General features: G+C 36.8%; 4 protein-coding genes across 4 annotated transcripts; 2 read left to right on the forward strand and 2 right to left on the reverse strand.

Moving 5' to 3' along the window:
• Positions 1-9642: 9642 nt before the first annotated feature.
• Positions 9643-27512, forward strand: LOC141692206 (uncharacterized). Its single transcript, XM_074496937.1, has 7 exons — positions 9643-9855; positions 11811-11900; positions 13072-13176; positions 13614-13804; positions 24486-24558; positions 24913-25006; positions 27409-27512. The coding sequence occupies exons 1-7, from the start codon at positions 9643-9645 to the stop codon at positions 27510-27512; spliced, it is 870 nt and encodes a 289-aa protein (XP_074353038.1).
• Positions 27513-35413: 7901 nt separating this feature from the next.
• On the forward strand, positions 35414-53282 carry LOC141692207 (uncharacterized). The gene is made up of 7 exons (XM_074496938.1): positions 35414-35626; positions 37582-37671; positions 38843-38947; positions 39385-39575; positions 50255-50327; positions 50683-50776; positions 53179-53282. The coding sequence occupies exons 1-7, from the start codon at positions 35414-35416 to the stop codon at positions 53280-53282; spliced, it is 870 nt and encodes a 289-aa protein (XP_074353039.1).
• Positions 53283-55749: 2467 nt separating this feature from the next.
• LOC141692208 (subtilisin-like protease SBT3) lies at positions 55750-56325 on the reverse strand. Its single transcript, XM_074496939.1, has one exon. The coding sequence runs from the start codon at positions 56323-56325 to the stop codon at positions 55750-55752; it is 576 nt and encodes a 191-aa protein (XP_074353040.1).
• A 7802-nt stretch (positions 56326-64127) lies between these two features.
• Positions 64128-64703, reverse strand: LOC141692210 (subtilisin-like protease SBT3). The gene has a single exon (XM_074496940.1). The coding sequence runs from the start codon at positions 64701-64703 to the stop codon at positions 64128-64130; it is 576 nt and encodes a 191-aa protein (XP_074353041.1).
• Between the last annotated feature and the right edge of the window lie 7386 nt (positions 64704-72089).

Raw genomic sequence — 72089 nt, forward strand, 5'->3', positions numbered from 1 at the left:
GAATAACTATAGTACCGTTTTCCTCTTGATCACTGAAACCGTGGTACATCTTCGAATAAAAACCTTTTAAAAATAGACCCTAAGGCGATGTTGATGCAAGGAAGCTAAATGGAGCTTTAGCCTAGAAAATAAAAATGAATAGAATAACAATAACAAGATTTGGGCCTTAAACTTAATTAATGAAAGCAGTTTGACTTAACAGGTCAATCACTCAATATTATGGTATTAATTGGGGCCTTAAACTTCCCATTATTAATTTACTACTTATTTAACACAACGCAATTAAACCCAACCAATAAAGTCAATAATTTCATTTTTAGAATTTATTACGAGCTATGGGCTATAAAAACATGCATCAAAAAATGTACTTCTACCTAGGAACAGATTGAGCATTTGCCCCAAAAAGACGCAAAACAGATAGTGTACAAAGCGTAAAAGATTTATGATTTATCTGCCAAGAGAGACTAAAACAAAGAGCTAAATACAACCATAAAAGCAACTGGACTCAAAAGGTAAATTTTTTTGGAGTCAATATAGGCCCCGACATTTCCTTTAATCAAATTACTTGAAACAACTTGCAACTAGACCAAACAAAATTCATTCTAAATTTATATTTAACAAATTGATAATGTGCTATATAGTCTACATAGACATGCATAAAAAATTTACTTCCAGCCAAGGTTACAGAGGAGCATGTCCCCAAAAAGACGAGAAGCAGATGAAGTAAACTTACAATCCAAGGTTGCTTTGAGGATCTGTGGGGCATCCTCTCCTTGATTACTTTTTCCAATCTCAGTGGTGCGAGGGGAACTAAATCAGCAATTTCCTTTAAAGCAACATGCACACGACAAAGAACTTGCTCCTTTTTTGCAAGACCATGTGGCTGTTGTAATAGCCTAAGGAAAGATAAAGGCGGCACAAAATTTCTTACAAGCATATCCAAGCATAGATAGAGGTATTTTCCGCTCACTGCAGCCTATAATGTAGTAAAAGGAAAACTAATCCTCGATAAGAACAAGCAATGATATCAAAGCAACAACCAACTCAACCAATACATCCATCACATCTGGACCATAGTTCCACAAGCTCATGCCACTTATCTGAAGGTAACAAACTTTCTTTAACAACCAAAAAACTAAAATCCGAAAAAAAATAATGGAAAAAGAAATGAGCAAAAATATTAATGCACTATTACTTACAGAAGAAAGAAGCATTTTATGGTGATCAGAATCTATGTAAGAAACTGCTCCAGACAGGGCTTTCAAACTTGTCTTTTAAATTATAAAACAACATTAGGTAAGCCTTTACAGAAGTAATAAGAGGACATAAAGTTTACACATTTTAGTGCATATACTTTTCAAAAACACTCAACCTACCACAAGCATGGCCACTTCATCTGGTGCTAGGCGTTTAGTATGGTGCGGAATCCCGATCAACTCGTGATAACTGTCAGATTGACCTTGAAAACTTATAAATCACTATTAATCACTATTAATCAACCATAAGATTGATCTTCAAGCTGAGAATCAATGTCAAATGATTAGAATTTATAACATATAAAAATCCATTATCTACTTAAATGTTTGAAACTGCAAACAGACCTGTATGAGGATTTTCTCTCCATAGTTCTGCTTAACAGTAGACAAGAAGCTCGGTAAATTCCTTGATGCAAGTGAATGCATACAAAATTAGTTTTTAGTTGTAGACCGCAAGTAATTATACCTATGAATTACATAAGAGAAGATAAAAAGTACCTGCCCAGTTGCCCTCTTTTGTTTGAGCCCAATAATGAACTCATCATCCAGCAACTTTTGGTTATTTGTGCCGACGTCGATGGTAATAGGCAAGTACTGCAAATACAACACAAATATACAGTTTAGAATAAGAATTAATAATAATGTCATAGTATAGATAGGAAGCTTCATGTAACCCATGTGGCCTTGTTATCTAATTGAATAGAACCATGAAAAGTGGTTAAGGGATTGCACGGATATACTCTACGTTCCCATGTCGCTAGCAGTAACATCCATAACATACCACCACAGTCTGGTAGCCACAATCAAATAATAGACCCTAGAACTTATATTCAGTGTTTCTAAATAACGATTACTCGGATTGATTGTGGTGATCCCATTGCTCATGACCGACTTCGCTTCTATTATATACCCAGTGTTGCACATTTATGCTCCTTCTGTGTTAATTACTTTGTATACTTTTTCTAAGTACTTCATCCTATTCTGTTTTCTTGCTTGCTTCTAAAAATCTGAGGTGCTTAACTCTTCGTTGCTTATTATGCTACATACTAAGCAATAAGTCTGAGTGACTATGTAGGGTTAACTATATTTTGTTTGGTAAAAAATTAAGTCCTCGTTTATAAGAATATCAAGATCCAATTCAACAGAATGAATAATTGTTCTATGTTTAATTTGTCAGCATAACTCAAGCAAGGGCAAAGCTTATGCACATTTACTTTATAAAGCAATTGAAGAAATAGTTCTAATATCCACTTAAGGACACACACAATTAACTATTTTTCTTAGTGCAAGACCCTCCTATTGTATTCAGTTTTTCATAATGATTGTTATTGGATGAAGAAAAAACTACTTAAAGAATATATTATCTCAGCTCAAAAACTAGTTAAAGAATTTATGGATAACTGGTGTCACTAAAATTTCTGAAGTGTTCGGGTAATACATGCACTAGAAGGAAGAACATGTTACCTTGATCCGTTCATATTCTTTGACTGCACAGGTTTTAGCTTCCTCTGTTACTCTTACATTTTCTTTCAACTCATCTATTTTCCGAATTCACCACAAAAAATCTTTGATGAAGCAGCTTCAAGTTTTTCAATCCTTACATTCAAGGAGGCCAGTTCGGATAAAAGAGTTTGCACCGTCAACAAAGCATTCGCGCGGTCAGAAAATGCATTGTTAATTGCCAACATCACCCCAATATAGTCATGAAGCTTATCCTGCAGTATAAGAATAGAGCATCTGTAAATATCTAGCACTTCGAGTGGAACAAGATGCTTGAAAAGATAAAGGATCATGATTAAAGTTAGCAATTCAAGTCTAGGAAAGTACAACAATCCAGTAACTTACCAGATGCTTGACAGTTTGTGCATTCAACTCCCGATAGAGTCTGCTAGCTTTGACAGCAGCAGTAGCTGAAAGAGATATGTCCTAAGTCCAATTATGTATGAGGATTTAGGAATAACTTTTATGTAATATGTTTTGATTTCATTGATATTAATAAAAGGCTTGTTTTATTTTTATTGCGGGCTCTATCTATTTAAATGTTTAAATAAGATATACCACAGTTTAGAGTAAAGCTTTTTATGGATTGTGTTGAGATCATAATAATGAGACCTAAAAGATGATAACTCTAAACTTAAATAGTTCCTGGTCGTAGGATTACCAACTGGTAATTAATAATCCGCAAAGATCGGTACATACTATGCTTGCTTTATTATGAAGGATGTATGTTCTCATAGACATTTGTGTGGTGACACTATAGCTAGTATGTAGGTGCTTATTATAGAATAAGTTCACTGAACATGACTCACACAGCTGAACAACTGATGGAGTTCACTCACGTGTCAGCAGTTGTTCACATAGTGATAGTTGTACAAGTATCCTTAGACTTGAGGTCATCATAGTCATCTTGTGTACACTGAACTATGCTTTGGTTTAGTTCTTAGTCTCAAGGGACAATTATAAGGGCTCTACTGGGTATAGAAATTTGTACACGAAGATAGTGTATGATCAATAAAGGATCTACCCCTTCCAGTATAGGAAGAGAATGTTCAATGTTGATCCACTTATGTTAGTTCAGGAATCTCTGGCCAGAGTGAATGAAATTAGAAAAGAGTTTCTAATTTACATTAAATAGAACTAAGCATAGTGAATGGGAAAGCAAGTGATTAAATAAGATAGGCTTGACACAAGTTCCATGCCTTGTATTTAATCGTGATATTGCAGGGTAGAAGGAATTAATTGTACGGTTTCTACTCACTGAATAGGTTCTTGGTATTCTAAGTAGTGAATTCGTATTATCCGGATAGTCGCGATATGCTGAGAAGTATCACTCACGATGTAAAATAAATATGATTAATTAATTAATCATATTTAATGAATTAGAGAATTTATATAAATAATGATAAAATAGTTTTATTATTATTTATTTCTACTACCGGCTTAATATTGAACCTACAGGGTCACACCATAAAAGAGAATGATTTAATGGTGGAGGAATTAATTAATAATGGCTGATAATTATTTATTTATGAAATAAATAAATAATTGGCAAATTTAATAATTGATTAAATGAGATTTAATTGATTATAAATTAATTAAGAAAAGGTTCTTAATATTATTAATTAAGAATTTAATTTTTGGAAATTAAATCAAGTGAGAGAATTATTTCTAAAGAATTTAAAAAAAGGATTAATAATTAAAAGGTGTTTTAATTATTAGTGAGAATAATAAAGGGTTAATAATAATAATAATATTTTATGGGAAAATTTTCAGCTGAAAATTTTGCCTATAAATATACTATTATAAACCCTATTTTTGCCTTAACCAAACAGATTGACAAAACCCTAATTCTCTCCATCTCCTCCTCCTTCATTACATCGTTTTCTTGGTGGATACCGGTGGAGTGTTTCACACTTGAGGAGCAGCTGCTAAGGATCTCCGTTCATCGTTCTTGGATCGCTATTAAAGACCTCCATCTTTCCATTAACGTAAAGCTTCTTAAGGTAAACATATTGAACTACGAATTAAATATTATATTTTCGCATGGATCCTGTGGATGGTTTCGGTTCTTTTTAAGATTAAATTTATGTTTTCGCTGCGTTTATGTGCTAAAAACCCTTCAGTAGCCACATTTTTCATGTCTACAGATCTCACCCTTTGAGAGTTAAACATTGCCTCATCCGCCTCAAACTTCGTTAGCTTGACAAAAGCCAACCCCAGTTGCCCCATCGTCTCCCCAATTTCTTGCTGAGCTTTAATTTCATGTCAATAGCATACTTCCCATTTCATTATACATATTATTAGTACCTAAATCAACTACATGACAGTAATAAATATTACAAATTTACATATAACACCGAGGCAAATATCGATATTTCCTTTATTGTATGGAGCTAGGAAATTGATTAACATACATTTAAGCTCAATCAAGTCTGAGATGTCGCAACTCAAAATGGTCTCGCTAGATCAGCATTATCAGACAAATATCAATACATATTTGAATCGAGAAACATTACTAATTATATAAACCGACAAACATAGCACTCAAAATTTATAATTTACATCAAAAGAGTTCAATAGACCTGCTGAGAAGCATTACCAATCTGATTCTCGAAATCCTACAACTTACCCTTCCTCTCCAAAAATTCCTTATCTTCCTCCACAACCGGTGGCTTAACCGCACCCCAATCATTCGTAACCGACTGCTTCAACTCCTTAAAAATCCTCAACAAATCCCTCCCTCCTTTCGCAGGCAACGCAACCTCATTCACATCCAATGCACTCCCTTGCAAACTTTCCCTCCCAAACAACTGCCAAGGCAACTTCACCGCCCCATCCAACATTCTCGACACCACATCGCCACATCCGTGGTCCTCACCAACGGCAACTTCCCTTTCGACACGTCTTGCTCCTTCTGAGGATCCGAAACCGTGATTCGCACACACTTCGCTCCGGAATGTGAAGTCGAAGTTGCGAACAAATCATGACCGTTGACTCCACTTCCTCCGTTGCTATCTTCTCCATCGAACGATCGAAATATTGCTTCAGCATACGAAGGCGGTTCAAGAAACGTGTTGTACGGATTAGGTTGTTGATTTCTCGATTATTTCTACACATCTCGGATCGAGATGTGTAGGAGAATATAATAGGAAGGTGAGCGGAGGAGAGGATGGTGGAGGTGAGAAGGGGTGTGAAGATCTGAGTGAAGAGAGGGGTTGAAAGACGAGGCGGCCACTGCTAATGATTTATGTTTGTTAGGGTTTTATATAAAAATGATAAATTTTTAGGGCTTGTCTGTTAACGGGCTGGGCCTTGACTTAATTAAGTCTTTACAATCATAATTTCTTAATTATTTTGATAAATATCTTGTTGCTTTTCTGTAAATTATTTAAATATTATTTTAATTTTTGAGTATCAGCTCAGATTTAGAGAGAAAGAGTGAATTTTTGTTAAGGGGGGAAATAGCCGCCCAAATTTTTGGCCTGGGAAAGTGTGCAGATTTGTGTCTCAACATCATTTAATTATTTTTTTAGTTTTTTATTAAATATTTACAATTTTAAATATTATAAGAAAATTGTATTACTAATGTAAAATATATGTCAAAATAACACGACAATGATAAAATTAATCGGAACAATTATTTGTATAATTGAATTGTCGAACAAAAATTTAAAAAAAATAGAAATCATTCGGGACAAGAATTTACATGGAACCCGTGTTGACCGTAATTTGACTATTATAAAAACACATGATATAAAATCTATTTTTTTAAAAAAAATTACACAGTTAAAAAATTAGTAGGTAATATCATCCGTACGGTTGGATCGTTGAACAAGAATTTTAAAAAAAATAGAATCACCACTCGGGACAAGACTTGGTTATAGGAACTCGTGTTGACTGTAATTTGACTATTATAAAAACACACGCTATAAAATCTAAATTTTTAAAAAAAATTACACATTTTTAAAATAAGTAGGTAATATCATCCGTACGGTTGGATCGTTGAACAAGAATTTTAAAAAAAATAGAATAATCACTTGGGACAATACTAGGTAACAGCAACCCGTGTTGACCGTAATTTGACTATTAAAAAAGCACGTGATATAAAATCTAAATTTTTTTAAAAAAAATTAAACATCTCTAAAATTAGAAGGTAACATCATCTGTACGGTTAGATCGTTGAACAAGAATTTTAAGAAAATAGAATCACCACTCGGGACAAGTCTTGGTTATAGGAACCCGTGTTGACCGTAATTTGACTATTATAAAAACATACGATATAAAATTTAATTTTTTTAAAAAATATTTAGACATCTCTAAAATTAGTAGGTCTCATCATCCGTATGGTTGGATCGTTGAACAAAAATTTAAAAAAATTAGAATCACCACCCGGAACAAGACTACGTAATGTGAACCCGTGTGCACCGGGGTTTGACTATTAAAAAAGCACGTGATATAAAATTTATTTTTTTAAAAAAAAATTACACATCTCTAAAACTAGTAGGAAACAAAATTTGTACGGTTGGATCAATTAAAAATTATTTAAAAAAAAATATAACATGAATATAACAAATAAATTTTAAGAATAGTAGAATAACTAACGCAACACTAAATAACCTACTGCAACACCAGAAAGCAAATACAACGCCTGAAGTGCCACGTCAGCAAGTGGGCCCCACTATGTGCCACGTCAGCATGCCACGTCAGCATTTTGGGCCCCCATGTGGGTCCCACTAATCCCATGTCAGCATGCTGCCGTGGCATGCCACTTCAGCGTTACACGTCACCAATGGGCCCCATATGTGGGGTCCCAAAATGCTGACGTGGCATGACACGTCAACATGCCACGTTAGCACCCGTGGGACCCCAGCACGCCACCTCAGATTTATTTTCCACGTCAGCATTTATTAAATAAAAAAAAATATCTAATACAACGCTATGACCTCTACTGTTACACGCTGCGCAACACTAACAGTTATTAGCAATGGTAGCTTCAATGAAATGCAACGCTTTCACCACTATGTTGCAATAAATAGAAAATTTTTTAGATAATGCAACGCTTTTTGTGCAACGCTGGATAAAAACCGTTGCCTATGCGCACTTATGGCGTAGTGAATGTTCATGACCGATAAGATGATGATGCCTAAAACTTTTTTACCTATGGGAGGATTAGCTAAGAATGCGATCGCTATCCAACCTGAAGCTTGATAAATAGACCCTACTTTAATAATCACTTTGTACTTTACATATTTTGTAACTCTGATCCAAGATATAAATCAATCACCTGGTTCCTAGCATGCAAAAGACTCAGAAAAGCTCATCTTAGTTAATATTATGTACATGCCTTCAGGAGAACATATTGTAAAGGCTAAAATCTAAATTACATGAAAAGAGAAGATGAAAGGAGAAAAAATACGACAAATATAAAAGTAATAGGAAGAAATAAAGGGAGAAATCATTGATCCTTGAGATGGATGGCATGAGAGATATGTTCACCTCCACTTGAAACTCAAAAAAGCTCATCGTCCATTAATGTTGTAGATCCATGAGAGCACACCATACACAAGAGATAACAATCCAAAAAAATTAAAGATTATGATACGATAATTGGTGGAATAATATCAAAAATTGCACATGAACTACAACTTTAAGTCTCTCGTTCATTAATGTTTATAACGGGTTTTTAAAAAGTAAAAAAGGCACTGAAGTGGAATATCGATGACATTATTGTAACTATTGATAGCTGAAATTATTGTAACTATTGATAGCTGAAATTAACTGGAATAAATTTATCTTTTACATAAATTTTAAGGCAAAATAATAGATTCCATTTATGTCATGAAATATAATCAAAATGTCATTGAAATCGCACTTTTATATATTTTGAAAAATTAACGTAAATATTATCATTAACGACTTTACTTCCATAGGTGATTAAGAACATTATAATTTATTAATTACTTTTTTTGAATAAATAATAATTACTATAATTTTTAAATTTTTTCCATATATTAGTATTACTTGGAGATCTTGAATTAGAAATTCTCATTAAAATCTGCAAATTTTTAAAACAACATATCATTTAGGTTTCAAATTTTAAAAAAACTTCATTTTTTAAATATTTATACAATGTATAAACTTTATAGCCGTTTCTAAAGTTATTAATTGATTGTTAGAAGTTGGTTGGAATAAATTTGATTTTAACGTTAAATTAACTGCAAAATACTGGAGTTTATTTAAGTCACGAATACGATCAAATATCATTATGTATCTTGAAATATATGTCTGTTGAAATTACATTATTACCATCATGTACGATTTAACTTATATAAGTTATTTAAAAAATCATATTTTCCAATTATTGTTTATTAATTACCCTGCTGGTACAAACAACAATTGGTATAAATTTATACATGTATAAGATTGCTCCTAGATTTTAAAATTTTTGTGCAACCTTATTTATATAGCATAACAATTTTCTTTTCCCAAACTACCCCAAATTATTTGATGCAAAACATGAAAAATCTTACAAATATTTAATCACAAATTTACAGGTAAAAGTTAAGGATGAGGTATGTAAAGTGTGGGTTTAGGCCCAATACCATGAACCGCTAACGTCCCCTAGAAATTGTTTTTCCTGTGACCACGTGTAATAAAACAATTGGTCAGTTTCCAAATAACTGCAAAAAGGATACGTCCAGCACCCAATCCTAGGTACACAGCAGTGACTCTAGCAAAATGAAAAATCTTATAAATACAGAAAAAAATATTCATTCCTACAGCCTCCAATATATTGCCGCATCTTTAGTTCAGTGTTCTTTTCCTACACAACATAACAGCAGCAGCCATCTTGTTCAGTTCATATCTAGGGTTTTTGTCTGAAACAATGTTGAATCTCCCTGACTCTCTTTATCCTGATCCGATACAAGGTGACAACAGTGTTATGTCGAATGGTGGTGCACCTGCTAACAACAATGGTCCCTGTGATGGTGCTAGCAAAGCTATTGATTGGCCTTCTGCTAGTGTAGAGGACTTGGTTGTGTTGCTTCGAGAACCTGAGCATCGCGAAAAGGCCATTTCATCTCTTACTCAGATTAAGGTCCATCATTTTTCTTCATTTATGAAGATTTTTGTTTGTTTTATGTACATTTTTGTTTGTTTGTGTATGTTGTTAGGTGGAAATAAATTGATCTGTAATTGTAAATTCATAAATGATGTTTTTAATACATGATTGGATGCATTTTTTGTGTTTAAGCTTGTTTAAGAAATTATTGATGATTAATTATGATTAGAGTTATCTTTTATATTTGTGTGTCTTGATTAGAAGTAATTGATAATAGATCTGAGTTTTTAAAGAGTTTAAATTATGCATTCATATGTTGAAATACAAGTTAAATTGTGGCCTTGTCATGATTTTATGATGTCTATGCTGGTCATTTCATTTTCATAAAGTCTGGTTTAATCGACCAGGGATTATGTAAACCAGATATACTCATTCGTTTGATTTCATTCTTTACGTGGTTCATACACAAACATAGATCGATATTTATTTGTAATCAGTCTGATTTATGAAAGTATCTCTTCAATCGGAATGTGCAAATATATATCTTTGTATGCACGAAATGTCACTTTTACGTGGATTCTTTCGATATTTTGTAGTTTTATATTTTATTTAGAACAATAAGTATGTGCAGAGAAATGATGATCTTGACTCGCCTAAATGACTGTATAGTATCATTTAAGTTTGCTTGTTAGAAGTTTAAAGTGCGGAGTTAAATTACTTACACTCTATGTTCTAATGTCTATTGGGTGATATAGTATATTTCATTTCTCACATGTGATTTATCAATACAGAAACAGGGAAGAATTCAAGATTTAGCCCTCCACATTTGGCGGTCAATCAGTACGGTTTTCTTACTCCTATCGGTATGCACAATGACTTGGGTCTACCAAATGCTTTGCATTGATCAAACTAAATGTATTTATTTTAATATTTGCTTAAGTTTATATCATGTCGTGAATTCTTTTTATTAACTTCTAATTTTGGTTAACATTAACAATAAAAGTTCCCTGTTTTGATTTGAGTTTCTTCCTCAGATCTTAATACTGAAGTGGACTACTAAACCAAAATGGCAGTATCTAGGTTACATTGTTATATTTGATCTTCTCAAGTCCGGAGTCCCCCAGTTATATAGTATTTAATCAATATTTCGTGATTAATGATCCATATTCTTTCTTATCTTTTGAAATGATTATACTTGTTTGTGAATCCCTTGATCCTTGTGTCCGATACTATGACATGCACATCCCCTCATCGGATAGGGGATTCTTCCTGAATCCTAATTTTGATTCTTTCACCACAATTTGTAATCAAAATTTCTGTTAACCTCCTACTTTCCTAAAATTAAGTATCAGTTTTTGTTAGTAAATACAAACGTATTATGCTGGTGTTCATTTTTGCATAAATTAAAATATTTTACCTGTATTTTATGTTTTAAATCAATAAATTATGCATTTGATTAAATTTGCTTATAGTTTGTGGTTTTTTTAACAAGATTGAATATCTGTAACATGAAATCTAGAGAAAATCTATATTTCTATATGTAGTGTCCCCCGCACCCGAATTCCCATGTTATTATATTTATTTATTAGATTTTTGTCCACGCACCCAGCACTTCTGCACCCGTATCCTTGCTTGTCGAAGAAATCTTTCATTGAACTAATGAGAAGATTTGCGGAGATCTCAAATATTTTTGAAATTTGAAATTTTGAAACCCAAAAATCTGGAAAATAGGCATTGTAAGGAAGTTCTGCAACTTTTATGTCACACGTCTTAGAGAAGTCCTACCCTTAAGATCAAGTTGCATCACATCTCAATCAGAACTTGATACAATTTATGAAATCCGCACATGATGGTCATTGGAATCATTTAAATGATTTACTACTTTGTTTGACAAGCCCTGCCTTGTGGTTTGTATTGGCTATTCTATCTATTCAAATGAAAATGTTGTGTTTTACAGTTGGTGATTAATGGAATTATCTTCTTTATTGCAGGAAGTATTATCTATATACAAGTCGTTAACACCTGAGAAACTTACTATGAAAGATTCAAGTAAAGTTTGTGATGTACTTGTTTTGTTTGAGGTCATTTCCGCTCCTTTAATTTCCTTTTCTAGTGGTATTAACTTTGTAATGTATTTGCTTTATATGTTCGATTTCCTAATTTTCAAACTTTTTTCTTATCAAATTTATTTTTACTTATCAAATTTATTATCTATATACATCAAATTTATTTTTACTTATGCAGGAGCCATAGCTGGTACTCTATGAACTTAAAAATTATATATGCAACTCTAATATCAAAGTGTATTTTCTATTGAATGCAGTGTTTGGCCACTCACCCTCAAACGAAGATGCAGTTCCTTAATGGTATTTTTCTAAACTTTCTGAAAGCTATGTGACTGGTTTCTGTTAATGTATTCAGTATTTACATTAGTCTTCTTCAACATAGTTGGATGTATCCATAGTTATAGCTTCTTCTCACCAAATGATATAAGCTATATTCATTCTATAACTTTTGCTGATTTCTTGCTGTCTGATATTGCTACTTAAAGACTACACATGATATTGTCGAACTTGACGTGTTTTGATATATAAATGCATTCACTTTATATTTCAAGCTGGTATGATTTGTTTATGTGAACACCAAAGAAACAGGACACTGAGGTAAAATCAGGGATTCAGTTGAAGTTACAAGTTTGTTACATATATTCTGGGATGAGGATTTTGCAAACTTATTCAAATATTGTTATTAACTGATTTGAATAGGATAATTAAGGAGCTAGATAAGGTTAATCGTAGACAGACTTGTATTAACTTACTTTTGTCCTTGCAGTTCAGATACATTGTTACCTGTACCCTTTCTTGGAGACTGAAGAAACGAGCAAGCCATTCCAGTAACTAAGGCTAATGAGCTTGGGGGTCATTGGTGGTCTTCTGAAGGAGGTACAATTCCACTCTAAATCAATACATGATACCTTCAATTTTTTATACTTTAAGCCATTTGAATTATTAAAACAGCTAAGCACCAGTAACCTTGCATGGAAGTATTTTCTCATTGCTAGTTGCTACCTGCCCTTTCAAGTTTCAGCTCTGAATTGAATGCAATCTTGAGATGAATTAGCTTAATCAGAACCATAGTTCAAGAAAATGTCCATTATTTCTTACCAGATTGCATATCAATTTGCTTTAATATGATCTGATATGCCTATAAGGTTCTACTCCAAATATCATCTGAATCTTCTCTACTATGCAGGTTGGCGACCCTTCGACAAAGGTTGCTGTTCACTGTTTGCTTGAATCAGGACTCTTCCCTTTGTGTCTAAAATCCATAGAATATGGAAACGAACTTTCACAATCAGTAAGTGTCCATTAAAATTTGAACTCAACATTCTTTTGCTTCTAAGCATTTTTTACTGCAATATATCACCTTACATGTAAGACAGTACAGAGTATGTAATCTGGTTACTAAAAATTTCAAATTAATCTCCCTTTCTAGTGTTTCTGCTAGATGTTTATTGAAAAAGGGATTTTTAGTTAATACTCCATGTTTCGTATTAATACATATCAAGTCGACTTGATGAACATCTAATATTTTGGTGTTGATGAACATTAGTACCCAGCCATATATAAATCATAAGGTTTATATTTGCATGGCATAGACTTGATCGTCCTAGTAAGAACCTGAGCAAATAATTCTGAAACAATTCCGGTACACCATCAAAATATAAATAGATCGACACCCATAGTTAATTGGCTGTTTAAACTCACTCTGAACACTTGTATATGGCTATACAGACTGCATCTTGGATAATGTCAAGAATAATGATGCAAGAGCAGGGACTACAGTATTGCTGTGAGCCTGCAAACCGGTTGTGTGCAATCATGAAGGTTTTTAATGACGTAATTGAAAAGATGCAGGATGAACCGTCTACTACAGTTTTGAAGAATATTATTCAATGTTATGTCATACTGTCCGATGATCCAAGGTTAGCCAGCAACCTTTGTAAGCATATCTTCCTAGCTGTTGTGTGTTTCTATTTGATAGGGATAAATAAGTCCTGATTTTATAATTAATGGGCTGCTAGGCCCAATAATAAGATGTATGATATTCATACCAGAAAGGTTAAGCCTGATGGACCAGATCAGGCCTGGTGGAATAAAAAAAAGGGGCCCAAAAGCCCTGATTATTAATTAATTTCATAATTAATTAATAAGGGAAAAATCAGCTATTGAGAAGAGTCCCGATAAGGATATAAATCCTTATAGATTAGCCTCAAGGGGACCTAAAAGGATAAGGAATCAGCTTCCTACCTCCTAGGACTCCTAAGTCTATCCTAATTCAGAGGCTTGTCCACCAAGTCTCCTATACCAAGTCCAATTCAAGGACTCCCACATCTATATAAGGGGCCTCACCCCACAAATCAGAACTACGTTTTTTGAATTGATCCTTGGCAATCAGCAAGGTACGTAGGCATCTTGTTAAGGCAGATTGAGTCACGAAACACAAGAGCAGTCAAATCGAGCCTTGAAGCTCACGTTCCTTAGTACTAAATACAGCAATTATATATATATTAGTTTTTTATCCATAACATTTGGCGCCGTCTGTGGGAAGGAACAACAACAACCATGGCGAGAACACGGAGAACAATTGGAGCTATAGAGGAAGGAACACCATCAGAGACAACCCAGGTGATTTCATCAACCGTGGAGGTTCCTCCCCATTCAACTTATGCATCTATTCAGGAGGAAGCCCAGACAGGGGCAACTCAACCCCAGCTACAAGGGACAACTACCCTGATTCAAGGTACGAATCCTCAAGTTCAACAAATACATATACCTGTGAATTCTCGACCCGTCGGGTATGAATATTCAACTATTGTTACTACTAACCCCCCTTATGGGATTCCCCTTCACCCTGAGGTTGGAGGAAGCGGATATGCTAGGCGAAGCGAAGCACGAGGGCGGTCGCCCCCCTATATACGAGGTTTGGGTCCTATCCCTGAGGATCGGGAATTTTATGGTCCATACACTGAGAGAGACTCCGAATCTTCGGATGATGAAGTGGCCCCGAGAAGGAAGCGTCCTGGAAAAGAGCCAATGGCCGATGGAAGGCAACGCCCCCAAAGCACCCCAGGGGCGAATCCCCAAGTAGTGCAGGAAAGGATCAGGGCTCATGAGGCTGAAATCCAAAGGCTGAGGCGTGATTTGGAGGCTCACCAGGCCACCAGACCCCACATACCTCCTAGGGGGAGAAATCCTCCTCCTATCATAGACCTGGATGGTTCGGTAAGAAGAAGGGCTGCTGTCCCAAGAACTGATCCAAGCAATCTCCTTCCCCTTGGAGATCCTGACGATCCAACTCCACCCTTCACAGAAGAGATAATGAATGCCCATATCTCAAGGAAATTCAAGATGCCCACTATCAAAGCCTATGATGGCACGGGAGACCCCGCAAATCATGTTAGGACATTCTCTAATGCACTGCTGCTGCAACCCGTGAATGATGCTATAAAGTGTCGGGCCTTCCCTCAAACCCTGTCGGGTATGGCTCAAAGATGGTATAGTCGCTTGCCCCCAAACTCTATAGGATCGTTCCGGGAGTTAAGTCAGGCTTTCAATAAGCAGTTCATCAGTGGGAGAGTCCATGAGAAAAGTTCAGCATCTCTCATGAGTATTGTGCAAGGAGCAAAGGAATCTTTGAGAGACTACCTGAATCGTTTTACAAAGGAGGCTTTAAAAGTCCCAGACCTTGATGATAAGGTAGCCATGATAGCACTGCAACAAGGAACTAGGGATGAGTTTTTCAAGATGTCCTTGGCCAAACGTCCCCCAGAAAACATGTTGCAACTCCAAGAGAGGGCAGGGAAGTATATCAAGGTTGAAGAAAGCATGAGGAAGACCGTAGTAAGTAATGAGCCCACTGGAGGCAAGAAACGAAAAACTGATTTGAAGTATGTCGCTAAGGACAAATATCCTAGAACCGAACAAAACCCTGATTCAACCCCCAAGAAGGAAGGACCTGGGGAAAAGTTCACTGAATACGCTAAGCTGAATGCTCCCAGAAGTCAGATTTTGATGGAGATTGAGAAAGACAGAGATATTCGCTGGCCTAAGCCCTTGAAGGCTGATCCCGCCAAGCTAGATAAGGGCAAGTATTGCAGGTTTCACAAAGATGTTGGCCATGACACCGATGAGTGTAGGCAATTGAAAGATGAAATTGAGTTTTTGATTCGAAAAGGAAGATTGAACAAGTATACTGAAGATGGAGGGGACAGAAATAATAATGGAAGGAAGAACTTTGAAGATCGTAGGAGGGACCAAGATGATCAGGGGCGGAATCCCCAACCCAGAGGGCCGGTTATAAATGCAATTTTTGGAGGACCGCGACACCCTCGAGGGCCAGTGATAAACACGATCTTTGGAGGTCCAACTGCTGCTGGATTGTCCAAAAATTCCAGAAAGGCATATACTAGGGAGGTTATGCATATTGTTGGAGAAGCCCCGAAGAGGGCCAGGACAGAAGTAACATTGGCTTTTGATGATTTCGACCTAGAGGGTGTAAAGTTTCCCCATGACGACCCGCTGGTCATAACGCCGATAATAGGAAATAGCCCGGTTAAGAAGGTCCTTATGGATAATGGTGCTTCTGTGGATATCTTGCTCCATGACACCTTTCTAAGAATGGGGTATAACGACTCCCAGTTGACACTAACCGACATGCCGATATATGGATTTGCTGGAGTAGAATATCCTGTGGAAGGGATAATCAAATTGCCAACCACCATAGGTACGGAACCAAGGCAAGCAACGCAGATGCTGGATTTCGTGGTGGTAAAGGCTAGTTCAACTTATAATGCTATCATGGGGAGAACAGGGATACATGCCTTTAAGGCAGTCCCCTCTTCCTACCATTCAGTCATGAAGTTTCCCACCCGAAACGGGATTGGAGAAGAGAGAGGAGATCAAAAAATGGCTAGAAGCTGTTATGTGGCCTCTTTGAGGGCAGATGGAGTCGGGGGGCAGGTTCTTCCTATTGAAGATATGGATGTTCGAGAAAATGATGAGAATAGAGGAAGGCCAGCAGAAGAATTGGTTTCGGTTCCTTTAGACCCCGAGAATCCTGAGAGGATGACTTTCATTGGAGCCACATTAGAGGAGCCTCTTAGAGGGAAGTTAGTGAAATTTTTACAAGAAAATAGTGATGTGTTTGCATGGTCAGCAGCTGATATGCCAGGCATAGACCCGGAGTTAATTACTCACAAGCTAAACGTGGATCCAAGCCGGAAGACAGTGAAACAAAAGAAAAGAAATTTTGCCCCGGAAAGACAAGAGGCTATAAAACAGGAAGTAGAAAAGCTCTTAGAAGCTGGTTTCATTGAGGAGATCCAATTTCCGGAGTGGCTAGCCAACCCTGTAATGGTGAAGAAGGCTAATGGAAAGTGGAGGATGTGTATAGACTTCACTGATCTGAATGATGCATGCCCCAAAGACTGTTTTCCGTTGCCGAGAATTGATACTTTGATTGATGCCACTGCTGGGCATGAGATGCTGAGTTTCATGGATGGATTTAGCGGATACAATCAGATCAAAATGCATAAGAATGACATTCCAAATGTATCATTTATCACTGACTTTGGTGTTTATTGTTATCTTGTTATGGCGTTTGGTCTCAAGAATGCAGGAGCCACCTATCAGAGGTTGGTGAATAAAATTTTTAAGGATCTTATTGGGAAGACTATGGAAGTCTATGTTGATGACATGCTAGTCAAGAGTCTAGTAAAGACTGATCATATAACCCATTTGAGGGAAGCTTTTGAGGTCCTGAGGTACCACAAGATGATGTTGAATCCTACGAAGTGTGCTTTCGGAGTAGGATCTGGAAAATTCTTGGGATTGATGGTCTCAAAGAGGGGAATTGAGGCTAACCCCGATAAAATAAAGGCAATCCTGGACATGGAACCCCCAAAAACTGTCAAGGATGTTCAGAAACTCACAGGAAGGGTTGCTGCGCTAGGACGATTCATCTCCAAGTCAGGAGACAAGTGCTTGTCATTCTTCAAGTCATTAAAGAACATTAAAGACTTTATATGGAGTGAGGAAAATCAGAAGGCATTTGAAGAATTAAAGAAGTATATGGGCCAGGCCCCGTTGTTGGCCAAGCCAGTTCTGAGTGAAGTTTTATTCTTGTACTTGGCTATTTCAGAAAGCGCTTTGAGCGCGGTGTTGGTTAAGGAGGAACTGAAAGTCCAGAAACCCGTATACTATGTCAGCAAAATCTTGCATGGTGCAGAGTTGAATTATTCAACTATTGAGAAATTCGCTTTAGCCTTGATAATGGCTTCAAGAAAGCTGCGTCCTTATTTTCAAGCTCACCAGATTGAAGTGCTAACAAATCAGCCGCTGAGAAACATCATTCACAGTCCCAAGGCAAGTGGGAGACTGATTAAGTGGGCAATAGAGTTGGGAGAGTTCGATCTCAAGTATAAGCCACGTACGGCCATAAAAGCCCAGGCACTAGCTGACTTCGTGGTGGAATGTACCATACCCAACCAAGAAGTCGGGGGGCAGGAAGATACCATACCTCAAGACAAGGGAGTCGACAATGGGGACAAGGAGAAAGAATATTGGGTTCTCTATTTTGATGGAGCATCAAAAACAAATTCCAGTGGAGCAGGGTTGGTTTTGCAAAGCCCTGATGGATTTCTAATTGAGTATGCTATGAAGCTAGACTTCCCAACCACAAACAATGAAGCAGAGTATGAAGCCCTGATTGCTGGCCTTGGTCTAGCTGGGACACTTAGAGTCAAAAACTTAAAGGTCCGTGGAGACTCGAAGCTGATCATATCCCAGGTAAAGGGAGAATTTGAGGCAAGGGATGATACGATGGCTAAGTATGTTCACCTAGTAAGGGCTGTGATGACCCAATTTAATGAATGCCATGTTGAACACATTCCAAGGGAAGAAAATGCTAAAGCAGATGCGCTATCAAAATTCGCTTCGTCTGAGATTGAAGAAAGTTCAGGAAGTGTGTACTTCCGTGTTTTGAAGACACGGAGCATAGATGTTAAGCTTGTGGCTCCCATAGGCTTAGGGACGTCATGGATTGATCCCATCAAGGCTCACATTCAGACCGGTTGGTTGCCAAGTGATACAACTGAGGCACGGAAGTTAACTATTCGAGCACTAAGGTACTCCTTGATAGATGGAATTCTGTATAAGAGATCTTTCGTGGTTCCTTACTTGAGGTGTCTCAGGCCCGACGAGGCACGCTTGGCTCTTGAGGAAGTGCATGAAGGTATTTGTGGGCAACACTTGGGGGGCAGGGCCTTGGCTCATAAGATAACCCGTTTAGGCTTCTATTGGCCAGAAATGATGGCTGATGCCAAAGAATATGTGAAGAAGTGTGATCACTGTCAAAAGCATGCACCAGTTGTTAGACAACCCCCTGAGATGCTGACCTCTATCAACTCGCCTATTCCCTTTGCCATGTGGGGGATGGATATTCTAGGGCCTTTTCCTATGGCCACGGCACAAAGGAAATTTCTGATTGTAGCCATTGATTATTTCACCAAGTGGATCGAAGCCAAACCCTTGGCCAAAATCACTACTAAGCAGGTTGCACAATTCCTATGGGAAAACATTATGTGCCGCTATGGAATTCCCCGTATCCTCGTCACTGACAATGGAACATAATTCAACAATGAGGAATTCAAGAAGTATTGTGAAGAAAATGAAATTGAGTTACGATTCACCTCTGTGGCTCACCCGCAAGCCAATGGCCAAGCAGAGGTAGCAAATCGGATAATCCTGGATGGATTAAAGAAGAGGATCGAGAAGTCAAGAAATAATTGGGTGGATGAGATACTTCCCATATTATGGGCCTATAGGACTACCTGTAAAGTCACGACAGGAGCAACTCCTTTCATGTTAGCATATGGGGCAGAAGCAGTAGTTCCCGTGGAGATATCACATTCCTCTCCAAGGATTCAGGCTTTCAACGCAGAAGAAAATGAGGAAGGGCAGAGGTTAGCCCTGGATCTGATCGATGAAGTGCGAGATAAGGCACATGCAAAGATAGTAGAATATCAGAAAAAGGCTTCATTCTACTACAACCTAAGGGTTAAAGAAAGGTTTTTTAAACAAGGTGATCTAGTCTTGAGGAAGATAGAAGCATCTGGTGTAGGATAAAAAGGGAAGCTTGCCCCGAATTGGGAAGGGCCGTACAGAGTCAAGAGTGTTCAAGGTAGAGGAACCTACAAGCTAGAGACTATGGATGGATTTGAAGTCCCGAGAACTTGGCATGCACAAAACCTGAAGGTTTACTATGTATAGGGCAGCCGGATACGATTCTCACTCGTCAGGATGGCAAGTAGGTTGAAAAGCACCTTGAAGCTTTGCTTGCTTAGGATTTATATGTTTTAGTTTTATTACGAAGTTTATTATTACTTGTGTAAGGGACGAATCCCAGACAATTTTACAAAATTCATGAGTTCTTCAAAGAATGTTTGTGGCCTAACAAATAAAAATCAAATGCATGGATGCAAGCATAGAAGGTGATAAATGAAATAGATCTGATAGATATTACAAAAATTCGATAAATAAAGTCTCGAAAATAGGATAAAAAACAACAAGCCACGCAGGGCTGAAAAAGCTCTAAGGAGCTGAAGTACCCTCGGCATCCATATCATCGTCCTCTCCGCTCTCGCTGGATGTCTCTGTCATCTCGGAGGAGGAGGAAGAGCTATCGTCCTCAGCTGGTCTGGAAGAAGACTCGGGAGGAGGAAGGAGTGGATCCTGAGGAACGTGGTCCAAGACAACTACTCGGGTACGAAACCTCTGTAGCAAAGCCTCGTCGTCAGGGCAGATGTAGTCCGCCGGGTTAATATCAGGACAAGCCTCGTTCACGGTCCCAAGGGTCGTGTCCCAACCGGTCCTAAAAAACCCGGGAAAGACTGAATCATCCCTAATCCTCATGGATTGGGCAAACTCCTCCGAGTCCAGATAGTTTTCTATAGCTTTATCCTTCTCCGCCCGAAGTACCACCAGCTCGGCGTTAGACTCTCCGAGTTCTTCCTCCTTGCGCTTGAGCTTCTTCTCCAGGGTAGCATACTTCTTCTGTTGCCTCCTGAGGGCATTATCGGCCTTATCAGAAGCCCGCTTCCACGATTCGGCTTGCCTCACAGCGCCTTGAAAGTAGGCGTTAGACTGGAACAAAGCAATTAACAAAGTATAAGGCAAGAAAATGCTACAAGAACGAAAAATAAGTTCAAAAAAGAGAAGGCATACCGAAGCCAGAGACTGAGCCCCCATGAGCTTAATCCTCTCAAGATCAGGGGTGGCCACCACATCAGTAAAGTCCTTGGGAGTCACGCTATGGTAGGACCAATCCCAAGCATGTTTCGTGGAACCAACTACGGTGTCCCCTCGACGGAATCCCCAGAGAGGCTGACAGGCGCCTGTGGCAGCAGCAGTAGGGGCAGCAGTAGTGATAGGAGCACCATGGCCTCCAGCTCCTTCAGTTGAAGCCTCCCCTATAGGCTCTTTGTGCTTCTTCAAAAAGATAGGCTCCGTGGCCTTTCCCCGGGTGTATAGGCCTGCGAGCCGAGCTTTCTTCATCCTAGCTGTTTCCTCAACCAAAGGAACATTGTCCTCATTAATCTCCTTAGCAGCTGAAACAAAGCAAAGGACAAAATAAGTGATGTTAATAATGCATGAAATGAAGTAAAATTGAGAAGGGAAGAAAAATACCCTGTTGAGAAACAGAGGATAGTCCCACATGAATCAGGGAAAACTCCTCTAAGAGAGTCCAGCTGGTGGTGGTGCCATCATCCTGAGTAAGCCCATTATAAATAATAGTTTCTTCAGGAGTTAAGTGAATGGATTTGAGGCTACCATCACTGACCTTCCCGAAGGAAGATCGAAAAAGTGTGCCCCAGTCACCATTCTCCCAACGTAACCCAACGAAACTATTCCTCTAATTTTGATTATTATCAGGAATAGAGGCGCTGTTAAAGATATGTTTGCTTTTGGGACTTTGCTTGACATAGACTCAGCCACAGATATTGGAAGAACTATTATAACACTGAAAGACCTTCCTAAAAACGGCTACAGAAAGAGGAAAGCCCTCCCTAAGACAACAAACCATAAAACATAGAATATTCCTCCAGGCGTTTGGAGGAAGCTGACATGGGTTAATTTGTAAATCAGCCAAAAGATGAGGAATAAAAGGATGGAAAGGAAACCTAAGCCCAGCATTAAGGGCATCTGTGTAAATGAAAAGAGTGTCGGGTCTCCAGTGGCAAGTACGGTCACCACCAGAGACTGGAACTAATCTAAAAGGAGGAAGGAAGTTATAACGAGCATTTAGTTTATTGAAACCAATATTGTGCCAAGTGTTACAATGATTAAAAGAATCGAGATGTGCAGTAGAGGGATATTCATCCCCCCTAGTGTTAATCATATCGATTAAAGACATGTACGAAGAACGGATCTCGATATCCTTACCTCGTTTTGAAGCCGAGGCAATCTTCGCCGCTCTCTCGGAATTCTTGTCAGCCATTAGTAAAGCCTAGAAAACCTGAAAATCTTGAAGGGAGGAGTGGCCAAAAAAACTAAAGGAAGAAAAGAGGGAGAAATTTGTAGGATGAGTAGAGAAGTGAAATGAGAGATGTGAGGAAACACACTCTCATCCCACCTTTTTATAGCCAAGAAGAAGGGGATTTGGGCCTCAAAAAAGCCCATTTGAGCCCAAAAATAAGAAGGTTCTGGAATTATCCAGAAAATTCCTGGAAAAATTAAGAGAAATTTGAATTTTTTTGAAGATTCTGGAAGAATCCAGAATAACCTTAGAAGAGTTTGGAATTTGGGCTCAAAAATGAGGCCCAATTCTAGAAAAATCTTGAAAAACCCAAGGCCCAGTACCAAGGCCCAAATACAAAAAGCCCTATTTGAGGCCCAAAATGATTTTTAAGAAAAGCCAAGTCTTCAGGCCCAGGATTAATAAAAATAGTGGGCCCCAAGGTCAGCCCAATAAAACCAGCCCAGAAAAGGGCCCAATTAGTTAAAAATACAAAACCCAGTTGAAATGGGCCCAGGTTATAAACCAAAAAAGGGGATGGCCCAAAAGAATACAGCCCAGGTTTAAGGGCCCAAATCCAAATTACAGAAATATATGCAAGAAATTAATTCAAGACCAATTCGACCAGGAAACACAAAGGAATCCTGATCGAAGCTCCTGAGGTCGAAATCTTGTCGATCAGGGCTGAAAAATAAGCTTAATTCGACCTGAATTAAGACTCATTCGACTAGAAATCAAGAGAAGATCCTGATCGAGTGGATCCTTCCCGAATTTCTGTCGACCTAGGCAACTAAGGGAAGTTAATTCGGTCAAAACTAGGGCTCCTGATCGAAATTCCTGACCGAAATTAAAATTTCCTACTCGAAAATTCAAAAAAAAAAATATATATATATATATATAGGAAAAAATCCTGGCCGAAATTCGACCAGGATTCTTGCTCGAACCCATCCTCCTCGAAATACCGTCGACCAGGGCTGAATGAAGGATAATTCGACCAGGATCCTGGTCGAATGGGATTCCTGGTCGAAATTTTTATATAAAAAAAAAATCCAGAAAAATAGGAAAAATTCCTTAAATATTTTCTGAAAAATGTTAATATTTTCAGAAATAAGGAATAAATCCAGAAAATTAAGGGAAAAATCCAGAAATTAAGGATAAATCCCAGAAAATTAGGGAAAAATCCCAGAAAATTAGGGAAAATCCCAGAAAATTAGGGAAAAAATTCCTGGAAATTAAGATAATTTCTGAATAAAAGGAAGATTCATTGTAAATGTGTAGGTCGCTCCACACTTTACGCAAAACGAAACCCTATAAGGGAACGAATAGATTTAACTTCTGCGAAACCTAATCAATGTTTCCCAAAAGTTGGGGGGCAAATGATAGGGATAAATAAGTCCTGATTTTATAATTAATGGGTTGCTAGGCCCAATAATAAGATGTATGATATTCAGACCAGAAAGGTTAAGCCTGATGGACCAGATCAGGCCTGGTGGAATAAAAAAAAAGGGGCCCAAAAGCCCTGATTATTAATTAATTTCGTAATTAATTAATAAGGGAAAATCAGCTATTGAGAAGAGTCCCGATAAGGATATAAATCCTTATAGATTAGCCTCAAGGGGACCTAAAAGGATAAGAAATCAGCTTCCTACCTCCTAGGACTCCTAAGTCTATCCTAATTCAGAGGCTTGTCCACCAAGTCTCCTATACCAAGTCCAATTCAAGGAATCCCACATCTATATAAGGGGCCTCACCCCACAAATCAGAACTACATTTTTTGACTTGATCCTTGGCAATCAGCAAGGTACGTAGGCATCTTGTTAAGGCAGATTGAGTCACGAAACATAAGAGCAGTCAAATCGAGCCTTGAAGCTCACGTTCCTTAGTACTAAATACAGCAATTATATATATATTAGTTTTTTATCCATAACACTATTGTTATATCGTTCCTATACTTATTGTATTATTGATTTAGAACTTGTGTAAAAAATGTCTCTGACCAAGCACCGGATAGCTTGAGAGTGGTTTTATGTCCCTTGGGGCGGTCTGGTTGTTGTACTTAACAAACATAATTTGATGTGATTCGAATGCAGCAGGGGTTGTCTCCTCCTGAGAAGCTTCATTCCGCCAATACTGACGACTGCCCCATATATTGAAGCCCTTCGTGTAAGTCCATCCAGATGATCTCTTATATACATGTAAAAATGTGGACTCTATTCTGGCACAAAACAGCATATTTCACTACCAAAATCCAAGTTTATAAAAAAAAAGTATCTATATTACGCATAAATACTGGAGGCACACAGTATTTGTAATTGTGTATGCCTCAGCAACTTCTATGGGCATCTCTAGTTGCACAACAAAACCGACATCAATACTTCTAGATACACGACTCCTCGTTTTGAATATTACATAATTTTTTACATGAGTTTTTGTCCCGAGGACAGAGTCACAAGTACACACACTGATATATCTTAAATGTTCTTATCTAATATCTAATTTTCTATACATATTATGCAGGCACGCCCTATAACCTTAAAAAATTTACAAGATTTGTTTCGAAAGCTATCGATGGGATGCGGGTCAAATGCAGAAGCGGTTGGTGATGTTGCAGGTTCCTCACATCTTGATCGCTAGCTGATATTTTCTAGCTCTTTCCTTCCCTTATACAAGGGAAATTAAGAATTCTCTCATAGATCTCAGAAACCTTTTAATTTTAGCTATGATGTTAACAATATTTTTTGTAGAACAATTATATCTCCAAGTTGCAAAATAATACATGATAAACAATCATAAAATGCCCCTATCCAGCTGATTCATGTGGTTAGCTGATGATATTTTGGTGTTTAGTTTTCTCCTTTTACCCATTTTTTTTTATTTGCTACAGTCATCTTCTTGAATTACAGGCATGAACTCATTGAGTGTCACTATTATCAACGCTCTCTCTGAACTCTTTGAGATCATGAAAAAATATTGTTATGTTCAAAGATTAAAAAGAATAGATATAGTACATAAAATATTATTATCATTAATAAATTTCTTTATGATTTATAAACAATATGTTGAGATTTTTCTAAACTAAAACCATCTATTGAGGACTTGAGGTGTCAAGAAATAAAAATCCGTTTATTTGCATCAAGCTTTCAGTCTCAAGCATATGTAAATAGCAGTTACATTTGAGATATCAAGTCATGTGCATCTTTTTCTACAAAAGAAAGGTTGTAACTTGTAATTGTAAGAGGGAAAAATATTGAAAAAAGATAACTAGGTAAATATAAGGGGCTTGCGCGGTTGAAAGAAACTATTTAAAAATAAAAATAAAAGGCATTATTTGCAGCAATTTTGTTGAAAATGAAGATTCCTAAAACTAAAAGAGTCGCTAAAAATAATGTTATAAAAATATAACACATAATTGGAGAGTTGATGAGTGTACCTAAAATTTTAAAGAGTTATACACATGGTACACTGGTACTTTATATTTTAATTTTATACTTTTTTTATCAGATGTTCCAATTTGATATTTGATAAATTCTTAAATATGCCTTCTTTCAATTTAAATCGATACATCTTTTTTCCAACTAACATTTCTTTATCTTTTCAAAAAAAAATACTACTTATAATAAGATTATGCAAACTTCATTTTTATATATTTGTTTACTCTTTCATTACTATAAATATAATTTATCAAGCACATATAATTTAACCTATCTAAACAAATTTGAATAAATTTCGTACTTAAATTACAATCGACATTTTGCATCATCCAAGTGTAATAAGAGAAGTTAGAACTCCATATATAATCCATTTGTGCAAATTTTTCGAATTAATTTTGTTTTGCAAATAGCAGATTCCAACATGATTGTAGACAAAGAAAAAATTGATCATACTTTAATATTAAAATAATAAAAAATGACGGGATATGAGCATGTGTTTTGCTAAAAAAATTTATTTAATATATAAAAATCTTATATTAAAATTGAGATGACTAATATTACTTCCCAATTTTTTTTAGTATAAAACAATTAATTTGAAAATTAGTCAACCATCCATGTAATTCAATTATCTAGAATATATTGGAACAACCATGTACGTCAATAACTTGTGAGATTAAAATGTAGTTATAGATGGGGACTTACGTCTCCTCTTTAATGCCCATACTACAATTTTATATATAGTACTGTCACATTAAATCTTGAAAGAAACTTGAAACATCAAAAAAATATACACTCATTTCTTTGTCAAAATTACCATCGTCAATGTACACAACCATATCAATAAGCAACTCCAAAACCAAAACCTGCAATCTGGTTATTTTTCAAAATTCTGGTGTCTCGTTATCCTTGAGATGCTAGATGGATAGCATACCTGTTTAAATTTCTCGAACCGAAAACGGAAGTCCTGCAATAAACCAGAAACAATTAGAATATAGGCCTAATTGTAAGGGGTTAGGGAACATAAGACATTGCCTTCTTCAATGCAACATGTACATAATTTAGGATGTTATGCCGATCCGCTAGAAGAGAAGTGGGTAACACAGCTCATTTGTTCTCACTATTATCCCAATTGAAAATCTAACCTTGTTTCATACTAAGAGCTTCTGCAAAGCAACAAATTCATGTCAAAGTAAAAGATAATTAATTATGTACATTCTTTATTTTTCAAAGATTTGGTCATAGGGAAATGGTTGCTAACTTGTAAACACCTATGATTAGAGTGTGAATTTAACCCTACACTTTTGTTGAAATTTAATCTCATAAAGTAAACCGGATTAAAAAAAAGGCTTTGTAAATAAGAGAAAGACACATGCAATGTACACAAGTTCAAACTCTCCATTAGCAGGTAGGAAAATAAATTCATTAGCATTTTATAGCATTCAAGAATGAAAGTATTGGCCAATTCAAGTACATTCAAAAAAAGTTATACTCATTATGTTAAAAGGTTATTACTCGTATTTCCACCGTACATAAAAGATTTTTACATTATTCTATAACCTATATGTATGTACCTAAATTTTAGACATTAGAGTAATGTTCAAGACCGATAAGATGATGATGCCTAAAACGTTCTTACCAATGGGAGGATTAGCTAAGAATGTGATCGCTATCCAACCTGAAGCTTGATAAATAGACCCTACTTTAATAACCACTTTGTACTTTACATATTTTGTAACTCTGATCCAAGATATAAACCAATCACCTAGTTCCTAGCCTGCAAAAGACTCACAAAAACTCATCTTAGTTAAAATTATGTACATGCCTTTAGGAGAACATATTGTAAAGGCTAAAATCTAAATTACATGAAAAGAGAACATGAAAGGAGAAAAAATACGACAAATATATAAGTAATAGGAATAAAAAAGGGAGAAAATCATTAATCCTTGAGATGGATGGCATGACAGATATGTTCACCTCCACTTGAAACTCAAAAAAGCTCATCGTCCATTAATGTTGTAGATCCATGAGAGCACACCTTATCCAAGAGATAACAATCCAAAAAAATTAAAAATTATGATACGATAATTGGTGGAATAATATCAAAAATTGCACATGAATTACAACTTTAAGTCTCTCGTCCATTTACAACTTTAAGTCTCTCGTCCATTAATGTTTATAACGGGTTTTCAAAAAGTAAAAAAGGCACCGAAGTGGAATATCGATGACAGATGCAAGCACTTTAAACACCTATTAATAAACCAGGTAAAATTAAATACCTAAAGAAAAAATAGTTACTGAAACTTCAAGAAGTAATATGGCCAGATAATAAAATGATCAACATTGTTCTAGAACACAATTATATACTCTTCTTAAAACCATGTGCTTCTTACTGTAATTATTCCCCTAAAAACAAACATCTAATGTAGTGAAAAATATTTAAAAAATCATATACATATATTAACTTATTCAAATAATTTAAGTTCAGTTTTTTGTACATAAAAATTAAAAAAGAATTATATATATAGAGAGAGAGAGACTTGTACTTATATTTTTGTGTAATTGAAAGAAGCTTGCCTTGTTGTAAGATGACATAATTTCTGTTAATTGGATGTTATGCAAATCTGCTAAGAGAGGAGTGGTGAACAGAACTCATTTGTTCTCACTGTTATCCAAATTGAAAAATCCAACCTTGTTTATTGTTGGGAGCTCCTGCAAAGCTACAAATTTATAATGATTGAAACATGTACGGAATCTTAATGTATTGAAAAATAAATGTTGGTAGTAAGAATAAATGAATTTAAAGTCATTTTACAATTATAATTTTTATAAAAATAACATGCAACTCTTCTAACAAAGAAAAAGCTCACAAACTTTTCCACAGTACAAAAAAGTAGCACCAAACTTAAACCAAATGTTGTAAACAAATAGGTAAGAAAGCACTGAGTTTGGATGCTGGATTCTGGAATACACCCTCTGCTGGTGCATCAAGTATCATGTGATGATGTTTAGTATTGAGGAGATACAACTGCTAAAAACCTAGTTAGAAGCTATATATTCAGCTTTATAGAGCTAAAATATGTAGCAGCTGTACTTGTTGATACCATTGCACCTGATACTTTTTTAATTAAAAAAAGCTCAACATAAAAACACTGAAGAAGTTCAGGGGATGAGTAGCCTAGCAAACCTAAATTTTGTATCAATCAGGTAATCCATTTTCTAATATAGGGTAGGAAGATACAATTTTACAGATATCATATGGCAATTTTTCTAATCTTATAAACAGATTTTGATTTCAGAGATTCGGATCAAACAACTCTATTTTAAGCTTCAATTTTCTCAACAAATAAAGAGTTAAGTTTTTCCGCAAGCTACAATAGCAGTACTAAATTTAAACGAAATGTTTTTAAATTAATAGCCACCAAAACTTTATGGAATCCTAATCTATCAGAAGGTAATATGTTGTCAGCGATCAGAAAGTAAATAAAATCAAATAGAAGCAGCACAACAATATATCTAGAATTGAACAAAATGAAAGAAGCTTAGTCCTAGAGATATACCTAAGAGAGTGGTCATGTAGTTAGAGCGGCTCTGAAACACGGGTAGGCCCATAAACTGGAAACCATATCCAAATTTGACATTGATTGCAAATGCAAATGAGTAGAAATGCACATGTAGGGATGCGTCCGGCACTTGGGGTGAACCGTGGCTATACCTGCGTCTGTAAATCAAGGGAAATAGTTGTAGCAGAGTGTTATCCTTGCGTAGGGATATGCACTATAAGTGAAGTCCTGCTATTACGGACGAGCCTTGGGCCTTCGCGGTTGGGCCTCATAGTTGGACATTCCTAAAGCTAGCGGAAGACGGAATTTGGATGGGCTTCTACCGGGCCTAGGAATAAGAAGTCTAAGCCCATTAGATTTCTTGTTCCACAAGAACTACGTCAGGCTTGATCCCTATATAAAGGGTACGTAGGCATATTGAGAGGGTAAGAAGGTGAGAGCTGATAAGAGAGCCACCACTTACTCTGATCAATCTCAGCCTAAAACAACCACAAACCACCACACACCGCTTGATGTTCCGGTGAAGAACCACCGTCATAGATCTTAATTCCGGCGAGAAACCTCAATCTTTGTTGTTACCAGATTCCTCCGTCAACAGTTTCCACCAGCTATTGACGAAGTGTGTGTCCCATGTCCTTCAGTGTCTCTAGCAGAGTTCATACTAATGGTTGTCTCAGGATATGAAGTGCTAAAGCCCTTGGTAAGGTATCGAGCTCCAATCAGTTTCAAGTTACAATTTGAAGCGTTGAACTCTTGTCCCACTTCACAAGTCCCCTTCCATCTCGAGGGAATCTCAGACATACCATCATACTTGAAGCTTGCACTCTCGGGCCAAATACCAGTGCTAATAACACCAATAATGACATCCTTCCCACAATCAGAGGCCGGCCATAAGCCTGTTGTAGGATTAAGAGAAATAAACTCATACGTATGGGTGGTATAAACCGTGGCCTTTTTATCACCGTAAGCTGAGACAAATCCTGGAGACTTCATTAGAGATTCCAATTCATCTATACATCGTTTTCTTGGTGGATACCGGTGGAGTGTTTCACACTTGAGGAGCAGCTGCTAAGGATCTCCGTTCATCGTTCTTGGATCGCTATTAAAGACCTCCATCTTTCCATTAACGTAAAGCTTCTTAAGGTAAACATATTGAACTACGAATTAAATATTATATTTTCGCATGGATCCTGTGGATGGTTTCGGTTCTTTTTAAGATTAAATTTATGTTTTCGCTGCGTTTATGTGCTAAAAACCCTTCAGTAGCCACATTTTTCATGTCTACAGATCTCACCCTTTGAGAGTTAAACATTGCCTCATCCGCCTCAAACTTCGTTAGCTTGACAAAAGCCAACCCCAGTTGCCCCATCGTCTCCCCAATTTCTTGCTGAGCTTTAATTTCATGTCAATAGCATACTTCCCATTTCATTATACATATTATTAGTACCTAAATCAACTACATGACAGTAATAAATATTACAAATTTACATATAACACCGAGGCAAATATCGATATTTCCTTTATTGTATGGAGCTAGGAAATTGATTAACATACATTTAAGCTCAATCAAGTCTGAGATGTCGCAACTCAAAATGGTCTCGCTAGATCAGCATTATCAGACAAATATCAATACATATTTGAATCGAGAAACATTACTAATTATATAAACCGACAAACATAGCACTCAAAATTTATAATTTACATCAAAAGAGTTCAATAGACCTGCTGAGAAGCATTACCAATCTGATTCTCGAAATCCTACAACTTACCCTTCCTCTCCAAAAATTCCTTATCTTCCTCCACAACCGGTGGCTTAACCGCACCCCAATCATTCGTAACCGACTGCTTCAACTCCTTAAAAATCCTCAACAAATCCCTCCCTCCTTTCGCAGGCAACGCAACCTCATTCACATCCAATGCACTCCCTTGCAAACTCTCCCTCCCAAACAACTGCCAAGGCAACTTCACCGCCCCATCCAACATTCTCGACACCACATCGCCACATCCGTGGTCCTCACCAACGGCAACTTCCCTTTCGACACGTCTTGCTCCTTCTGAGGATCCGAAACCGTGATTCGCACACACTTCGCTCCGGAATGTGAAGTCGAAGTTGCGAACAAATCATGACCGTTGACTCCACTTCCTCCGTTGCTATCTTCTCCATCGAACGATCGAAATATTGCTTCAGCATACGAAGGCGGTTCAAGAAACGTGTTGTACGGATTAGGTTGTTGATTTCTCGATTATTTCTACACATCTCGGATCGAGATGTGTAGGAGAATATAATAGGAAGGTGAGCGGAGGAGAGGATGGTGGAGGTGAGAAGGGGTGTGAAGATCTGAGTGAAGAGAGGGGTTGAAAGACGAGGCGGCCACTGCTAATGATTTATGTTTGTTAGGGTTTTATATAAAAATGATAAATTTTTAGGGCTTGTCTGTTAACGGGCTGGGCCTTGACTTAATTAAGTCTTTACAATCATAATTTCTTAATTATTTTGATAAATATCTTGTTGCTTTTCTGTAAATTATTTAAATATTATTTTAATTTTTGAGTATCAGCTCAGATTTAGAGAGAAAGAGTGAATTTTTGTTAAGGGGGGAAATAGCCGCCCAAATTTTTGGCCTGGGAAAGTGTGCAGATTTGTGTCTCAACATCATTTAATTATTTTTTTAGTTTTTTATTAAATATTTACAATTTTAAATATTATAAGAAAATTGTATTACTAATGTAAAATATATGTCAAAATAACACGACAATGATAAAATTAATCGGAACAATTATTTGTATAATTGAATTGTCGAACAAAAATTTAAAAAAAAATAGAAATCATTCGGGACAAGAATTTACATGGAACCCGTGTTGACCGTAATTTGACTATTATAAAAACACATGATATAAAATCTATTTTTTTAAAAAAAATTACACAGTTAAAAAATTAGTAGGTAATATCATCCGTACGGTTGGATCGTTGAACAAGAATTTTAAAAAAAATAGAATCACCACTCGGGACAAGACTTGGTTATAGGAACTCGTGTTGACTGTAATTTGACTATTATAAAAACACACGCTATAAAATCTAAATTTTTAAAAAAAATTACACATTTTTAAAATAAGTAGGTAATATCATCCGTACGGTTGGATCGTTGAACAAGAATTTTAAAAAAAATAGAATAATCACTTGGGACAATACTAGGTAACAGCAACCCGTGTTGACCGTAATTTGACTATTAAAAAAGCACGTGATATAAAATCTAAATTTTTTTAAAAAAAATTAAACATCTCTAAAATTAGAAGGTAACATCATCTGTACGGTTAGATCGTTGAACAAGAATTTTAAGAAAATAGAATCACCACTCGGGACAAGTCTTGGTTATAGGAACCCGTGTTGACCGTAATTTGACTATTATAAAAACATACGATATAAAATTTAATTTTTTTAAAAAATATTTAGACATCTCTAAAATTAGTAGGTCTCATCATCCGTATGGTTGGATCGTTGAACAAAAATTTAAAAAAATTAGAATCACCACCCGGAACAAGACTACGTAATGTGAACCCGTGTGCACCGGGGTTTGACTATTAAAAAAGCACGTGATATAAAATTTATTTTTTTAAAAAAAAATTACACATCTCTAAAACTAGTAGGAAACAAAATTTGTACGGTTGGATCAATTAAAAATTATTTAAAAAAAAATATAACATGAATATAACAAATAAATTTTAAGAATAGTAGAATAACTAACGCAACACTAAATAACCTACTGCAACACCAGAAAGCAAATACAACGCCTGAAGTGCCACGTCAGCAAGTGGGCCCCACTATGTGCCACGTCAGCATGCCACGTCAGCATTTTGGGCCCCCATGTGGGTCCCACTAATCCCATGTCAGCATGCTGCCGTGGCATGCCACTTCAGCGTTACACGTCACCAATGGGCCCCATATGTGGGGTCCCAAAATGCTGACGTGGCATGACACGTCAACATGCCACGTTAGCACCCGTGGGTCCCCAGCACGCCACCTCAGATTTATTTTCCACGTCAGCATTTATTAAATAAAAAAAAATATCTAATACAACGCTATGACCTCTACTGTTACACGCTGCGCAACACTAACAGTTATTAGCAATGGTAGCTTCAATGAAATGCAACGCTTTCACCACTATGTTGCAATAAATAGAAAATTTTTTAGATAATGCAACGCTTTTTGTGCAACGCTGGATAAAAACCGTTGCCTATGCGCACTTATGGCGTAGTGAATGTTCATGACCGATAAGATGATGATGCCTAAAACTTTTTTACCTATGGGAGGATTAGCTAAGAATGCGATCGCTATCCAACCTGAAGCTTGATAAATAGACCCTACTTTAATAATCACTTTGTACTTTACATATTTTGTAACTCTGATCCAAGATATAAATCAATCACCTGGTTCCTAGCATGCAAAAGACTCAGAAAAGCTCATCTTAGTTAATATTATGTACATGCCTTCAGGAGAACATATTGTAAAGGCTAAAATCTAAATTACATGAAAAGAGAAGATGAAAGGAGAAAAAATACGACAAATATAAAAGTAATAGGAAGAAATAAAGGGAGAAATCATTGATCCTTGAGATGGATGGCATGAGAGATATGTTCACCTCCACTTGAAACTCAAAAAAGCTCATCGTCCATTAATGTTGTAGATCCATGAGAGCACACCATACACAAGAGATAACAATCCAAAAAAATTAAAGATTATGATACGATAATTGGTGGAATAATATCAAAAATTGCACATGAACTACAACTTTAAGTCTCTCGTTCATTAATGTTTATAACGGGTTTTTAAAAAGTAAAAAAGGCACTGAAGTGGAATATCGATGACATTATTGTAACTATTGATAGCTGAAATTATTGTAACTATTGATAGCTGAAATTAACTGGAATAAATTTATCTTTTACATAAATTTTAAGGCAAAATAATAGATTCCATTTATGTCATGAAATATAATCAAAATGTCATTGAAATCGCACTTTTATATATTTTGAAAAATTAACGTAAATATTATCATTAACGACTTTACTTCCATAGGTGATTAAGAACATTATAATTTATTAATTACTTTTTTTGAATAAATAATAATTACTATAATTTTTAAATTTTTTCCATATATTAGTATTACTTGGAGATCTTGAATTAGAAATTCTCATTAAAATCTGCAAATTTTTAAAACAACATATCATTTAGGTTTCAAATTTTAAAAAAACTTCATTTTTTAAATATTTATACAATGTATAAACTTTATAGCCGTTTCTAAAGTTATTAATTGATTGTTAGAAGTTGGTTGGAATAAATTTGATTTTAACGTTAAATTAACTGCAAAATACTGGAGTTTATTTAAGTCACGAATACGATCAAATATCATTATGTATCTTGAAATATATGTCTGTTGAAATTACATTATTACCATCATGTACGATTTAACTTATATAAGTTATTTAAAAAATCATATTTTCCAATTATTGTTTATTAATTACCCTGCTGGTACAAACAACAATTGGTATAAATTTATACATGTATAAGATTGCTCCTAGATTTTAAAATTTTTGTGCAACCTTATTTATATAGCATAACAATTTTCTTTTCCCAAACTACCCCAAATTATTTGATGCAAAACATGAAAAATCTTACAAATATTTAATCACAAATTTACAGGTAAAAGTTAAGGATGAGGTATGTAAAGTGTGGGTTTAGGCCCAATACCATGAACCGCTAACGTCCCCTAGAAATTGTTTTTCCTGTGACCACGTGTAATAAAACAATTGGTCAGTTTCCAAATAACTGCAAAAAGGATACGTCCAGCACCCAATCCTAGGTACACAGCAGTGACTCTAGCAAAATGAAAAATCTTATAAATACAGAAAAAAATATTCATTCCTACAGCCTCCAATATATTGCCGCATCTTTAGTTCAGTGTTCTTTTCCTACACAACATAACAGCAGCAGCCATCTTGTTCAGTTCATATCTAGGGTTTTTGTCTGAAACAATGTTGAATCTCCCTGACTCTCTTTATCCTGATCCGATACAAGGTGACAACAGTGTTATGTCGAATGGTGGTGCACCTGCTAACAACAATGGTCCCTGTGATGGTGCTAGCAAAGCTATTGATTGGCCTTCTGCTAGTGTAGAGGACTTGGTTGTGTTGCTTCGAGAACCTGAGCATCGCGAAAAGGCCATTTCATCTCTTACTCAGATTAAGGTCCATCATTTTTCTTCATTTATGAAGATTTTTGTTTGTTTTATGTACATTTTTGTTTGTTTGTGTATGTTGTTAGGTGGAAATAAATTGATCTGTAATTGTAAATTCATAAATGATGTTTTTAATACATGATTGGATGCATTTTTTGTGTTTAAGCTTGTTTAAGAAATTATTGATGATTAATTATGATTAGAGTTATCTTTTATATTTGTGTGTCTTGATTAGAAGTAATTGATAATAGATCTGAGTTTTTAAAGAGTTTAAATTATGCATTCATATGTTGAAATACAAGTTAAATTGTGGCCTTGTCATGATTTTATGATGTCTATGCTGGTCATTTCATTTTCATAAAGTCTGGTTTAATCGACCAGGGATTATGTAAACCAGATATACTCATTCGTTTGATTTCATTCTTTACGTGGTTCATACACAAACATAGATCGATATTTATTTGTAATCAGTCTGATTTATGAAAGTATCTCTTCAATCGGAATGTGCAAATATATATCTTTGTATGCACGAAATGTCACTTTTACGTGGATTCTTTCGATATTTTGTAGTTTTATATTTTATTTAGAACAATAAGTATGTGCAGAGAAATGATGATCTTGACTCGCCTAAATGACTGTATAGTATCATTTAAGTTTGCTTGTTAGAAGTTTAAAGTGCGGAGTTAAATTACTTACACTCTATGTTCTAATGTCTATTGGGTGATATAGTATATTTCATTTCTCACATGTGATTTATCAATACAGAAACAGGGAAGAATTCAAGATTTAGCCCTCCACATTTGGCGGTCAATCAGTACGGTTTTCTTACTCCTATCGGTATGCACAATGACTTGGGTCTACCAAATGCTTTGCATTGATCAAACTAAATGTATTTATTTTAATATTTGCTTAAGTTTATATCATGTCGTGAATTCTTTTTATTAACTTCTAATTTTGGTTAACATTAACAATAAAAGTTCCCTGTTTTGATTTGAGTTTCTTCCTCAGATCTTAATACTGAAGTGGACTACTAAACCAAAATGGCAGTATCTAGGTTACATTGTTATATTTGATCTTCTCAAGTCCGGAGTCCCCCAGTTATATAGTATTTAATCAATATTTCGTGATTAATGATCCATATTCTTTCTTATCTTTTGAAATGATTATACTTGTTTGTGAATCCCTTGATCCTTGTGTCCGATACTATGACATGCACATCCCCTCATCGGATAGGGGATTCTTCCTGAATCCTAATTTTGATTCTTTCACCACAATTTGTAATCAAAATTTCTGTTAACCTCCTACTTTCCTAAAATTAAGTATCAGTTTTTGTTAGTAAATACAAACGTATTATGCTGGTGTTCATTTTTGCATAAATTAAAATATTTTACCTGTATTTTATGTTTTAAATCAATAAATTATGCATTTGATTAAATTTGCTTATAGTTTGTGGTTTTTTTAACAAGATTGAATATCTGTAACATGAAATCTAGAGAAAATCTATATTTCTATATGTAGTGTCCCCCGCACCCGAATTCCCATGTTATTATATTTATTTATTAGATTTTTGTCCACGCACCCAGCACTTCTGCACCCGTATCCTTGCTTGTCGAAGAAATCTTTCATTGAACTAATGAGAAGATTTGCGGAGATCTCAAATATTTTTGAAATTTGAAATTTTGAAACCCAAAAATCTGGAAAATAGGCATTGTAAGGAAGTTCTGCAACTTTTATGTCACACGTCTTAGAGAAGTCCTACCCTTAAGATCAAGTTGCATCACATCTCAATCAGAACTTGATACAATTTATGAAATCCGCACATGATGGTCATTGGAATCATTTAAATGATTTACTACTTTGTTTGACAAGCCCTGCCTTGTGGTTTGTATTGGCTATTCTATCTATTCAAATGAAAATGTTGTGTTTTACAGTTGGTGATTAATGGAATTATCTTCTTTATTGCAGGAAGTATTATCTATATACAAGTCGTTAACACCTGAGAAACTTACTATGAAAGATTCAAGTAAAGTTTGTGATGTACTTGTTTTGTTTGAGGTCATTTCCGCTCCTTTAATTTCCTTTTCTAGTGGTATTAACTTTGTAATGTATTTGCTTTATATGTTCGATTTCCTAATTTTCAAACTTTTTTCTTATCAAATTTATTTTTACTTATCAAATTTATTATCTATATACATCAAATTTATTTTTACTTATGCAGGAGCCATAGCTGGTACTCTATGAACTTAAAAATTATATATGCAACTCTAATATCAAAGTGTATTTTCTATTGAATGCAGTGTTTGGCCACTCACCCTCAAACGAAGATGCAGTTCCTTAATGGTATTTTTCTAAACTTTCTGAAAGCTATGTGACTGGTTTCTGTTAATGTATTCAGTATTTACATTAGTCTTCTTCAACATAGTTGGATGTATCCATAGTTATAGCTTCTTCTCACCAAATGATATAAGCTATATTCATTCTATAACTTTTGCTGATTTCTTGCTGTCTGATATTGCTACTTAAAGACTACACATGATATTGTCGAACTTGACGTGTTTTGATATATAAATGCATTCACTTTATATTTCAAGCTGGTATGATTTGTTTATGTGAACACCAAAGAAACAGGACACTGAGGTAAAATCAGGGATTCAGTTGAAGTTACAAGTTTGTTACATATATTCTGGGATGAGGATTTTGCAAACTTATTCAAATATTGTTATTAACTGATTTGAATAGGATAATTAAGGAGCTAGATAAGGTTAATCGTAGACAGACTTGTATTAACTTACTTTTGTCCTTGCAGTTCAGATACATTGTTACCTGTACCCTTTCTTGGAGACTGAAGAAACGAGCAAGCCATTCCAGTAACTAAGGCTAATGAGCTTGGGGGTCATTGGTGGTCTTCTGAAGGAGGTACAATTCCACTCTAAATCAATACATGATACCTTCAATTTTTTATACTTTAAGCCATTTGAATTATTAAAACAGCTAAGCACCAGTAACCTTGCATGGAAGTATTTTCTCATTGCTAGTTGCTACCTGCCCTTTCAAGTTTCAGCTCTGAATTGAATGCAATCTTGAGATGAATTAGCTTAATCAGAACCATAGTTCAAGAAAATGTCCATTATTTCTTACCAGATTGCATATCAATTTGCTTTAATATGATCTGATATGCCTATAAGGTTCTACTCCAAATATCATCTGAATCTTCTCTACTATGCAGGTTGGCGACCCTTCGACAAAGGTTGCTGTTCACTGTTTGCTTGAATCAGGACTCTTCCCTTTGTGTCTAAAATCCATAGAATATGGAAACGAACTTTCACAATCAGTAAGTGTCCATTAAAATTTGAACTCAACATTCTTTTGCTTCTAAGCATTTTTTACTGCAATATATCACCTTACATGTAAGACAGTACAGAGTATGTAATCTGGTTACTAAAAATTTCAAATTAATCTCCCTTTCTAGTGTTTCTGCTAGATGTTTATTGAAAAAGGGATTTTTAGTTAATACTCCATGTTTCGTATTAATACATATCAAGTCGACTTGATGAACATCTAATATTTTGGTGTTGATGAACATTAGTACCCAGCCATATATAAATCATAAGGTTTATATTTGCATGGCATAGACTTGATCGTCCTAGTAAGAACCTGAGCAAATAATTCTGAAACAATTCCGGTACACCATCAAAATATAAATAGATCGACACCCATAGTTAATTGGCTGTTTAAACTCACTCTGAACACTTGTATATGGCTATACAGACTGCATCTTGGATAATGTCAAGAATAATGATGCAAGAGCAGGGACTACAGTATTGCTGTGAGCCTGCAAACCGGTTGTGTGCAATCATGAAGGTTTTTAATGACGTAATTGAAAAGATGCAGGATGAACCGTCTACTACAGTTTTGAAGAATATTATTCAATGTTATGTCATACTGTCCGATGATCCAAGGTTAGCCAGCAACCTTTGTAAGCATATCTTCCTAGCTGTTGTGTGTTTCTATTTGATAGGGATAAATAAGTCCTGATTTTATAATTAATGGGCTGCTAGGCCCAATAATAAGATGTATGATATTCATACCAGAAAGGTTAAGCCTGATGGACCAGATCAGGCCTGGTGGAATAAAAAAAAGGGGCCCAAAAGCCCTGATTATTAATTAATTTCATAATTAATTAATAAGGGAAAAATCAGCTATTGAGAAGAGTCCCGATAAGGATATAAATCCTTATAGATTAGCCTCAAGGGGACCTAAAAGGATAAGGAATCAGCTTCCTACCTCCTAGGACTCCTAAGTCTATCCTAATTCAGAGGCTTGTCCACCAAGTCTCCTATACCAAGTCCAATTCAAGGACTCCCACATCTATATAAGGGGCCTCACCCCACAAATCAGAACTACGTTTTTTGAATTGATCCTTGGCAATCAGCAAGGTACGTAGGCATCTTGTTAAGGCAGATTGAGTCACGAAACACAAGAGCAGTCAAATCGAGCCTTGAAGCTCACGTTCCTTAGTACTAAATACAGCAATTATATATATATTAGTTTTTTATCCATAACATTTGGCGCCGTCTGTGGGAAGGAACAACAACAACCATGGCGAGAACACGGAGAACAATTGGAGCTATAGAGGAAGGAACACCATCAGAGACAACCCAGGTGATTTCATCAACCGTGGAGGTTCCTCCCCATTCAACTTATGCATCTATTCAGGAGGAAGCCCAGACAGGGGCAACTCAACCCCAGCTACAAGGGACAACTACCCTGATTCAAGGTACGAATCCTCAAGTTCAACAAATACATATACCTGTGAATTCTCGACCCGTCGGGTATGAATATTCAACTATTGTTACTACTAACCCCCCTTATGGGATTCCCCTTCACCCTGAGGTTGGAGGAAGCGGATATGCTAGGCGAAGCGAAGCACGAGGGCGGTCGCCCCCCTATATACGAGGTTTGGGTCCTATCCCTGAGGATCGGGAATTTTATGGTCCATACACTGAGAGAGACTCCGAATCTTCGGATGATGAAGTGGCCCCGAGAAGGAAGCGTCCTGGAAAAGAGCCAATGGCCGATGGAAGGCAACGCCCCCAAAGCACCCCAGGGGCGAATCCCCAAGTAGTGCAGGAAAGGATCAGGGCTCATGAGGCTGAAATCCAAAGGCTGAGGCGTGATTTGGAGGCTCACCAGGCCACCAGACCCCACATACCTCCTAGGGGGAGAAATCCTCCTCCTATCATAGACCTGGATGGTTCGGTAAGAAGAAGGGCTGCTGTCCCAAGAACTGATCCAAGCAATCTCCTTCCCCTTGGAGATCCTGACGATCCAACTCCACCCTTCACAGAAGAGATAATGAATGCCCATATCTCAAGGAAATTCAAGATGCCCACTATCAAAGCCTATGATGGCACGGGAGACCCCGCAAATCATGTTAGGACATTCTCTAATGCACTGCTGCTGCAACCCGTGAATGATGCTATAAAGTGTCGGGCCTTCCCTCAAACCCTGTCGGGTATGGCTCAAAGATGGTATAGTCGCTTGCCCCCAAACTCTATAGGATCGTTCCGGGAGTTAAGTCAGGCTTTCAATAAGCAGTTCATCAGTGGGAGAGTCCATGAGAAAAGTTCAGCATCTCTCATGAGTATTGTGCAAGGAGCAAAGGAATCTTTGAGAGACTACCTGAATCGTTTTACAAAGGAGGCTTTAAAAGTCCCAGACCTTGATGATAAGGTAGCCATGATAGCACTGCAACAAGGAACTAGGGATGAGTTTTTCAAGATGTCCTTGGCCAAACGTCCCCCAGAAAACATGTTGCAACTCCAAGAGAGGGCAGGGAAGTATATCAAGGTTGAAGAAAGCATGAGGAAGACCGTAGTAAGTAATGAGCCCACTGGAGGCAAGAAACGAAAAACTGATTTGAAGTATGTCGCTAAGGACAAATATCCTAGAACCGAACAAAACCCTGATTCAACCCCCAAGAAGGAAGGACCTGGGGAAAAGTTCACTGAATACGCTAAGCTGAATGCTCCCAGAAGTCAGATTTTGATGGAGATTGAGAAAGACAGAGATATTCGCTGGCCTAAGCCCTTGAAGGCTGATCCCGCCAAGCTAGATAAGGGCAAGTATTGCAGGTTTCACAAAGATGTTGGCCATGACACCGATGAGTGTAGGCAATTGAAAGATGAAATTGAGTTTTTGATTCGAAAAGGAAGATTGAACAAGTATACTGAAGATGGAGGGGACAGAAATAATAATGGAAGGAAGAACTTTGAAGATCGTAGGAGGGACCAAGATGATCAGGGGCGGAATCCCCAACCCAGAGGGCCGGTTATAAATGCAATTTTTGGAGGACCGCGACACCCTCGAGGGCCAGTGATAAACACGATCTTTGGAGGTCCAACTGCTGCTGGATTGTCCAAAAATTCCAGAAAGGCATATACTAGGGAGGTTATGCATATTGTTGGAGAAGCCCCGAAGAGGGCCAGGACAGAAGTAACATTGGCTTTTGATGATTTCGACCTAGAGGGTGTAAAGTTTCCCCATGACGACCCGCTGGTCATAACGCCGATAATAGGAAATAGCCCGGTTAAGAAGGTCCTTATGGATAATGGTGCTTCTGTGGATATCTTGCTCCATGACACCTTTCTAAGAATGGGGTATAACGACTCCCAGTTGACACCAACCGACATGCCGATATATGGATTTGCTGGAGTAGAATATCCTGTGGAAGGGATAATCAAATTGCCAACCACCATAGGTACGGAACCAAGGCAAGCAACGCAGATGCTGGATTTCGTGGTGGTAAAGGCTAGTTCAACTTATAATGCTATCATGGGGAGAACAGGGATACATGCCTTTAAGGCAGTCCCCTCTTCCTACCATTCAGTCATGAAGTTTCCCACCCGAAACGGGATTGGAGAAGAGAGAGGAGATCAAAAAATGGCTAGAAGCTGTTATGTGGCCTCTTTGAGGGCAGATGGAGTCGGGGGGCAGGTTCTTCCTATTGAAGATATGGATGTTCGAGAAAATGATGAGAATAGAGGAAGGCCAGCAGAAGAATTGGTTTCGGTTCCTTTAGACCCCGAGAATCCTGAGAGGATGACTTTCATTGGAGCCACATTAGAGGAGCCTCTTAGAGGGAAGTTAGTGAAATTTTTACAAGAAAATAGTGATGTGTTTGCATGGTCAGCAGCTGATATGCCAGGCATAGACCCGGAGTTAATTACTCACAAGCTAAACGTGGATCCAAGCCGGAAGACAGTGAAACAAAAGAAAAGAAATTTTGCCCCGGAAAGACAAGAGGCTATAAAACAGGAAGTAGAAAAGCTCTTAGAAGCTGGTTTCATTGAGGAGATCCAATTTCCGGAGTGGCTAGCCAACCCTGTAATGGTGAAGAAGGCTAATGGAAAGTGGAGGATGTGTATAGACTTCACTGATCTGAATGATGCATGCCCCAAAGACTGTTTTCCGTTGCCGAGAATTGATACTTTGATTGATGCCACTGCTGGGCATGAGATGCTGAGTTTCATGGATGGATTTAGCGGATACAATCAGATCAAAATGCATAAGAATGACATTCCAAATGTATCATTTATCACTGACTTTGGTGTTTATTGTTATCTTGTTATGGCGTTTGGTCTCAAGAATGCAGGAGCCACCTATCAGAGGTTGGTGAATAAAATTTTTAAGGATCTTATTGGGAAGACTATGGAAGTCTATGTTGATGACATGCTAGTCAAGAGTCTAGTAAAGACTGATCATATAACCCATTTGAGGGAAGCTTTTGAGGTCCTGAGGTACCACAAGATGATGTTGAATCCTACGAAGTGTGCTTTCGGAGTAGGATCTGGAAAATTCTTGGGATTGATGGTCTCAAAGAGGGGAATTGAGGCTAACCCCGATAAAATAAAGGCAATCCTGGACATGGAACCCCCAAAAACTGTCAAGGATGTTCAGAAACTCACAGGAAGGGTTGCTGCGCTAGGACGATTCATCTCCAAGTCAGGAGACAAGTGCTTGTCATTCTTCAAGTCATTAAAGAACATTAAAGACTTTATATGGAGTGAGGAAAATCAGAAGGCATTTGAAGAATTAAAGAAGTATATGGGCCAGGCCCCGTTGTTGGCCAAGCCAGTTCTGAGTGAAGTTTTATTCTTGTACTTGGCTATTTCAGAAAGCGCTTTGAGCGCGGTGTTGGTTAAGGAGGAACTGAAAGTCCAGAAACCCGTATACTATGTCAGCAAAATCTTGCATGGTGCAGAGTTGAATTATTCAACTATTGAGAAATTCGCTTTAGCCTTGATAATGGCTTCAAGAAAGCTGCGTCCTTATTTTCAAGCTCACCAGATTGAAGTGCTAACAAATCAGCCGCTGAGAAACATCATTCACAGTCCCAAGGCAAGTGGGAGACTGATTAAGTGGGCAATAGAGTTGGGAGAGTTCGATCTCAAGTATAAGCCACGTACGGCCATAAAAGCCCAGGCACTAGCTGACTTCGTGGTGGAATGTACCATACCCAACCAAGAAGTCGGGGGGCAGGAAGATACCATACCTCAAGACAAGGGAGTCGACAATGGGGACAAGGAGAAAGAATATTGGGTTCTCTATTTTGATGGAGCATCAAAAACAAATTCCAGTGGAGCAGGGTTGGTTTTGCAAAGCCCTGATGGATTTCTAATTGAGTATGCTATGAAGCTAGACTTCCCAACCACAAACAATGAAGCAGAGTATGAAGCCCTGATTGCTGGCCTTGGTCTAGCTGGGACACTTAGAGTCAAAAACTTAAAGGTCCGTGGAGACTCGAAGCTGATCATATCCCAGGTAAAGGGAGAATTTGAGGCAAGGGATGATACGATGGCTAAGTATGTTCACCTAGTAAGGGCTGTGATGACCCAATTTAATGAATGCCATGTTGAACACATTCCAAGGGAAGAAAATGCTAAAGCAGATGCGCTATCAAAATTCGCTTCGTCTGAGATTGAAGAAAGTTCAGGAAGTGTGTACTTCCGTGTTTTGAAGACACGGAGCATAGATGTTAAGCTTGTGGCTCCCATAGGCTTAGGGACGTCATGGATTGATCCCATCAAGGCTCACATTCAGACCGGTTGGTTGCCAAGTGATACAACTGAGGCACGGAAGTTAACTATTCGAGCACTAAGGTACTCCTTGATAGATGGAATTCTGTATAAGAGATCTTTCGTGGTTCCTTACTTGAGGTGTCTCAGGCCCGACGAGGCACGCTTGGCTCTTGAGGAAGTGCATGAAGGTATTTGTGGGCAACACTTGGGGGGCAGGGCCTTGGCTCATAAGATAACCCGTTTAGGCTTCTATTGGCCAGAAATGATGGCTGATGCCAAAGAATATGTGAAGAAGTGTGATCACTGTCAAAAGCATGCACCAGTTGTTAGACAACCCCCTGAGATGCTGACCTCTATCAACTCGCCTATTCCCTTTGCCATGTGGGGGATGGATATTCTAGGGCCTTTTCCTATGGCCACGGCACAAAGGAAATTTCTGATTGTAGCCATTGATTATTTCACCAAGTGGATCGAAGCCAAACCCTTGGCCAAAATCACTACTAAGCAGGTTGCACAATTCCTATGGGAAAACATTATGTGCCGCTATGGAATTCCCCGTATCCTCGTCACTGACAATGGAACATAATTCAACAATGAGGAATTCAAGAAGTATTGTGAAGAAAATGAAATTGAGTTACGATTCACCTCTGTGGCTCACCCGCAAGCCAATGGCCAAGCAGAGGTAGCAAATCGGATAATCCTGGATGGATTAAAGAAGAGGATCGAGAAGTCAAGAAATAATTGGGTGGATGAGATACTTCCCATATTATGGGCCTATAGGACTACCTGTAAAGTCACGACAGGAGCAACTCCTTTCATGTTAGCATATGGGGCAGAAGCAGTAGTTCCCGTGGAGATATCACATTCCTCTCCAAGGATTCAGGCTTTCAACGCAGAAGAAAATGAGGAAGGGCAGAGGTTAGCCCTGGATCTGATCGATGAAGTGCGAGATAAGGCACATGCAAAGATAGTAGAATATCAGAAAAAGGCTTCATTCTACTACAACCTAAGGGTTAAAGAAAGGTTTTTTAAACAAGGTGATCTAGTCTTGAGGAAGATAGAAGCATCTGGTGTAGGATAAAAAGGGAAGCTTGCCCCGAATTGGGAAGGGCCGTACAGAGTCAAGAGTGTTCAAGGTAGAGGAACCTACAAGCTAGAGACTATGGATGGATTTGAAGTCCCGAGAACTTGGCATGCACAAAACCTGAAGGTTTACTATGTATAGGGCAGCCGGATACGATTCTCACTCGTCAGGATGGCAAGTAGGTTGAAAAGCACCTTGAAGCTTTGCTTGCTTAGGATTTATATGTTTTAGTTTTATTACGAAGTTTATTATTACTTGTGTAAGGGACGAATCCCAGACAATTTTACAAAATTCATGAGTTCTTCAAAGAATGTTTGTGGCCTAACAAATAAAAATCAAATGCATGGATGCAAGCATAGAAGGTGATAAATGAAATAGATCTGATAGATATTACAAAAATTCGATAAATAAAGTCTCGAAAATAGGATAAAAAACAACAAGCCACGCAGGGCTGAAAAAGCTCTAAGGAGCTGAAGTACCCTCGGCATCCATATCATCGTCCTCTCCGCTCTCGCTGGATGTCTCTGTCATCTCGGAGGAGGAGGAAGAGCTATCGTCCTCAGCTGGTCTGGAAGAAGACTCGGGAGGAGGAAGGAGTGGATCCTGAGGAACGTGGTCCAAGACAACTACTCGGGTACGAAACCTCTGTAGCAAAGCCTCGTCGTCAGGGCAGATGTAGTCCGCCGGGTTAATATCAGGACAAGCCTCGTTCACGGTCCCAAGGGTCGTGTCCCAACCGGTCCTAAAAAACCCGGGAAAGACTGAATCATCCCTAATCCTCATGGATTGGGCAAACTCCTCCGAGTCCAGATAGTTTTCTATAGCTTTATCCTTCTCCGCCCGAAGTACCACCAGCTCGGCGTTAGACTCTCCGAGTTCTTCCTCCTTGCGCTTGAGCTTCTTCTCCAGGGTAGCATACTTCTTCTGTTGCCTCCTGAGGGCATTATCGGCCTTATCAGAAGCCCGCTTCCACGATTCGGCTTGCCTCACAGCGCCTTGAAAGTAGGCGTTAGACTGGAACAAAGCAATTAACAAAGTATAAGGCAAGAAAATGCTACAAGAACGAAAAATAAGTTCAAAAAAGAGAAGGCATACCGAAGCCAGAGACTGAGCCCCCATGAGCTTAATCCTCTCAAGATCAGGGGTGGCCACCACATCAGTAAAGTCCTTGGGAGTCACGCTATGGTAGGACCAATCCCAAGCATGTTTCGTGGAACCAACTACGGTGTCCCCTCGACGGAATCCCCAGAGAGGCTGACAGGCGCCTGTGGCAGCAGCAGTAGGGGCAGCAGTAGTGATAGGAGCACCATGGCCTCCAGCTCCTTCAGTTGAAGCCTCCCCTATAGGCTCTTTGTGCTTCTTCAAAAAGATAGGCTCCGTGGCCTTTCCCCGGGTGTATAGGCCTGCGAGCCGAGCTTTCTTCATCCTAGCTGTTTCCTCAACCAAAGGAACATTGTCCTCATTAATCTCCTTAGCAGCTGAAACAAAGCAAAGGACAAAATAAGTGATGTTAATAATGCATGAAATGAAGTAAAATTGAGAAGGGAAGAAAAATACCCTGTTGAGAAACAGAGGATAGTCCCACATGAATCAGGGAAAACTCCTCTAAGAGAGTCCAGCTGGTGGTGGTGCCATCATCCTGAGTAAGCCCATTATAAATAATAGTTTCTTCAGGAGTTAAGTGAATGGATTTGAGGCTACCATCACTGACCTTCCCGAAGGAAGATCGAAAAAGTGTGCCCCAGTCACCATTCTCCCAACGTAACCCAACGAAACTATTCCTCTAATTTTGATTATTATCAGGAATAGAGGCGCTGTTAAAGATATGTTTGCTTTTGGGACTTTGCTTGACATAGACTCAGCCACAGATATTGGAAGAACTATTATAACACTGAAAGACCTTCCTAAAAACGGCTACAGAAAGAGGAAAGCCCTCCCTAAGACAACAAACCATAAAACATAGAATATTCCTCCAGGCGTTTGGAGGAAGCTGACATGGGTTAATTTGTAAATCAGCCAAAAGATGAGGAATAAAAGGATGGAAAGGAAACCTAAGCCCAGCATTAAGGGCATCTGTGTAAATGAAAAGAGTGTCGGGTCTCCAGTGGCAAGTACGGTCACCACCAGAGACTGGAACTAATCTAAAAGGAGGAAGGAAGTTATAACGAGCATTTAGTTTATTGAAACCAATATTGTGCCAAGTGTTACAATGATTAAAAGAATCGAGATGTGCAGTAGAGGGATATTCATCCCCCCTAGTGTTAATCATATCGATTAAAGACATGTACGAAGAACGGATCTCGATATCCTTACCTCGTTTTGAAGCCGAGGCAATCTTCGCCGCTCTCTCGGAATTCTTGTCAGCCATTAGTAAAGCCTAGAAAACCTGAAAATCTTGAAGGGAGGAGTGGCCAAAAAAACTAAAGGAAGAAAAGAGGGAGAAATTTGTAGGATGAGTAGAGAAGTGAAATGAGAGGTGTGAGGAAACACACTCTCATCCCACCTTTTTATAGCCAAGAAGAAGGGGATTTGGGCCTCAAAAAAGCCCATTTGAGCCCAAAAATAAGAAGGTTCTGGAATTATCCAGAAAATTCCTGGAAAAATTAAGAGAAATTTGAATTTTTTTGAAGATTCTGGAAGAATCCAGAATAACCTTAGAAGAGTTTGGAATTTGGGCTCAAAAATGAGGCCCAATTCTAGAAAAATCTTGAAAAACCCAAGGCCCAGTACCAAGGCCCAAATACAAAAAGCCCTATTTGAGGCCCAAAATGATTTTTAAGAAAAGCCAAGTCTTCAGGCCCAGGATTAATAAAAATAGTGGGCCCCAAGGTCAGCCCAATAAAACCAGCCCAGAAAAGGGCCCAATTAGTTAAAAATACAAAACCCAGTTGAAATGGGCCCAGGTTATAAACCAAAAAAGGGGATGGCCCAAAAGAATACAGCCCAGGTTTAAGGGCCCAAATCCAAATTACAGAAATATATGCAAGAAATTAATTCAAGACCAATTCGACCAGGAAACACAAAGGAATCCTGATCGAAGCTCCTGAGGTCGAAATCTTGTCGATCAGGGCTGAAAAATAAGCTTAATTCGACCTGAATTAAGACTCATTCGACTAGAAATCAAGAGAAGATCCTGATCGAGTGGATCCTTCCCGAATTTCTGTCGACCTAGGCAACTAAGGGAAGTTAATTCGGTCAAAACTAGGGCTCCTGATCGAAATTCCTGACCGAAATTAAAATTTCCTACTCGAAAATTCAAAAAAAAAAATATATATATATATATAGGAAAAAATCCTGGCCGAAATTCGACCAGGATTCTTGCTCGAACCCATCCTCCTCGAAATACCGTCGACCAGGGCTGAATGAAGGATAATTCGACCAGGATCCTGGTCGAATGGGATTCCTGGTCGAAATTTTTATATAAAAAAAAAATCCAGAAAAATAGGAAAAATTCCTTAAATATTTTCTGAAAAATGTTAATATTTTCAGAAATAAGGAATAAATCCAGAAAATTAAGGGAAAAATCCAGAAATTAAGGATAAATCCCAGAAAATTAGGGAAAAATCCCAGAAAATTAGGGAAAATCCCAGAAAATTAGGGAAAAAATTCCTGGAAATTAAGATAATTTCTGAATAAAAGGAAGATTCATTGTAAATGTGTAGGTCGCTCCACACTTTACGCAAAACGAAACCCTATAAGGGAACGAATAGATTTAACTTCTGCGAAACCTAATCAATGTTTCCCAAAAGTTGGGGGGCAAATGATAGGGATAAATAAGTCCTGATTTTATAATTAATGGGTTGCTAGGCCCAATAATAAGATGTATGATATTCAGACCAGAAAGGTTAAGCCTGATGGACCAGATCAGGCCTGGTGGAATAAAAAAAAAGGGGCCCAAAAGCCCTGATTATTAATTAATTTCGTAATTAATTAATAAGGGAAAATCAGCTATTGAGAAGAGTCCCGATAAGGATATAAATCCTTATAGATTAGCCTCAAGGGGACCTAAAAGGATAAGAAATCAGCTTCCTACCTCCTAGGACTCCTAAGTCTATCCTAATTCAGAGGCTTGTCCACCAAGTCTCCTATACCAAGTCCAATTCAAGGAATCCCACATCTATATAAGGGGCCTCACCCCACAAATCAGAACTACATTTTTTGACTTGATCCTTGGCAATCAGCAAGGTACGTAGGCATCTTGTTAAGGCAGATTGAGTCACGAAACATAAGAGCAGTCAAATCGAGCCTTGAAGCTCACGTTCCTTAGTACTAAATACAGCAATTATATATATATTAGTTTTTTATCCATAACACTATTGTTATATCGTTCCTATACTTATTGTATTATTGATTTAGAACTTGTGTAAAAAATGTCTCTGACCAAGCACCGGATAGCTTGAGAGTGGTTTTATGTCCCTTGGGGCGGTCTGGTTGTTGTACTTAACAAACATAATTTGATGTGATTCGAATGCAGCAGGGGTTGTCTCCTCCTGAGAAGCTTCATTCCGCCAATACTGACGACTGCCCCATATATTGAAGCCCTTCGTGTAAGTCCATCCAGATGATCTCTTATATACATGTAAAAATGTGGACTCTATTCTGGCACAAAACAGCATATTTCACTACCAAAATCCAAGTTTATAAAAAAAAAAGTATCTATATTACGCATAAATACTGGAGGCACACAGTATTTGTAATTGTGTATGCCTCAGCAACTTCTATGGGCATCTCTAGTTGCACAACAAAACCGACATCAATACTTCTAGATACACGACTCCTCGTTTTGAATATTACATAATTTTTTACATGAGTTTTTGTCCCGAGGACAGAGTCACAAGTACACACACTGATATATCTTAAATGTTCTTATCTAATATCTAATTTTCTATACATATTATGCAGGCACGCCCTATAACCTTAAAAAATTTACAAGATTTGTTTCGAAAGCTATCGATGGGATGCGGGTCAAATGCAGAAGCGGTTGGTGATGTTGCAGGTTCCTCACATCTTGATCGCTAGCTGATATTTTCTAGCTCTTTCCTTCCCTTATACAAGGGAAATTAAGAATTCTCTCATAGATCTCAGAAACCTTTTAATTTTAGCTATGATGTTAACAATATTTTTTGTAGAACAATTATATCTCCAAGTTGCAAAATAATACATGATAAACAATCATAAAATGCCCCTATCCAGCTGATTCATGTGGTTAGCTGATGATATTTTGGTGTTTAGTTTTCTCCTTTTACCCATTTTTTTTTATTTGCTACAGTCATCTTCTTGAATTACAGGCATGAACTCATTGAGTGTCACTATTATCAACGCTCTCTCTGAACTCTTTGAGATCATGAAAAAATATTGTTATGTTCAAAGATTAAAAAGAATAGATATAGTACATAAAATATTATTATCATTAATAAATTTCTTTATGATTTATAAACAATATGTTGAGATTTTTCTAAACTAAAACCATCTATTGAGGACTTGAGGTGTCAAGAAATAAAAATCCGTTTATTTGCATCAAGCTTTCAGTCTCAAGCATATGTAAATAGCAGTTACATTTGAGATATCAAGTCATGTGCATCTTTTTCTACAAAAGAAAGGTTGTAACTTGTAATTGTAAGAGGGAAAAATATTGAAAAAAGATAACTAGGTAAATATAAGGGGCTTGCGCGGTTGAAAGAAACTATTTAAAAATAAAAATAAAAGGCATTATTTGCAGCAATTTTGTTGAAAATGAAGATTCCTAAAACTAAAAGAGTCGCTAAAAATAATGTTATAAAAATATAACACATAATTGGAGAGTTGATGAGTGTACCTAAAATTTTAAAGAGTTATACACATGGTACACTGGTACTTTATATTTTAATTTTATACTTTTTTTATCAGATGTTCCAATTTGATATTTGATAAATTCTTAAATATGCCTTCTTTCAATTTAAATCGATACATCTTTTTTCCAACTAACATTTCTTTATCTTTTCAAAAAAAAATACTACTTATAATAAGATTATGCAAACTTCATTTTTATATATTTGTTTACTCTTTCATTACTATAAATATAATTTATCAAGCACATATAATTTAACCTATCTAAACAAATTTGAATAAATTTCGTACTTAAATTACAATCGACATTTTGCATCATCCAAGTGTAATAAGAGAAGTTAGAACTCCATATATAATCCATTTGTGCAAATTTTTCGAATTAATTTTGTTTTGCAAATAGCAGATTCCAACATGATTGTAGACAAAGAAAAAATTGATCATACTTTAATATTAAAATAATAAAAAATGACGGGATATGAGCATGTGTTTTGCTAAAAAAATTTATTTAATATATAAAAATCTTATATTAAAATTGAGATGACTAATATTACTTCCCAATTTTTTTTAGTATAAAACAATTAATTTGAAAATTAGTCAACCATCCATGTAATTCAATTATCTAGAATATATTGGAACAACCATGTACGTCAATAACTTGTGAGATTAAAATGTAGTTATAGATGGGGACTTACGTCTCCTCTTTAATGCCCATACTACAATTTTATATATAGTACTGTCACATTAAATCTTGAAAGAAACTTGAAACATCAAAAAAATATACACTCATTTCTTTGTCAAAATTACCATCGTCAATGTACACAACCATATCAATAAGCAACTCCAAAACCAAAACCTGCAATCTGGTTATTTTTCAAAATTCTGGTGTCTCGTTATCCTTGAGATGCTAGATGGATAGCATACCTGTTTAAATTTCTCGAACCGAAAACGGAAGTCCTGCAATAAACCAGAAACAATTAGAATATAGGCCTAATTGTAAGGGGTTAGGGAACATAAGACATTGCCTTCTTCAATGCAACATGTACATAATTTAGGATGTTATGCCGATCCGCTAGAAGAGAAGTGGGTAACACAGCTCATTTGTTCTCACTATTATCCCAATTGAAAATCTAACCTTGTTTCATACTAAGAGCTTCTGCAAAGCAACAAATTCATGTCAAAGTAAAAGATAATTAATTATGTACATTCTTTATTTTTCAAAGATTTGGTCATAGGGAAATGGTTGCTAACTTGTAAACACCTATGATTAGAGTGTGAATTTAACCCTACACTTTTGTTGAAATTTAATCTCATAAAGTAAACCGGATTAAAAAAAAGGCTTTGTAAATAAGAGAAAGACACATGCAATGTACACAAGTTCAAACTCTCCATTAGCAGGTAGGAAAATAAATTCATTAGCATTTTATAGCATTCAAGAATGAAAGTATTGGCCAATTCAAGTACATTCAAAAAAAGTTATACTCATTATGTTAAAAGGTTATTACTCGTATTTCCACCGTACATAAAAGATTTTTACATTATTCTATAACCTATATGTATGTACCTAAATTTTAGACATTAGAGTAATGTTCAAGACCGATAAGATGATGATGCCTAAAACGTTCTTACCAATGGGAGGATTAGCTAAGAATGTGATCGCTATCCAACCTGAAGCTTGATAAATAGACCCTACTTTAATAACCACTTTGTACTTTACATATTTTGTAACTCTGATCCAAGATATAAACCAATCACCTAGTTCCTAGCCTGCAAAAGACTCACAAAAACTCATCTTAGTTAAAATTATGTACATGCCTTTAGGAGAACATATTGTAAAGGCTAAAATCTAAATTACATGAAAAGAGAAGATGAAAGGAGAAAAAATACGACAAATATATAAGTAATAGGAATAAAAAAGGGAGAAAATCATTAATCCTTGAGATGGATGGCATGACAGATATGTTCACCTCCACTTGAAACTCAAAAAAGCTCATCGTCCATTAATGTTGTAGATCCATGAGAGCACACCTTATCCAAGAGATAACAATCCAAAAAAATTAAAAATTATGATACGATAATTGGTGGAATAATATCAAAAATTGCACATGAATTACAACTTTAAGTCTCTCGTCCATTTACAACTTTAAGTCTCTCGTCCATTAATGTTTATAACGGGTTTTCAAAAAGTAAAAAAGGCACCGAAGTGGAATATCGATGACAGATGCAAGCACTTTAAACACCTATTAATAAACCAGGTAAAATTAAATACCTAAAGAAAAAATAGTTACTGAAACTTCAAGAAGTAATATGGCCAGATAATAAAATGATCAACATTGTTCTAGAACACAATTATATACTCTTCTTAAAACCATGTGCTTCTTACTGTAATTATTCCCCTAAAAACAAACATCTAATGTAGTGAAAAATATTTAAAAAATCATATACATATATTAACTTATTCAAATAATTTAAGTTCAGTTTTTTGTACATAAAAATTAAAAAAGAATTATATATATAGAGAGAGAGAGAGACTTGTACTTATATTTTTGTGTAATTGAAAGAAGCTTGCCTTGTTGTAAGATGACATAATTTCTGTTAATTGGATGTTATGCAAATCTGCTAAGAGAGGAGTGGTGAACAGAACTCATTTGTTCTCACTGTTATCCAAATTGAAAAATCCAACCTTGTTTATTGTTGGGAGCTCCTGCAAAGCTACAAATTTATAATGATTGAAACATGTACGGAATCTTAATGTATTGAAAAATAAATGTTGGTAGTAAGAATAAATGAATTTAAAGTCATTTTACAATTATAATTTTTATAAAAATAACATGCAACTCTTCTAACAAAGAAAAAGCTCACAAACTTTTCCACAGTACAAAAAAGTAGCACCAAACTTAAACCAAATGTTGTAAACAAATAGGTAAGAAAGCACTGAGTTTGGATGCTGGATTCTGGAATACACCCTCTGCTGGTGCATCAAGTATCATGTGATGATGTTTAGTATTGAGGAGATACAACTGCTAAAAACCTAGTTAGAAGCTATATATTCAGCTTTATAGAGCTAAAATATGTAGCAGCTGTACTTGTTGATACCATTGCACCTGATACTTTTTTAATTAAAAAAAGCTCAACATAAAAACACTGAAGAAGTTCAGGGGATGAGTAGCCTAGCAAACCTAAATTTTGTATCAATCAGGTAATCCATTTTCTAATATAGGGTAGGAAGATACAATTTTACAGATATCATATGGCAATTTTTCTAATCTTATAAACAGATTTTGATTTCAGAGATTCGGATCAAACAACTCTATTTTAAGCTTCAATTTTCTCAACAAATAAAGAGTTAAGTTTTTCCGCAAGCTACAATAGCAGTACTAAATTTAAACGAAATGTTTTTAAATTAATAGCCACCAAAACTTTATGGAATCCTAATCTATCAGAAGGTAATATGTTGTCAGCGATCAGAAAGTAAATAAAATCAAATAGAAGCAGCACAACAATATATCTAGAATTGAACAAAATGAAAGAAGCTTAGTCCTAGAGATATACCTAAGAGAGTGGTCATGTAGTTAAAGCGGCTCTGAAACACGGGTAGGCCCATAAACTGGAAACCATATCCAAATTTGACATTGATTGCAAATGCAAATGAGTAGAAATGCACATGTAGGGATGCGTCCGGCACTTGGGGTGAACCGTGGCTATACCTGCGTCTGTAAATCAAGGGAAATAGTTGTAGCAGAGTGTTATCCTTGCGTAGGGATATGCACTATAAGTGAAGTCCTGCTATTACGGACGAGCCTTGGGCCTTCGCGGTTGGGCCTCATAGTTGGACATTCCTAAAGCTAGCGGAAGACGGAATTTGGATGGGCTTCTACCGGGCCTAGGAATAAGAAGTCTAAGCCCATTAGATTTCTTGTTCCACAAGAACTACGTCAGGCTTGATCCCTATATAAAGGGTACGTAGGCATATTGAGAGGGTAAGAAGGTGAGAGCTGATAAGAGAGCCACCACTTACTCTGATCAATCTCAGCCTAAAACAACCACAAACCACCACACACCGCTTGATGTTCCGGTGAAGAACCACCGTCATAGATCTTAATTCCGGCGAGAAACCTCAATCTTTGTTGTTACCAGATTCCTCCGTCAACAGTTTCCACCAGCTATTGACGAAGTGTGTGTCCCATGTCCTTCAGTGTCTCTAGCAGAGTTCATACTAATGGTTGTCTCAGGATATGAAGTGCTAAAGCCCTTGGTAAGGTATCGAGCTCCAATCAGTTTCAAGTTACAATTTGAAGCGTTGAACTCTTGTCCCACTTCACAAGTCCCCTTCCATCTCGAGGGAATCTCAGACATACCATCATACTTGAAGCTTGCACTCTCGGGCCAAATACCAGTGCTAATAACACCAATAATGACATCCTTCCCATAATCAGAGGCCGGCCATAAGCCTGTTGTAGGATTAAGAGAAATAAACTCATACGTATGGGTGGTATAAACCGTGGCCTTTTTATCACCGTAAGCTGAGACAAATCCTGGAGACTTCATTAGAGATTCCAATTCATCTATACTTAGCAACGCAGAAAAACCATGAACTGCATGATCATAGGTGTAGAGAAGAGATGGAGAGGACCGATGATTTCTCGACTTGACAGAGTTGATGGTGGTGGAGTACCAAATGTGGTGGCTAGCAAAAGCCTTTGGCATTAAGGCTTTGTCCATGTAAACAATGTAAGTATACCTATCATTTCCTGAAACTAAGATAGCTTGGAAAGCCAATTATGCAAATAGGAACCAAAAGTTAACTCCACATTCAAGCCCCATTTTTGCAGAGTTTTGGTAAGTGAAACTGATTTGTTCTAAACAAGTAAATGTTCATTATAAGCTGATGTGGTGGCAAGAATCAGTCTAAAAATAAACATCTACAACTGATTGTATGCTCGTTATGTGAGATAAATTATCTCTTCAATTACTTTAAGATTTCAGTTTTTATTCTGCAATTATATATAAAAGACCTTTACAACTATAGAAACACACAAAAATCTTTGTTGGTGTTCATGTCTTAACTTCAAATCATATTTATCTAAGGTAGTGCAATCTCTGTTTTGCATGTATGATGAAAACAGTCATTTCAATATTTTGCGCAAAATCACAGTTTTCGGGGTTCAGATCAAATAAGACATGAATCAAAATGAGTACTCAATCACAGCTATGACACCAGTAGTCAAAATCATGTCCTCAACTGGGTACGTTTATGAGAAGAATAACTTTGTGGCTCTGGTAAATAAGCAAATTCCGGCATTTGAAGACTATCACAAAATGATGGACTTCACCCTAAACTGCAAACTGAGTTATGCCATACTTGAGTCTCCAACCATTTACTGTGAAGTTATCGAGGAAATATGGACTACAGCCGTGTTCAATTCAAAGGACAAAACCATTACCTTCACTCTCAAAGGTAATGAACGTTGTTTTAACTGTGATATAATTAAAAAATGCTTTAAATTGCCTGAAATAACACACTTGATCCACACATAGACACTGATGTGAGTAACATGCTAGTTTCTATGGGCTATGCTCTTACTGCCACTAAGTTAGGTGATATTAGGAGAATGGGTCTTAGAAAAGAATAGAGCTTTTTATGTGATTCCTTTATTAAGATGTTTTCTGGTAAAGTTAGCAACTTTGATGTTGTAACTTATTTACTTGTTAACATGCTCTATATGCTTTTAAGTGATAAGTACTTTAATTTCAGTATTTCAGTCATGTATGAATTAGGGAGTAAGTTAGGAGATATAAAGAAGAGATCTAAGAACATATATTATGCTAGATTCTTTATGTTAATAACTAATTTTGTGTCTGAGAATCTCTCGATCTTGAACCCAACAAACAAGTTAGATTTTTGGGTCCAAGAGAGAAGAGTTATTGCTGACCTGAACAGGGCAAATCACCACAAGAATATTCCCCTTGTTTACATGTCAATCATGGAACAGCCTCAGGTAAAGGAGGTAAATTATTTTGTCCCTATTACTTCTCAACCACCTATTTCTTTGCAATCAACTGTGGCCATGGCACCTGTGACAGTGACCAAACAGGTGTTTACCCAAGCCACAAAACCAAAAATCTTAAAATCGAACTCAAAGAAAGCCCCCTCTAGTTTCTCTCAAAAGCAGCTAGTTGTAAAATCTACTAAAAACCAAGAGGGGAGTGTGAAGGGAAGTAAGTCTGGTGAGGGATAGGGTGAACATAAAAGAAGCCCTAAGAATAAGGATGGAGAAGTGAGTGTAACCAAACCTAGACACACTGCAGTTTCCCAACAAACTGTAGTGATTAATAAGGATATAAGCTCATTACTAGTTTCATCCTCCCAAAAGGATGTTACTATTGAAACAAGCTCTCAACCAAGAGTACAGGCCAAGAGGGTTAGGGACACAAGCTCACCCCGAACTTATGATAGAAATAAGAAATCCAAAATACTTGGGGATACACATGGTGCACACACTGTGCAAATTGCAGTCAAAGACTCGATTACAGCACCTTCTCAAATTCAGATTGATGTGGCTCCAGTAAATGTGGAGTCACAGCCAAAATCTTTAGTGATAGAAGCACCTCACACACAAAATTCACCCACAAATTCTCTGGATGTGGACATGATTCACACATCAATTCCTGACTTTCCATCTTTAACTCTCATGGAGAAGCAAAAATCTACAGCAAGTGAGAATCATTTTTTAGATAATTTGTTGGCTCACTTTCCATTTCTTTCTGATTCTACTGAGAATACTGTGCAATATCTCAAATTAATCACCACAGATTCTACAGTAGTTTCTAATCCAAACTCTGTCATTTCTACTACCTCGACGGATATTGTTCATCCGTTGACCAATGATTTTATCTCGACAGATGTGCTTAACAGAAATTATCCGTTGACACTTTCAACTACTGCTTCGACGGATGTTTCTCATCTGTTGACAATCACTGCACAACTTGAAATCTCAACTGTTGTCACAAGTATAGATGATTTAGTAGTTGTACAATCACTCTAAGGATTGAAGGAAGGGAGTGAACAGAGTGAGAGGCTGAGTTGCTCTCAGGCAAAAGGAGAGGAAAAGAGTGAAAATATGCAAGGTATTTCTTCCAGCTTGACAAAAGTGAGTGAGTGGAGTCCCACCTTAGTAGGTGAAGGTGAGAGTGTAAGGGTGGGAAGCCAAGGGGAGCCCTTGATGTAAGAAAATAGAGATTATGAAAGAAAAAGCAGGTACATAAGAATGGAAAGAGCCCATTGCTAGTGAGTTAAGGGATGTCAATGAGGATGAAAAGAAATGGTTATTTCAGCAAGATTATCAAGCTGTCTTAGAATATGTTTCTTATGAAGCTGAGGCATTAACTCACCCTGTTTCATCTTATCAAGTTCTATCTGAACAGGACAATGTGGCTGCTGAGAGAATTCTCAACTTGGTGCACATAACTACTTTTATGCAAACGGCCAAGGATACAATCACTGCCATGCCCTTCACAACTGGTGATGAATTTGACTAGAGTCTCTTCAGCTGCACCAACTTCAATCTTTAAAGCAAAATCAAGATGTAACTGAGCTCAAGCCAGAAATTGGTCAAGTCAAAAGGGAAATTACTGCAAGATTGGAGGCTACCTTTCCTAACACAACAATGCTAAGCTTAGGAAAAACTATGATCTAGTCAACAAAGTGGACTCTTTGTATGCCAGGCTCAAGACCCTGGAAACATCTATTACTCAAATCCACCGCCATCAAACTCAACAAACTCTGTTACTTCAGAAACTGGTGGCTGCACAAATGTCAACCTCCACTCAACTTGATGCTAACAAAAAGGGGGAGAAAAACTCTATTATTCCATTTAGACAGGGGGAGTCAACAAGTGAGGGGGAGAAAGTGCTCAACATACAAGTTAGAAATTTGCTTGTTAGAAGTTTAAAGTGCAGACTGGACTGCAGAGCCAAATTATTTACACTCTATGTTCTAATGTCTATGGCTGATATAGTATATTTCATTTCTAACATGTGATTTATTAATACAGAAACAAGGAAGAAATCAAGATTTGGCCCTCCACATTTGGCAGTCAATCAGTACAGTTTTCTTACTCCTATCGGTATGCACAATGACTTGGGTCTACCAAATGCTTTGCATTGATTTAAACTAAAAGTATTTGTTTTAATAGCTTGCTTAAGTTTATATCATTTCGTGAATTCTTTTTATTAACTTCTAATTTTGGTTAACATTAACAATAAAAGTTCCCTGTTTTGATTTGAGTTTCTTCCTCAGATCTTAATACTGAAGTGGACTACTAAACCAAAATGGCATTATCTAGGTTACATTGTTATATTCGATCTTCTCAAGTTCGGAGTCCCCCAGTTATATAGTATCTAATCAATATTTCGTGATTAATGATCATTATTCTTTCTTGTCTTTTGAAATGATTATACTTGTTTGTGAATCCCCTGATCCTTGTGTCGGATACTCTGACATGCACATCCCCTCAACGGATAGGGGATTCTTCCTGAATCCTAATTTTGATTCTTTCCCCACAATTTGTAGTCAAAATTTCTGTTAACTGCCTACTTTCCTAAAATTAAGTATCAGTTTTTGTTATTAAATACAAACGTATTATGCTAGTGTTCATTTTTGCATAAATTAAAAGATTTTACCTGTATTTTGTGATTTAGATCAATAAATTATGCATTTGATTAAATTTGCTTATAGTTTGTGGTTTTTTTAACAAGATTGAATATCTGTAACATGAAATCTAGAGAAAATCTATATTTCTATATGCCCTGTCCCCCCCACCCGAATTCTAATATTATTATATTTATTTATTATATTTTTGTGTCCACGCACCCCAGCACTTCTGCACCTGTATCCTTGCTTGTCAGTTGTCGAAGAAATATTTCATTGAACTAATGAGAAGATTTGCGGAGATCTCAAATATTTTGGAAAATTGAAATATTGAAACCCAAGAATCTGGAAAATACGCATTGTAAGGAAGTTCTGCAACTTTTATGACACACGTCTTAGAGAAGTCCTACCCTTAAGATCAAGTTGCATCACATCTCAATCAGAACTTGATACAATTTATGAAATCCGCACATGATGGTCATGGGGATCATTTAAATGATTTTCTACTTTGTTTGACAAGCTCAGCCTTGTGGTTTGTGTTGGCTATTTTATCTATTCACAATGAGAATGTTGTGTTTTACAGTTGGTGACTAATATTACTTCCCAATTTTTTTTGAGCATAAAACAATTAATTTGAAAATTAGCCAGCCATCCATATAATTCAATTATCTAGAATATATTGGAACAACCATGTACGTATGTAATTCAATTATCTAGAATATATTGGAACAACCATGTACGTCAATAACTTGTGAAATTAAAATGTAGTTATAGATAGGGACTTACATCTCCTCTTTAATGCCCAGGCTACAATTTTATATATACTTTCACATTAAATCTTGAAAGAAACTAAGAAACATCATCAAAATATGCACTGCATTTCTTTGTCAAAATTACCATCGTTAATATACACAACCATATCAATAAGCAACTCCAAAACCAATGCACTTAAGGGCTAGATGGATCATTATGAGTACCTACCTGAAAGCAGCATTTCAGACGTAAAAGCTCATACTTTCTGACTTCATAATTTTTTTGAGAAAAGAACTCTACCAACCTGCGATCTCATTTTTTTCTAAAATTCTGGTGTCTCATTATCGTTGAGATGCTCGATGGATAACAGACTTGTTTAAATTTCTCGAGCCCAAAACGGAAGTCCAGCAATAAACCAGAAACAATTATAATATAGGCGTATTTGTAAGGGGTTAGGGAACATAAGAAATTGCCTTCTTCGTTGCAACATGTACATAATTCGGATGTTATGCTGATCCGCTAGAAGAGAAGTGGGTAACACAACTCATTTGTTCTCACTGTTATCCGAATTGAAAATCTAACCTTGTTCCATACTAGGAGCTTCTGCAAAGCAACAAATTCATGTAAAGGAAAAGATAATTTATTATGTAAATTCTTGATTTTTCAAAGATTTGGTCATAGGGAAATGGTTGCTAACTTATAAACACCTATGATTAGAGTGTGAATTTAACCCTACACTTTTGTTGTAATTTAATCTCATAAAGTAAATCGGATTAGCAAAAAAGGCTTTGTAAATAAGAGAAAGTCACATTCAATGTACTCAAGTTCAAGCTCTCCATTAGCAGGTAGTAAAACAAATTCATTAGCATTTTATATCATTCAAGAATGAAAGTATTCGCCAATTCAAGTACATTTAAACAAAAGTTATACTCATTATGTTAAAAGGTTATTACTCGTATTTCCACCGTACATAAAAGATTTTCACATTATTCTATAACCTATATGTATGTACCTAAATTTTAGTCATTAGAGTAATGTTCATGACCGATAAGATGATGATGCCTAAAACTTTCTTACCAATGGGAGGATTAGCTAAGAATGCGATCGATATCCAACCTGAAGCTTGATAAATAGACCCTACTTTAATAACCACTTTGTACTTTACATATTTTGTAACTCTGATCCAAGATATAAAACAATCACCTGGTTCCTAGCCTGCAAAAGACTCAGAAAAGCTCATCTTAGTTAAAATTATGTACATGCCTTCAGGTGAACATATTGTAAAGGCTAAAATCTAAATTACATAAAAAGAGAAGATGAAAGGAGAAAAAATACGACAAATATATAGGTAATAGGAAGAAACAAAGGGAGAAAATCATTAATCCTTGATATGGATGGCATGACAGATATGTTCACCTCCACTTGAAACTCAAAAAAGCTCATCGTCCATTAATGTTGTAGATCCATGAGAGCACACCTTATACAATAGATAACAATCCAAAAAAATTAAAGATTATGATACGATAATTGGTGGAATAATATCAAAAATTGCACATGAATTACAACTTTAAGTCTCTCGTCCATTAATGTTTATAACGGGTTTTCAAAAAGTAAAAAAGGCACCCAAGTGGAATATCGATGACAGTGAGAATCCAACCTTGTTTCTTGTTGGGAGCTCCTGCAAAGCTACAAATTTATAATGATTGAAACATGTTCAGAATCTTAATGTATTGAAAAATAAATGTTGGTAGCAAGAATAAATGAATTTAAAGTCATTTTGCAATTATAATTTTTATAAAAATAACATGCAACTCTTCCCAACAAAGAAAAAGCTCACAAACTTTTCGATAGTACACAAAAGTAGCACCAAACTTAAACCAAATGTTGTAAACAAATAGGTAAGAAAGCACTGAGTTTGGATGCTGGATTCTGGAATACACCCTCTGCTGGTGCATCAAGTATCATGTGATGATATTTAGTATTGAGGAGATACAACTGCTAAAAACCTAGTTAGAAGCTATATATTCAGCTTTATAGAGCTAGGATATGTACCAGCTATACTTGTTGATACCATTGCACCTAATACTTTTTTAATTAAAAAAAGCTCAACATAAAAACACTGAAGAAGTTCAGGGGATGAGTAGCCTAGCAAACCTAAATTTTGTATCAATCAGGTAATCCATTTTCTAATATAGGGTAGGAAGATACAATTTTACAGATATCATATGTCAATTTTTCAAATCTTATAAACAGATTTTGATTTCAGAGATTCGGATTAAACAACTCTATTTTAAGCTTCAATTTTCTCAACAAATAAAGAGTTAAGTTTTTCCGCAAGCGAAAATAGCAGTACTAAATTTAAACGAAATGTTTTTAAATTAATAGCCACCAAAAATTTATGGAATCCTAATCTATCAGAAGGTAATATGTTGTCAGCGATCAGAAAGTAAATAAAATCAAATAGAAGAAGCACAACAATATATCTAGAATTGAACAAAATGAAAGAAGCTTAATCCTAGAGATATACCTAAGAGAGTGGTCATGTCGTTAGAGCGGCTCTGAAACACGGGCAGGCCCATAAACTGGAAACCATATCCAAATTTGACATTGATTGCAAATGCAAATGAGCAGAGATGCACATGTAGGGATGCGTCCGGCACTTGGGGTGAACCGTGGCTATATCTGCGTCTGTAAATCAAGGGAAATAGTTGTGGCGGAGTGTTATCCTTGCGCAGGGATATGCACTATAAGTGAAGTCCTGCTATTACGGACGAGCCTTGGGCCTTCGCGGTTGGGCCTCATAGTTGGACATTCCTAAAGCTAGCGGAAGACGGAATTTGGATGGGCTTCTACCGGGCCTAGGAGTAAGAAGTCTAAGCCCATTAGATTTCTTGTTCCACAAGAACTACGTCAGGCTTGATCCCTATATAAAAGGTACGTAGGCATATTGAGAGGGTAAGAAGTTGAGAGCTGATAAGAGAGCCACCACTTACTCTGATCAATCTCAGCCTAAAACAACCACAAACCACCATACACCGCTTGATGTTCCGGCGAAGAACCACCGTCATAGATCTTAATTCCGGCGAGAAACCTTAATCTTTGTTGTTACCAGATTCCTCCGTCAACAGTTTCCACCAGCTATTGACGAAGTGTGTGTCCCATGTCCTTCAGTGTCTCTAGCAGAGTTCATACTAATGGTTGTCTCAGGATATGAAGCGCTAAAGCCCTTGGTAAGGTATCGAGCTCCAATCAGTTTCAAGTTACAATTTGAAGCATTGAACTCTTGTCCCACTTCACAAGTCCCCTTCCATCTCGAGGGAATCTCAGACATACCATCATACTTGAAGCTTGCACTCTCGGGCCAAATACCAGTGCCTATAACACCAATAATGACATCCTTCCCATTATCAGAGGCCGGCCATAAGCCTGTTGTAGGATTAAGAGGAAGAAACTCATACGTATGGGTGGTATGAACCGTGGCCTTTTTATCACCGTAAGCTGAGACAAATCCTGGAGACTTCTTTAGCGATTCCAATTCATCTATACTTAGCAACGCAGAAAAACCATGAACTGCATGATCATAGGTGTAGAGAAGAGATGGAGAGGACCGATGATTTCTCGACTTGACAGAGTTGATGGTGGTGGAGTACCAAATGTGGTGGCTAGCAAAAGCCTTTGGCATTAAGGCTTTGTCCATGTAAACAATGTAAGTATACCTATCATTTCCTGAAACTAAGATAGCTTGTAAAGCGAATTATGCAAATAGGAACCAAAAGTTAACTCCACATTCAAGCCCCATTTTTGCAGAGTTTTGGTAAGGGAAACTGATCTGTTCTAAACAAGTAAATGTTCATTATAAGCTGATGTGGTGGCAAGAATCAGTCTAAAAATAAACATCTACAACAGATTGTATGCTCGTTATGTGAGATAAATTATCTCTTCAATTACTTTAAGATTTCAGTTTTTATTCTGCAATTACATATAAAGACCTTTACAACTATAGAAACACACAAAAATCATTGTTGGTTTTCATGTCTTAACTTCAAATCATATTTATTCTAAGGTAGTGCAATCTCTATTTTGCATGTATGATGAAAATATGTATGATGAAACAGTCATTTCAATATTTTGCACAAAATCATAGTTTTCGGGGTTCAGATCAAATAAGACACGAATCAAAATGAGTACTCAATCACAGCTATGACACCAGTAGTCAAAATCATGTCCTCAACTGGGTACGTTTATGAGAAGAATAACTTTGTGGCTCTGGTAAATAAGCAAATTCCGGCATCTGAAGACTATCACAAAATGATGGACTTCATCCTAAACTGCAAACTGAGTTATGCCATACTTGAGTCTCCAACCATTTACTGTGAAGTTGTCGAAGAAATTTGGACTACAGCCGTGTTCAATTCAAAGGTCAAAACCATTATCTTCACTCTCAAAGGTAATGAACACTGTTTTAACTGTGATATAATTGAAAAATGCTTTAAATTGCCTGAAATAACACACTTGATCCACACATAGACACTGATGTGAGTAACATGCTAGTTTCTATGGGCTATGCTCTTACTGCCACTAAGTTAGGTGATATTAGGAGAATGGGTCTTAGGAAAGAATGGAGCTTTTTATGTGATTCCTTTATTAAGATGTTTTCTGGTAAAGTTAGCAACTTTGATGCTGTAACTTATTCACTTGTTAACATGCTCTATATGCTTTTAAGTGATAAGTACTTTATTTTCAGTATTTCAGTCATGTATGAATTAGGGAGTAAGTTAGGAGATATAAAGAAGAGGTCTAAGAACATATATTATGCTAGATTCTTTATGTTAATAGTTAATTTTGTGTCTGAGAATCTCTCGATCTTGAACCCAACAAACAAGTTAGATTTTTGGGTCCAAGAGAGAAGAGTTATTGCGGACCTGAACAGGGCAAATCACCACAAGAATGTTCCCCTTGTTTACATGTCAATCATGATGTCAATCATGGAACAGCCTTAGGTAAAGGAGGTAAATTATTTTGTCCCTATTACTTCTCAACCACCTATTTCTTTACAATCAACTGTGGCCATGGCACCTGTGACAGTGACCAAACAGGTGTTTACCCAAGCCACAAAACCAAAAATCTTAAAATCGAACTCAAAGAAAGCCCCCTCTAGTTTCTCTCAAAAGCAGCTAGTTGTAAAATCTACTAAAAACCAAGAGGGGAGTGTGAAGGGAAGTAAGTCTGGTGAGGGACAGGGTGAACATAAAAGAAGCCCTAAGAATAAGGATGGAGAAGTGAGTGTAACCAAACCTAGACACACTGCAGTTTCCCAACAAAATGTAGTGATTAATAAGGATATAAGCTCATTACTAGTTTCATCCTCCCAAAAGGATGTTACAATTGAAACAAGCTCTCAACCAAGAGCACAGGCCAAGAGGGTTAGGGACACAAGCTCACCCCGAACTTATGATAGAAATAAGAAATCCAAAATACTTGGGCATACACATGGTGCACACACTGTGCAAATTGCAGTCAAAGACTCGGTTACAGCACCTTCTCAAATTCAGATTGATGTGGCTCCAGTAAATGTGGAGTCACAGCCAAAATCTTTAGTGATAGAAGCACCTCACACACAAAATTCACCCACAAATTCTCTGGATGTGGACATGATTCACACATCAATTCCTGACTTTCCTTCTTTAACTCTCATGGAGAAGCCAAAATCTACAGCAAGTGAGCATCATTTTTTAGATGATTTGTTGGCTCACTTTCCATTTCTTTCTGATTCTACTGAGAATACTGTGCAAAATCTCAAATCAATCACCACAGATTCTACAGTAGTTTCTAATCCAAACTCTGTCATTTCTACTATCTCGACGGATATTGTTCATCTGTTGACCAATGATTTTATCTCGACAGATGTGCTTAACAGAAATTATCCGTTGACACTTTCAACTACTGCTTCGACGGATGTTTCTCATCTGTTGACAATCACTGCACAACTTGAAATCTCAACTGTTGTCACAAGTATAGATGATTTAGTAGTTATACAATCACTCTAAGGATTGAAGGAAGGGAGTGAACAGAGTGAGAGGCTGAGTTTCTCTCAGGCAAAAGGAGAGGAAAAGAGTGAAAATATGCAAGGTATTTCTTCCAGCTTGACAAAAGTGAGTGAGTGGAGTCCCACCTTAGTAGGTGAAGGTGAGAGTGTAAGGGTGGGAAGCCAAGGGGAGCCCTTGATGTAAGAAAATAGAGATTATGAAAGAAAAAGCAGGTACATAAGAATGGAAAGAGCCCATTGCTAGTGAGTTAAGGGATGTCAATGAGGATGAAAAGAAATGTATTTGTTTTAATATTTGCTTAAGTTTATATCATGTCGTGAATTATTTTTATTAACTTCTAATTTTGGTTAACATTAACAATAAAAGTTCCTTTTTTTGATTTGAGTTTCTTCCTTAGATCTTAATACTGAAGTGGACTACTAAACCAAAATGGCAGTATCTAGGTTACATTGTTATATTTGATCTTCTCAAGTCCGGAGTCCCCCAGTTATATAGTATTTAATCAATATTTCGTGATTAATGATCCTTATTCTTTCTTGTCTTTTGAAATGATTATACTTGTTTGTGAATCCCTTGATCCTTGTGTCCGATACTATGACATGCACATCCCCTCATCGGATAGGGGATTCTGTTAGATATTGTGAGAGTTTACCCTGGAGTTTGAATCAGTCATAGTTAAGTTTAGTAGATAAGATTAGTTTCCTTGTTTTTAGTTGATAGAAATGTTCAAATCAGATTATCTAGTAGTTCCTTTTTTGTAGGAAATTTTGTTTTCTGTAAGCCTATACAATAGGCAGTCTCAGATGAAATAACATATGTAGTTTTCTCTTATTCAACATCAAATAAACAATTTTATTTCTTAACAGTGGTATCAGAGCTTACATCCTAAGGGTTGTGAAGCAAATTTCTTAAGTGTGTGAGTGCTTAACACAGTGAGGTTGGTATAAAAATGTCTAGTTCTAGCAGCACTTCATCCTTAATTCCAATGTTTAATGGCGAAAACTATCACATATGGGCTGTTAAGATGAGGTTTTATTTGAAGTCTCAATGTTTATGGAGTGTAGTGCTTTCTGAAGAGGATCCACCCCCATTAAGAGGTAATCCAACAATTGCTCAAATAAAAGTAAATTAAGAGGAAAGACTCAAGAAAGACAAAGCAATCACTTGCCTTCATTCAGCTCTTACAGATCAGATTTTCACTAAAATTATGGATTTGGAAACACCTAAGCAAGTATGGGAGAAGCTCCAAGGTGAATATGAAGGAAATAGCAGGGTTAAAGCTGTTAAACTTCTCACGTTGAAGAGAGAATTTGAATTGATGAAGATGAAGGACACTGAATCTATTAAAGATTATTCTGGCAGGTTAATGGATGTTGTAAATCAAGTGAGGTTACTTGGCGAGGCATTCACGGATCAGAAGGTAGTTGAAAAAATCATGGTTTCAGTGCCTCAATAGTTTGAATCTAAGATCTCTGCAATTGAAGAGTCCTGTGACATGAAAGATCTTACGATTGCAGAGCTAATCAGCAAGCTTCACGCACAGGAGCAAAGGGTTTCAATCAGAGGTGATGTATCTACTGAAGGAGCATTTCTAGCAAATCAGAAAGGAAGATTAGAAGGGCTTTCAAAGAAAGGAAACTTTTCACCTTGCTCTCACTGCAGAAGAACCAATCACGCTGATAAAGATTGTTGGTACAAAGATAAACCATCAATTCGTTGTAATTACTGCAAAAAACTTGGTCATGGCGAGAAGTATTGCAGAGCCAAAAAGAAACCATCCGAGCAGCCAACACAGCAAGCAAACATGGGTGTAGAAGATGAAAATAATGATGAGCATTTATTTGTGGCATCACAAGAAGTTGGTTCTCATGATTTAAATTCTTGGTTGATTGATAGTGGGTGTACCAGTCACATGACCAGATATTTGTCAATTTTTACATCTATTGATACATCAGTCCAACCAAAAATCAAGCTTGGAAATGGGGAAATTGTGCAAGCAAAAGGAAAAGGGGAAGTTGCTATCAACACCAGAAAAGGTACAAAGATCATTTCAAATGTCCTTTATATCCCAGAACTAGATCAAAATTTGCTTAGTGTTGCACAAATGACAAAAAATGGGTATGAGGTATTTTTTAAGGAAAATTATTGCTTGATTACTGATGTACGTGGTGTAGAGATAGCAAAACTAAAAATGATGGGAAACAGTTTTTATTTGAAACTTGATTTAGTAGAAGGTCATGTTTTTAGTGCTAAGATTGATCATAGTGTTGTTTGGCACAAACGATATGGTCACTTTAATTTAAAGTCACTAAAGTTCATGCAAGAAGTTGGTATGGTTGAAGATATGCCTGAAATCACAATTAGTAGTCAAACATGTGAAAGTTACGAGCTAGGAAAACATCATCGACACCCATTTCCTAAAAATTTGGCCAGGAGAGCTACTCAAAAGCTGGAATTAATCCACTCGGACATTTGTGGACCAATGAGCACGTCCTCACTAAATGGTAGCTTGTATTTTGTACTATTTATTGACGATTTAAGCAGAATGACATGGGTTTATTTTCTAAAATCCAAGTCTGAAGTTTTCTATGTGTTCGAAAGCTTCAAAACACTGGTTGAAACTCAAAGTGGGGAAACGATTAAGATGCTCAGAACTGATAACGGCGGTGAATATACCTCAAAAGATTTCAAAACTTTCTGCGAAGAATTTGGAATCGTACATCAGCTTACGGTGCCATACTCATCACAACAGAACGGTGTCTCCGAAAGGAAGAACATAACAGTAATGGAAATGGCAAGGTGCATGCTATTTGAGAAGAAGTTGCCAAAGGTTTTGTGGGCCGAAGCATTCAACACCTCTGTATATTTGCTCAACAGATTACCAACTAAATCAGTTGAAGGAAAAACACCAATAGAGGCATGGTCCAAAGAAAAACCATCTGCTAAGGGTCTTAAGATATTTGGGTCCATGTGCTACTTTCATGTGCCATCTGTCAAGAGAGGCAAGTTAGATGAAAAAGCTGAAAAAGGCATTTTTATTGGATATGCAGCAGAAGCAAAAGGATACAAAATATATAGTTTAAACGGAATGAAAATTGAGATAAGTAGAGATGTGCATTTCGATGAGAATTCATACTGGAATTGGGACTTGAAAGAAGTTCAAAGCTGTGATCAGACCACTTTATCAATCCCTTTAACAGTAAAGGAAGCTACATATGATGAAAATCAAGGTGATGTTTCAAAAACTTCAGATACACCGGTGTTAAAGGAGAGATCATTAGCTGACGTATATGAGAGATGTAATCTCGTACATGCTGAACCTACAAATTACAATGAAGCTGCAGAGAAATCAGAATGGGTAGAAGCAATGAAAGCTGAAATTGATGCTATCGAGAGGAATAAAACTTGGGAATTGGTAGATTTACCTAAGAGTAAGAAGGCAATTGGCGTGAAGTGGGTTTTCAGAACTAAATTGAATCCAGATAGCTCAATCTTTAAGCACAAGGACAGATTAATTGTGAAAGGTTTTTCTCAAGTTGCTGGAGTGGACTATGGGGACACATTTGTACCCGTAGCCAGGCATGATACAATCCGGTTGCTACTTGCACTTGCTGGTCAAAAAGGATGGGAAGTGTACCATTTAGATATTAAATCAGCTTTCTTGAATGGTATACTTGTTGAGGAAATTTATGTTAAACAACCGGAAGGTTTTGAAGTTGTTGGACAAGAGCATAAAGTATACAAGCTATATAAAGCTTTATATGGCTTGAAGCAAGCACCGAAGGCCTGGTACAGCAGAATTGACTCCCATCTGATCAAACTTGGATTTAGGAGGAGCGAGAACGAAGGTACTTTGTATACAAAACAAGATGAAGATTGTTTGCAACTGGTAGTGTCACTTTATGTTGATGACATGCTCGTGACTGGAAGTAACACAAAAATGATAAATACTTTCAAAATGGAGATGCAGGATGTCTTTGAAATGTCTGATCTTGGCACCATGAATTACTTTCTTGGAATGGAAATAAAGCAATGCAGCTCAGGTATCTTCATTTCTCAAAAAAATTATGCTATTGATATTCTTAAAAGGTTTAAGTTAGATTCTTGCAAAGAAGTAGCAACTCCATTGGTACAAAATGAAAAGATTTCAAAAGATGATGGTGAGAAGCTTGAGGATTCCTCTGCATTTAGAAGCTTGGTTGGCAGCCTATTGTATTTGACAGCAACTAGACCTGATTTGATGTTTTCAGCTAATTTGCTTTCAAGGTTTATGAGTTCACCTAGCAATGTTCATATGGGGATTGCAAAGAGAGTGCTAAGGTACATAAGAGGAACGAGTAATCTTGGCATATGGTATTTAAAAACAGGAGGAGTTAAGCTAGATGGTTATCATGTTGACATTACAGGAGTTAAGCTAGAGGGTTATGCTGACAGCGATTGGGCTGGAAGTGTTGATGACATGAAGATCACTTCAGGTTATGTATTTACAATTGGTTCAGGTGTGATTTGTTGGAATGCGAGAAAGCAAGAAGTAGTGGCACAATCAACCGCCGAAGCCGAGTATATCTCTCTAGCAGCTGCTGCAAATCAAGCAATATGGTTAAAGAAATTGCTTACTGATTTATGCCAAGAACAAAGCTCACCAACTGACTTATTTTGTGACAACAAGTCAGCTATTGCAATTGCAGAGAATCCCGTGCAACATGGCAGAACCAAGCACATAAATATGAAATATCACTCCATTAGAGAAGCCGAAAAGAATTGTCTTATCAAGGTACATTACTGCTCAACTGATGTACAACTTGCTGACATTATGACAAAGGCACTTCCCAGGTCAAGGTTTGAGTATCTTAGGAGGAAGCTTGGAATGAATAAGGCAAATCTCAAGGAGGAGTGTTAGATATTGTGAGAGTTTGCCCTGGAGTTTGAATCAGTCATAGTTAAGTTTAGTACATAAGATTAGTTTCCTTGTTTTTAGTTGATAGAAATGTTCAAATCAGATTATCTAGTAGTTCCTTTTTTGTAAGAAAATTTGT

Source organism: Apium graveolens, chromosome 10, assembly GCF_009905375.1.
Source record: "Apium graveolens cultivar Ventura chromosome 10, ASM990537v1, whole genome shotgun sequence".
NCBI lineage: Eukaryota > Viridiplantae > Streptophyta > Magnoliopsida > Apiales > Apiaceae > Apium > Apium graveolens.

Bases quoted from the DNA above. Each gene is read 5' to 3' on its own strand.
- LOC141692206 (XM_074496937.1), top strand. From the start codon at position 9,643: ATGTTGAATCTCCCTGACTCTCTTTATCCTGATCCGATACAAGGTGAC. The intron at 11,901-13,071 runs GTCATTTCCGCT...TCTACTATGCAG, and splicing joins ATGTACTTGTTTTGTTTGAG to GTTGGCGACCCTTCGACAAA. The intron at 25,007-27,408 runs GTTCCTCACATC...CCTAAATTTTAG, and splicing joins AGCGGTTGGTGATGTTGCAG to ACATTAGAGTAATGTTCAAG.
- LOC141692207 (XM_074496938.1), top strand. From the start codon at position 35,414: ATGTTGAATCTCCCTGACTCTCTTTATCCTGATCCGATACAAGGTGAC. The intron at 35,627-37,581 runs GTCCATCATTTT...TCTTTATTGCAG, and splicing joins CATCTCTTACTCAGATTAAG to GAAGTATTATCTATATACAA. The intron at 37,672-38,842 runs GTCATTTCCGCT...TCTACTATGCAG, and splicing joins ATGTACTTGTTTTGTTTGAG to GTTGGCGACCCTTCGACAAA.
- LOC141692208 (XM_074496939.1), bottom strand. From the start codon at position 56,325: ATGGACAAAGCCTTAATGCCAAAGGCTTTTGCTAGCCACCACATTTGG.
- LOC141692210 (XM_074496940.1), bottom strand. From the start codon at position 64,703: ATGGACAAAGCCTTAATGCCAAAGGCTTTTGCTAGCCACCACATTTGG.